General features: G+C 40.1%; 1 protein-coding gene across 4 annotated transcripts; it reads left to right on the plus strand.

Moving 5' to 3' along the window:
* The first annotated feature begins 19,049 nt into the window (after positions 1–19,049).
* Positions 19,050–60,185, plus strand: CHFR (checkpoint with forkhead and ring finger domains). 4 transcript variants are annotated; one of them, XM_007489593.3, is made up of 17 exons: positions 19,050–19,508; positions 23,262–23,361; positions 28,333–28,442; positions 31,200–31,259; positions 31,404–31,616; positions 34,069–34,233; positions 40,288–40,447; positions 40,913–41,067; positions 41,188–41,350; positions 43,150–43,292; positions 48,288–48,410; positions 48,628–48,711; positions 49,744–49,814; positions 51,090–51,177; positions 53,306–53,413; positions 56,916–56,988; positions 58,240–60,185. In XM_007489593.3, the coding sequence occupies exons 1-17, from the start codon at positions 19,409–19,411 to the stop codon at positions 58,280–58,282; spliced, it is 1,959 nt and encodes a 652-aa protein (XP_007489655.1). In that variant the 5' UTR covers positions 19,050–19,408; the 3' UTR covers positions 58,283–60,185. The 4 variants fall into 4 exon arrangements, with proteins under 4 accessions (XP_007489655.1, XP_056677934.1, XP_007489656.1 ...); XM_001377989.5 differs by having other exon boundaries at positions 19,053–19,508; positions 34,066–34,233; XM_056821956.1 differs by lacking the exon at positions 31,404–31,616 and having other exon boundaries at positions 19,051–19,508; positions 34,066–34,233.
* The last annotated feature ends 763 nt before the right edge of the window (positions 60,186–60,948 follow it).

Genomic DNA, 60,948 nt, shown 5'->3' on the forward strand with positions numbered 1-60,948 from the left:
CCCTAATCTTCTCCCTGTAGGACAAAGGCCTTACAGTTTTAAGTGTTCAGGTTGGGTCTTTGGAGTTTGTTTGGGAACATGCCTTAGGGAGGTGTCCCAGAAATATTAAGTGCCCTTTTGTCTTAGAAATTTCTCCCTTTCTATATTGGAGGCTTCTCCCAGGATGTCAAGCCCAATGGCTGGAATAATCCTCTTGTCAGCTCCTCCCAGGTAATCCAGTCCTGAACACCTCCTCTCTTTGTATCTATTGTAAAGCTATTCAACTTAAAATTCCTATCCTTTATTTATGGATTAAGACCTTTGTCTCCCACTCTTGACTATTTCTTTAAAATGTTAATTTGAAGGAATGCTTGAATGTGTAAAATAAGTCTATTGTATTTTCCTCTCTCTCTCTCTCTCTCACTCTCTCTCTCTCTCTCTCTCTCTCTCTCTCTCTCTCTCTCTCTCTCTCTCTCCCTCTCTCTTTCTATCCTTCTGTAAATCTGGGGAACATTGCCTTAGATCTATGATATGAGACATTGCTCTACATTTCTCTCTCAGTAAATAATATTACATTTTAAAGATAGTTTTTCTCAGTCTTTTGAACAGTGATTAAAGAGGGTACATCATGATATTTTCAAGACCCCTTAAACTTCCACTTCACACATGGGGAATAGAGAAAACATGGGTTCCTCTCAGGGAAGTACATATGTCTGAGGAGATATATCAAGTTTTGTTTTCCCCAAAGGATCAGTATATAACCTTCTCCTCCTTTGATTGGCTAAAAAGATATAGAATTTCAGATAAATAGGATTGAACCAATTCTTGTTCTGATTGGTTAAATCCCAATCCTTGTACTGATTGGTTAAACCCCACTTGAATAAATAGTATAATTGGGTTTGTAAATTGTGTATTCCAATTAGCTAGTTTTGGGGATAAGATTGTGCCTCTCATGTAATCAGCCAATGGTGAACAAGGGGAGAGACCATCTCTGCATCAGAGACAAGGATGAAAGGAAAGCTGTGAACACATATACTTTGCACTCACTTGGACTATTTATCTCATAAGTCCCCCTTCTCATGAGAAAGAAATATAAAAGTTGGAGCTTTAAAAAGCTTATACCATACTGTGGAAGTGCCCAAAGATAAGTGATTGCCCTCACTCATTACTTAAACTATACAACTGCTCTTTTCTCATGTATTCTTTTTTCCATCCATACTGGCTTTTTCACACATTTTCTATCTCCAGACTCAGGGCATTTTAATTGTTTTTCTCAAATGCCTAGAAAAATCCCCCTCTTCATCTCTGCCTGCTGGCTTCCTTAGTTTCAAGTTCCAAATAAATTTCCACCTTCTCTAGGAAGCTTTTCTCAATCCCTCTTAAATCTAGTGCCTTCCCTCTTTTTTTCCCCCTCCTTTTTTCCCTCTAGTGCCTCAATTTATCCTATACTGGCTTGTTTGTAGTGTTATTATGGGATGGAAGACATTATAGCAGCTGGGCTTGGTACTATAGGATATGTCTTTATTACATGATCATTTATAGCTCTCAGATCTTGGATGAATCTGTAGATAATTTTGCCATTTTGATCTAGCTTTGGCTTTTTTATCGGAAGTATAGGTGTATTACATTCCAAGAAGCACTGTATTATGATCCCTTGTTGAAGTAGGGACTCAATGATAGGTCTGATACCTTCTATTGCTTCTTTACTCAAAGGATATTGAGGAACACAAGGAACTGGTTCTTCCTTGGTTCTCACTCTTACTGGAATAGCTGACTTCAATTGACCTACATCTGTGGAAGACTTTGACCATAAATCTTCTGGGATATCCTCAGGAATAGGATAGATGGAATCCAACTCATCCTCTGTATTGACTGAATCTAAGAACATCAATGGAAAACCTTTCAGAGATTCTTCTGGAAGTTGTAATGATATATCCCTAGTGTCAGTACATTGAATTGTTGCTCATAATGTACACAGTAAATCCCTACCAAGAAGGTTCATTGGACAGTCTGGCATACAAAGAAATGCATGCTCCACAGATAAAGGACCTAAAGTTATCATTTTAGGTTGTAATTTTGCTACTCTCTCTGGCTTTCCAGTAGCTCCAATTACTTCCGTAGTACCAATAGCTTTATAATCTTTAGGAAGACTTTGAAAAACTGATTTACTGGCTCCAGTGTCCACCAAAAGATCATATATCTGATCTCCTGTAGTTACAGAAACATAGGGCTCAGTGCTATTTGGAGGTTGGAAGGTTTCAAGAACTGGTGCAAGCACAGTAACATCAGTACAAAGCTCAGTCATTTCCTGTCCATCCATCCTGTCCATCCACCTGCTTGAATTACATGACTCTCCCAAAATTTTGCATCATCAGCTTTTATATTACTCTCATTAGTCCTTATATTCTCCATCTTAGTATCATCATTCTCATTTACAATTTCGTTATTATTATTCAGTTTATATTCTTCATTAATTTCCATTATTTTATATTCATTAAGATTTTCTATTAAATTTATATTATAATATTCTTTTTTGTACAATTATTTACACTAATTATATTATCTTTCAAATTTAATTATTTAATTTGCATCACCATCCATTTTATTTTCATTACACTCAGTTTTATTTATCCTCAACTCATTTTCATTTATACCACACTTATTATTTCTTGATTCATTTTCATATGTACCTATGTAAAAATGGAGATTAGAATCCAGGACTCCAATCCCCAGGAGTCCTTGCTAGCTCCCAGAATGCCCTCTAATCCCACTAAGATTTCCACCTGGGTGAGGTAAAAAATCTCTGTTTAACCTGGCTGTAAAGACTACTTGGTCTCTTTTCCTACTTCCCCTTCAGAGCACATGCGGCTCTCCACCTAGTGGAGTGGCCGTGAATAGGCTCTCTGGGCCTAGCATGTGCCTTTCTTACTTGTATTTTCCTAAATTCCTTATCTTAAATAAACCGTTACAAATATAATACTTCTAGAGAGAAACTAATTTCTACCTCAGTTTCCCCCTAAATTTTAACTGTTACAGTTATGGTGATCACTAGATTGGATGAGAACTTCTCAATTTTTTTAGCCTAGAATTTTTTTTAAAGCCACATTTCTCCAAGATGCTTTTTTAGAAAACTCTGCTTCAGACTTTCTTGAGCTCTTCCCACCCGCCCAGCTCAGCTTGGTTCAGCCTCTTCTCCCTGCCTGCCTGTGTGCATTCCTGCCTGCAGCCATCCACTCCAGACCTGTTTGCTGTTTGACCCAGATTGCAGCTCACCTGCCCGCTCCTGCTCCGGCTGATGCTCCTGGTCTTTCTCTCTCACTCACCTGGTCCCTGTTTGACCCAGATCGAGATCACCTGGTGACTCGCCTCCCCAGCAGACTCGAGCCTTGGAACAGATCGCTCATCACCCAGGCTGCTTGTAGCAGACCCAGTTTCTTCAGGATCAAAAACCAGCCGGTAAAAATGGGGTAATTTTCCCTTAGGCTAAGCCTCCATGTGGACTGGGGGTATCATAGGAGAGGAGAAAGTAGAGAGAAGAAAGGCTTTTTCAAGCAGGAACTTAAAAACATGGCTATTTTACAAGGATATCTTTTAATTGTATTAATCCTTTTATTGACTTCACTGCATGTCAGGGAAAAAATTCATCTCTGTACAACCCTTTAGCTAACTTGGTGGAGGCAGCTGGGTCTCTCAGTGGACTGAGAGCCAGGCCTAGAAATGGGAGGTCCTGCGTTGGAATCTGGCCTGAGACACTTCATGGCGGTGTGGCCTTGAGCAGATCTCTTGGACCCCATTGCTTAGCCCTTACCACTCTGCCTTCCGACAATAGGCATCTAAATGGATAAAACCCCAAGGAACTTTAAAGAAACTGTAGATTATATTTTAAGGCTTTTCAGACTCCAATGGTTTGTACAAATCTCTGTATTCTATTGCATTTTTTTTAAATTTAAACCCCTACCTTCTGTCTTGGAGCCAATACTGTGTATTGGCTCCAAGGCAGAAAAGTGGTAAGGGCTAGGCAATGGGGGTCAAATGACTTGCCCAGGGTCACACAGCTGGGAATTGTCTGAGGCCAGATTTGAACCCAGGACCTCCCGTCTCTAGGCCTGGCTCTCAATCCACTAAGCTATCCAGCTGCCCCCATTCTATTGCATTTTACTATTTGTTTTGTTTAAGATTTAACTTTGTGATTTTAAGTTCATATATTACTGCATTCAATATTATTCAGTTACACTGAATCATTTTTTTTAAACCCTTACCTTCCATCTTGGAGCCAATATGCCCCCTGAATCATTTTTAATGTACTGAGTTTTAACTACTGTTAAATTCTGTTGCTTTTCCCCTATAACCATATTGAACAAATATTGTAATTAACCCATATATGAAAACAGTTTTTCTATTTTTGACTTTGTAAATTGTCACATAGAGGATAGATGGACTTCATCAGAACTGGTTACAATTGTATAACAACCTTTGGAAAATTTAATGTGCTAAATATCTCAACTGATTTTAAGGGTTTTCTAGACATGATTTTTAGAATTTTTTCTTAACAATCTCTGGTCATTTTGCCTGCCCCTACCACGAGGTTAGGCCCATTCTAGTAGCTGAAGTGAAATACAATTATAAACCCCAAACTTCCCGCATGTGAATGGAAGTTGGGCAGTTAATCTCAGGGCATTTGTACCCCTAAAAAGCCTCCCAAAAAGGAGCGCCCCTCATTTATATTCTTCAGCTCATTATTTTGCTTCCACCAGAATGATACCTAGATTTCTTGATGATGTTCTAAAACCAAAAATGAGTTTTACTTTGTTTAAAAGTGTTTATTACCAAGGTTGAAAGATTTGCTACATTTGTAAAAATTGTGACAAATATCCATCAATTCATAGGTTTTTTAAAATGTCATACATCAACTTATGTGAAATATGATAGTGTGTTTGTTTGTTATTTTAATTAATTGGGCTATTGAGAATTTTGGGGATATTGATATCTACATATCTGTAATACTGTTCCTTAAAAAAAACCTTGTAACAGTCATTTGCTCATACTCACAGTGGATCATGGACAGATATGAAGAGGAAATGGATCTCATTTTTGGTGAGAAAGCCTTGTATTCTATATTTTCTCAGCTGACACAGTGTGTCAATGATTATAAGCTATATTTTTGAATTTTAAAAACTCTTTTATTATATTTTCTTGCATGTGCAATATACTATTTCAGTTATTTTATTTTATTTTTTCACTCCTTTTTTATATTTCAAGCACGTCACCAGCATTAAGATTTTCTTCAACTTTTTGATTTTTCAGTAATATAAGTTTAAAATGCACTTGCTAATGCATGCCCCTAAAGCTTGAGACTATAAAAATAATGCCACTAATTATTTTTTTAAAATTATGGGACTCTACTTAATAATTCTGTCTGATTCCAGGACAAGATACACACAAAAGAGCCATTACACAGGGCCAAAGAAAACCCAATCCAGGATGGATTGATGCACTTTTAAACCAATGCAAAGGTTTTGAACCTAGTGTGAAGACTCGAGGTTACTGTGTTTAATATTGTTAACATAGGCTTTCCTTGTGTCCACACTCACTCTGAAAATACTTTTAGATGAGTATCCCCAAACCTTGGCTCCTATAATCTGGTCCTTTTTCTGTCTTTCATAGTGTGGTAACTCTGAGTAAATGCATCATTGCTTCTATCATTTTAATTGGGCCCTGATTCAAGGACCTATTATAGATTTATTTTTCTTTTACTTAGAATTTTTACACATAAGACTTTGATAGTCTATATTTTCATCCAGAAAATTTCTTTTTTATTTGGATTTTTGTGATGTCTTTTTAATATCTCTTGCCAATTGATTCTTATACCTCATAACTCAGCCATGCATCCCTAAGTGATCTTGTTGTTTTTTTTTCAATCACCCACAACACGGGGAAATGTAAAAAAAAAATATCATTATTTAAATTCCTTTTAAGAAGAATTTTAGGTAAAGAAAGATGCTACCTCTCTGAATCCAGAAACTGAACTGTTGGAGAAGACACCACGAAAAAGCCTCCAGACCACAAGCTGCACAAGAATGAATTTTGGGTGTGGTTGATTGAACATTTATTTATATGTATACTTTCATGACAAAGGGGACTGCCTCCTAACTGGATTTTTGTCAATGCGTCCAGCAATTATTGGTTTTGTTCTTTTTTCCCCTCTTATCCTCAAATTATTGTAATCTTTAAATTATGTTTTCATGATCCTTAGGGGGAAAAAAGTATTTTTTCCCAAATGATCACATGGAGGGATGTAAAAATGGAGATTTGAATCCAGGACTCCAATCCCCAGGAGTCCTTGCTAGCTTCCAGAATGCCCTCTAATCCCACTGAGGTTTCCACCTGGGTGAGGTCTGGGCCTAGCACGTGCCTTTCTTACTTGTATTTTCCTAAATTCCTTATCTTAAATAAACCTCTAAAAATATAATACTTCTAGAGAGAATCTAATTTCTACCTGCCTCAGTTTCCCCCAAATTTTAACTGTTATATATAGGGTAAAACTTCATAATGCACAGACACCCTTGTTCTGATCACCTTTTACTACCTGGCTGTACTTTGGTCTAGCTCCAGAATTTACCCATGATTGCATTGTCACTAGATCTGGTGCTTGTTGGCCCTGACAGCAGGCATTTTGGCACTGATTTACATATGTTTTGATTATTATTATTATTCCACCAGTTACTATTATTATAATTATTATAATGATTGTTACTCCAGTTATTGTTGTATTGTCTATTAAAACCACCATTCCTATTAATTTGCCTTCTGACTTGGTTTCTCAATCTGCAATCCCTATATAGGTGTCCAATCCATTCACAAAGGAAACACCACCTAGGACTTGATCTTCTTTCACTAGGCCTACAGTTATTATTATATCTTGGCTGTACAGATCTCAAAGCAGCTACTGTTTTCACCTTCTTAATCTAACTTTCTTTTGTTTTTAATTCAGCTTCCCTCAATTTTGTTTTTAATCTTCTACAATGTAATCTCTTTCATCATTTTTCTCTTCAGGGTCATTAGTTAAATATGTGGCTTTTCTTCTCAATTCCTCCAAATCTAACTCTTCCCAATCTGGGTAATTGGATTTAAAGAACTGCCTAACACGTGGAATAGCATTCTTGACAAAAATACACTTGATGTGGGCAATGGTACCTTTATTGAGTGCATCCATTCCAAGGAGAGTTTCAGCTGCCTCAGTTATCCTCTCTAGGAAAACCATAGGTGCTTCTGATACTTTTTGTTTAATGGCCTCAATCTTGGACCAAGCATTAGGCCTTTTTGTATATCTCCCCATGACCTCTAATAGGGCATCCCTAGCTTCAATAAGTTCTTCATATACCCCATCATCAGCTATATCAAGCTTACAATTTCTGGCCATGATTGCAAAAGAGGGCCTGATCAATGAACTTATTCCTCTCTTTCTTTGTGAGTACCTCTTTCATAAGGAGTGCAAAATCATTGAAATCTGGGTCATAAAGTTCTACTGCCCATTGCATCTCCTTAATAACTTTATTAGGTTTATCATTAAAATTTGGGGTTCTTCTCTTTATAGATTCGAGGTCCTCTGGGGAAAATCTCTTATGTGTTCTTACTTTTTGTACTTCATTTCTTGTTACTACTGGTAGATCTCTAAGGGGACATAGATTGACTTTTCCTGTTTCCTCTTCTTGTTCTAGTCTACTTAATGATTTAATATTATTGATATCTTTGTTGTTATTATCAGCATTGTTTCTAAACCCCTGATTTATATTTAATTTGTTTATAAAATGTTCCATATTATCAAGTTGGTATCTCATATGGATTACCATAACCTGTAAATCAGTCCTTCATGAACCATGTAATCATTACCTTCAGCCACTTCCCCAAAACAAACACAGAAGCATGGGACTTATACAATACAAAACAATAGATCACACTTAGGGGAACATAAGCAAATACATCAATCAGCTTAATTTCCATAACAGGTTTCATGTAATCAAATTCCAATATAAGGTGACGTATAATAGGAAAATCAACAAATATACCATAAGGGATATACAATATGTACTCCCACATTAACAGTAAAATTGTACCCAACTTTACATCAACCATTAAAGAAGAATCAAGAACAGTATAGGTAGTGTTACAATGTCCAATATACATACAATATACAAGTTGTTACAAAATTACAAAAATACAATTTTTTTCAAAATGATTGCTCCAAGATAGCCACCTCAAGATGGCCACCAGAAGCACGTGGTGCAGTCAAAATGGCTCCCAAGCCCTCAGAATTCCATTAGGCCCTCCCCCTCAGCTCCTGGCAGCTCAGAGAGGTTTTGGAATGTTGACTTAACTGAATTTTCCCTAAGTAAATTTAGTATACTTAACTTACAACTTAAATATGCAATTAACAATAATTAACAAATATAAACCTGGCTGGCTCTGCCAACTTTTATTATGGGATTTTTGAGGGGAAGAGAAAAGAGGTAACATCTAAATATTTTAAGTTTATTGATGAGGAAAAGGGATAGGAATGAGGGTAACAAAGGAAAAGGAAAAGTTCTTAATCTTATCCCGAAAACTAATTTCCCTTAATACTATCCTATTGGCTAACTTATCTAAACTAAATAAGTTAAGTTCCCCCCAAACAGAACCTCACAAACTGAGTCCAGAAATGAGCCAAGATCCCAATCCAAATTAGGTCCAGTAGAGCTTTGATGATTCTTCTTTGGTCTTCAATGTAGCTGCCAGTAGCCTGTTCAAATAGTCTCTCTCCTCTCAAGCTGGTATCTCACAAAAGGCCAGATATCTTGTAGAACAGGTGGAAATCACAGCTACCTCCAAAAATTCACAAGAAGTCTGGTTTCAGTTGGGACCACAAATCCCTTAGAATCTTGGCCCAGGCTCTTGTGTGATTCTGTGTCACACGCTCCCTGTCAATCATTTTGCAGCAAGGAGTCTTTGCTTATTATAGTAGAAATTATTTGCATGGTGTCTCCCTCATTAAAATTGGAACTCCTTGAGAGCAGGTATTTTTTGCAGTGCTTAGCATTGCCACCAAAAAAAAACAAAAAACAAAAAACAGAATCACCAAAGTAATTACAAAAGTATAATTCTTTAATCAGGACAAAGGAGACAATGCTCTTATGGCTCACCACCACACAGAGTCAATACACAGAGCCACCCAGCTCCAAGACCCTGGGAAGACTGTCTCCTGGGAAAAACACCAAGAATGGGAATTTTAGAACTTGGGGTTATATTTATATTGTAGGGAATATATGAAAAGAAGAATAGCTGCCTGGTTATATAGAGGCTTGGGAAAGAGAAGTAGTTTGAGGTTACTGGGAGAGGCCTAAATATATGAAAAAGTAAGAAGACAAAAAGTACTTAGATTTAACTATATCCACCACTATCCAGGGTGCTCAGTGGGTGTTTGATGGCCTATTGTTCAGTCTGTTACAATTGTCAGTTTACTGGGGATTTCTTAAAAGTAAATTTCTGTGGAACAAGGATAAACCTATGTAATATTTATCGGGAAAGATAAGGGGATTAAAAAAACAGGGGGTAATGAAGGTTTGTAGCAGGGAATGGAGGAGTTGAAGGGAGAGAGGGAATATGGCTGCTGGTGAGGCAAAGGTGAGAGCTGCCCCTGCCGAGAGGCTATTTTTGAACCAAATGGGGTATCCAAAAAATGAACCACTTATGATAGCCTGCAAGATGTCTTCTTGCTGAATTGCTGCCGAAGTTGCCCCAGAGCAGGCTAAACATGGACCCACCTGAGGGACAAGCCTCTCCCCAGACTTTGGTCACCCAGCAGGGGTCCAATATGGACTGTTTGTAATTGGATGACTGAACTGAGGTTCAGCTCCTCTATGCCCCAGAAACCACCTTATCTGACTGTGATATTCAAATAATATAAATTTAATAACCAGTTCAGATTGGAAAGGTATCAGGGAAAAGGGAAGAGGAATGTCCCTAAATAAGGTTGGAGTCTTTCTCAGCTTTGGAGCTGAGGCCAAGTCTCACAGGCTGATGGAGGGTTTCTCCTGTTCCTGTCTATGCTATATCTGTGCTAGTTTTCTTAATTTCAGAATCTTAGCAGTAGACAGCAGCAACAAGAACAGTTCTGACCTTCAGATCTGGTTGGGCCTGTGTCTTTGGGCTGAAGCAAGTAGAGACACCTCAATCCCGAGACTCTAAAGAAAAGCTCCTCACACTCCCCATGCCAGGAAGGAAGTGCTCCTAGTCACAAGACTCACTGCCACTCCCAATTGTCCCTTCCCCCTGTTTAAAAAAAATAAAGAAAGAGAAGGGAGGGAATGTACCCTCGAGGTGGGTCTGGGCCTTTGGTATGGAGAGGGGGGAAGAGAGGAGAACTCCCCCCTTCCTGCAAAGCCAACCTGTTACAGCTGTTGTCTTTCCTGAATGCCATTTTGCAGGAAGGTGGGGTTCTCCTCTCTTCCCCCTCTCTCTCTCATACCAAAACTCCATACCTCCCCTCAGGGTACATTCCATTCATTCTCTTTTATTTTTTTAAAACAGTTGGCACCCCAGATTTAAAATGACCCCATTTATTTAAAAAATAATAACCTTTAGTGACTGTCACCAACTGCCATCAACTGTCAGTTGTGAAGTTGTCAATTACAACTCCTGAGGTGAGCAGCCTTTGTCACTGACTCTGCCTAGCAGTTTCCACATAGGATCAAAAACAGCTTGATTCCTTGGGCAGGGGGGGGGGGGAAGGAGGGGGGGGAGAACTAGTCGGTTACCAACTGCCACTCTGGTCAGTTACAATACTGAGGGAGAGAGGCTGTACTAGGGCTGTAAGCAATAAGATCTAGCCTTCTTGGATCCTAGCTAGCTAGAAGCAAAGCTTGTGGGGACAACAAACGTTTTTTAACTGTTAAACTCCTGACAGTTAGAGCCTAGAAAAGATCTAATGGGAAACATGTTACAACTAATATTATGGTCGACTGTGCTAGGAATAATTGCCATTTATTGGGGCTACTGTATCATTTATAATACTGTGGCAGATATGATAGACAATGTTCTGGAGACATTAACCAATATGACTATGGGATAGACATAGTTGCCAATGAATTATCTAGATGTAAATTACCTCTGGAAAATCATACCCCAATCTATTTTGTGTTCATGGCAGTGACTAACATCTTAAAGAATATCAAAGCTGGTGCCAACCTGATTTTCCAAAAGAAAACAGTACATGCTCTAATCATTGATAAAAGATTAGAGACATTGTTTGGTCAGATCCCTCTTATAACTGTGATGTACTAGGATTACATGCAGAGAAAATAAGACATGGGGAAGGGAAACGACAAGGAGACTGGAGACGTGACAGGACATACTAATAAGGACTATGTAGTTACTAATACTAATACTGGACACCTTTAGGTGCAGTAGGGGGAAATGACCGTGCCAATAACATACAGGCACCAATTAATGCATCTGCTAACAATCTTGCAAATGCATCAAAGGCTCAAAAGATTTTGCCTTTGCATGATATAGCTAAGGTCACTGATAACTCTGGCATTTTACATACAAAGGTTCATAAGTCATTCACCACCCATGACTTAGAGTCTTTACGTAAATGTATGCCTAAATTTTTATTAGTACTTCATCTCGCAATTAAAGAACTGAAAAGAGCATTTTGCCCATATAAACCAGATTTTGAGGATGTAGAAATTCTTTTATCTGAACTTTTTACACCCCAGGAATATAAAAATTTTATTGAGCAAACTAGAAAAGATTCTTCACTCACGAGCTGGCCAGAAGTGTTTGAGGATCTGAATTTTTCTAATCCAAGATCCATGGCTTATCTAAGAAAACGCTGTGAGGATCTATTGCAGGGAATGAAGCAATTGTCAGAAAGACCCAATGCATGGGGAAAATTTGACAGATTATCCCAAGGAAAAAAAAATGAACATCTAAGCTCATTTATTGATTGCCTTATTGAAAAAACTGAGGGACTGTTAAGTTTTAGTCCTGATTCGAGAGAAGCAGAAGTACACATGAGGAGACAATTTCTCAAGGGCTGTGATAAGCACTTGAGGGATTTCTTCAGGAACTATTGCCCTAAGTTTGACACCATCTCACTTAATGAACTTAGAGACACTGCCACCTATCTTCATGATAACAAGGTAGATCAAGAAAAAGAAAAGAATGATCTAAAGAAAAAGCTCCAAGAGACCTCTGAAACATTAAGGCAGAAAGAATTAGAGGAGGTTAAGAACCTGGCTACAATTAAGACATTTAATAGACGAACCATGCAGTACAGACAGACAACCCAAAGTCAATAGAGTGTGCAAAGAGATACCAGGACTTACTTTTTGTGTTCTCATCAAGGACACATAGTAAGAAACTGCCTGATAAACATCGCTATGAACAGGGCCAAAATAAGAAAGATGGGAAAGGTCAAAATGCATATTATCAGGGGAAAGTATATAATAACAAAAACTATGGGAGACAGGACTCTAATAGCAAGCAGTGTTGCTCTCACTGCAGACTTAGAGAACAGGAGACTCCAGACCTGAAATCCATGGAAGCAGCGATAGCTTCTGGAGCAAAACCCTGTTATTCGGAAGTTGTAGCTAGAAATGAGCATTATACTGTATGATGCCAGGCTCTAGCATTATCTAGTGAAAAAGAGAAGAATTTGGAGGGTACCCCAGGGGGGCATAAGCATAAAGTGCACAAAGGGAGATGGTAAAAAGGAAAATGAAAAATTTAAAATTTTGGTGATGGAGAAACAGATAGTTGGGCAAGATGCCAAGGGAAGCAACTTAAGTACAAAACAAAAAGCTATTATTGAGTTGGAAAATGAAATTGAACAGATAATAGCAGACATGAAACATGACACTTATGTTTCACAATACATGGGCACACAAAACTGCATGGAGAAAAGCAAGGCACACATGAAATACTTTTTGGAAAAATTTTTAGCTTGCAGAATGGATCTAGACAGTGGAAAATCAAATGGGGCTAGCAAATCTTTTAAACAGCAACTTAAGTATCCAGACCATTCTGACAAGATAGCCAAATGAGACATTGTTACAACAGACTTTGGAGCTGATACATTTATACATCTAAGAGGGGAAAGAAAGGAAAATGAGGGGAGAACTAACTTAAATCCAAAATCCAAAGACTTTTACTCACGAAATCCTATGACACTCAAAGATACCAGTCCTGGGGATGGGTTTAGTACAGATCAATACCAAACTTCCAATGACTGTCTATTCCCTGAACCAGAGGCTGCAAAACAATGCAAGGGAGTGGGAACAGAAGAGTCTTTGATAGTGAAATCTCATCTAAGCAGTTCTCAAACTGAAATTAATAAAAACACGAATCTTTCCTCTGGGCAAGCTGTTAGCTCACAGACAGCAGTGGTCCAAAGTGATACAAGTGTATTACAAACCCTGGGGCAGGAAAGTAAAGAGGATAATAGGAAATCTGTGTATGTAAACACCATAATAGCTAATTTACAAGAAACTCCAGAACCATATCTTGGGACAGATGTGGGAGAACAAAAGCACAAACCTCTCACTGATATAGGGGAAAGTGGATCTGTATTGAAGTCATTTCCATAAGATACCACCATAGAGGGAATGGATTTTATGTCAACAGATTCACAAGAGGGAATAGATACTCAAGAACCTGCTCCAAAAGATATGGTAGAACCTGTGCACTCCAGTAACATAATAGTAGATATGCAGGAAGCAGTATATCCACAAGAATCAAATTTGGACACCACAGAACACATAAATCACTGAAATAGGGTCAGACCAAGACATGAAACCTGGGTTAACAACACATAACACAGAATTACAACTGGTCACTGAATGAAAGCTAATGAAAGGCCTTGAGAGCACAGAAATCAGTGACCAAGAGTCAGACTCAGACCCAGATGATACAGAACCAAATGGTACAATAATAGTTGAACAGAAAAGTGATGAAGAACAGGAACCCTATGAGTACATTAAGCTTTATGATAGAGTTCACAAAGATTTAGATGAGTGGGACACAAATTGGTATAGTGAACACCTGAATTCAGAACAAACAAGCTTTTCTGATTCTGATTCTGATTCAGCAATTGAAAACATAGGTAACTCATTTCAGTACAGGAAATACTGTATATTACAGGAGTCAGTAGTTTTGAAGAATTTTGTAAGAAATATGACTTAGGGGACAGTGACACTGAATTGGAAACAATATGATAGAGAACGGTACCAGGGCTGGTTTGAATTCTATAGGGTAGCAAACAACACAAAACCTTATAAGAACCCAGACTGGTACTAGGCATAAGATCTGACACCTGATCCACAAAGAAACCTTATTCAAATCAGGAAAACCCCTAAGTCCATAGTGACAATCCCTGGCTGGAAAAAAAAATAAGACAAGTCCATGAACCCCAGTAAATGTAGATGAAAAACATCCAAGATGCTATTGGAGCATCTTAACCAAACAAAAGTGAAACCGAAACTGAAATAGAATAATGCCCAAGACAGAGAGTATAAATTTGGGTTAGTTAGATTAGGGAGGATTAGTGTAGCCTGCGAAACACAGGAGAAGCGATTCCTTGCGGAACCTGGGAGTTTATTTGGGTGGATTTAGAATCCCTTAGAATTATTAAACCTATATAAGAATTTCAATCTCAAGCCTTGACTAAACTATCATTAACCTCTACAATCAACCACATAGGAATAGAATAATCGCCTTACAATCACACATTATGAAAGTTACCTACTTTCATTACATTAAAAAAAATCCCATTTGCACGCATGAGGATGGCACAAACATCCTTTATAAAGTTTTACTCACATGCATCAAAATATTCACTCTTACATGCATGTACACGTTTATCTTACACACACGCATGATCCTGTAGTTTCGGATACCTGAGATCATCTTTCAAGGTGAGACAACAGGCAAGTATGTATCCTGTAAAGGAGAAGGCACCCGGGACCTGTGACAAACTTCAAGCAACACCAAAGGATGGAAGATACACGGACGATTGGAAAGAACTTTCAATCAAAGACATTATGGGAAATGAACTTTGGGAAAATGGGTCATGTAAGATTAATTGCCAATCATATTAACTTCACATATAGGGAATTACATCCACCTATATATTGGAATAAATATGCATCCACCACAACATAACTAGAACATGAACAAATTTCACATTAACATTAGGGACTGTGCCATAAATAAGGACAGTCCATAACTTGTATATCTGTAAATAAATCTCTACTACCTGAAGATATATATGTATATATGTATTTAAATAACATGTGACATATGTAAATGAATAAAAATAGTAGACATGTATATATATAGAACATAATAATTATCTAATCCACTAATATAGATAGAAAGGAGAGTTAAAATATTAACTGTTAGTAGACAGGGACAGAGTAGTTTAGGGTGGAAAAGGGAATATTGTAACTAGAGAGGTAACATAGGGACAGAATAAATCAGATTTCATAAGATACAAGTTAATATATATATACCTATAAATGTTATGAATTGTTACATTGGAATTGGCATTATATAAGGCATAGGATAATTCAATTTTACTTAAGATTTAAATTTTATATTGATTGTAATAGGAATGACCTTTGTATTGAGAAATTGTTATACTCTAAAAAACTCTGTTGTCACACAATCCTAACCCTCTTCTCACAACTCAGTCTTAGCACAAGATAGGAATTTAGATTAGCAAATAGACAGGTTAGGATAGGATTTATTATTTAGGGATGAGGGAGGTTAGATGGTAACAATAAGTAGTATAGTTAGATTAGAATAGACATAGAAGATGAATAACTGGTGTGGGCCAAGGTGGCACCATTCGAACAACAGGAAATGGAGGATTTGTGATAGAGGCTGGCACTAGAGAAAAAGTGCCAGACTGAAGAGTATATGAAATTGATCACCTTGATGGGGGAGGGGCCCCAGGAGGGAATTTTGGAGGAAAAAAGACTCTGGCAGGAGAGCAGTGAGGAGAGCAGTGACATCTCTCCATCTTGAGATGTCAAAGAGAGATGGTGGATAAAGACTTTCTCCTGAGGGTTACCCATTTTTCCTGCTGGTGACTGGAAATCTTTCTCCCCAACACTTCCCAATTGAAGGGACTTTCTGAAGAGAAACCTGAGCAGACTTTACCTCAACTCCAGCTGCCCAGGGGTGAGTCAACCTGACTTTCTCTCAGGGGGCTCAGGCTGCCAAGGCCTGAGTTCCCCCCAAACTCGAGGAGGGAGAGAAAAGGGTTTAGATATAGAAACCCCCTTTTCCCACTTTCCTTTTCCCATTCTTCCCTGCCCGTTATTTCCTTTTGCAGTACCTGATTGGGTTAACATTAAAAAGTTATCTTTTCCCCAAAAGCTGAGTGTGAGTGAATGGATCAAGGGGAGACTTTGTGTTCTAGAGTAGTGGAGGGGGGACAAGAAGGACAAGAGCGAATTGGGGAGAGTAGTTTTAGCTAAGGAGGGGAGGCAGAAGGGGGAAAAATCTTCAAACCCCCTCTCCTCTCTCTGAGCCAATCCGTTACAGCTTCTGTCTCCCCTGAACCCTGCTTTGTGGGAAGGGGGGGTTCTCCTCTCTTCCCCCCCTCTCCATACCAAAGGCCCAGACCTTCCTCGAGGGTACATTCCCTCCCTTCTCTCTTCAATGTCTCAAGATGGAGAGACCCTCATTGCTCTCCTCACTAGAGTCTTCCTTCCTCCAAAATTCCCTCCTGGGGGCCCTCCCCCCATTGAGGTGATCAATTTCATATACTCTTTAGTCTGGCACTTTTTCTCTAGTGCCAGCTTCTATCACACCCCACAACTGTCAGTATTGACAATTTCCTCTCTCTCTAATATTCCCACTATTGCTTGTTCCAACACAGTGGCAGAAAAGTCCAGAACTTATTCTTGTTTCCTTTCCACACCTGGGGATTAATAAAACAAGGTTGTAAGCATAATACCTGGCTCACAGTAGACATAATGAATTTTATCATTATTTATTATGTGATGTAATGAATAATATATCACTAATATAATTTATTATATACTATTTGTTTCTATTATTCATTGTATAAAATAATTATTGGTTGGTTGTCTCTCAAACCGAGGAAGACAATTGTCTTTGTGCGTTTTTGTGCACAAAGACACCTGTGCTTGTAGATTTAAGTGGAAAAGCCGATGCACAGAGACAGTCCCACTCTCTCGGCGTTGGAAGCCTGGGTCCAATGGCAGGAAAAGTCGTTACACCTGGAGACTTCCTCAGCTGCATTGGATGGCCATGTTGTCTTTTGTGCTCCATCACACCCTAAGCACTCCACAATGCCTTGCTACGTCGCCATCTCAGCCATTGAACCTTCTTGTTGGTTTCTTCCGCCTGTTCTGCCGCCTTCTTGTTGGTTTCTTCCGCCTGTTCTGCCGAAGCAGTCTTCACATGCTGGGTGAGCAAAGCCCTAGTTCACCAGGGGTTGACGACCCGATGGCTACCCTCACAAGGTTTAGCCGGCCTGTAGAAGCCGTTGCCCGGGGTGTGGCCGCTGCCGCATGCTAGCAGCTACTGGGAGCCACAAGTGAGAGCTGGGTGTCAGGTGAGGGTCAGAGGCTGGAGAGCTGCCCTAGGAGGGCACGACAAGTCCTCCATACCAGAGATACTACCCCTCCCTGAGCACGCCATACACCCCAGAGATCTAGGAGAAGAACACTATCCACATTCAAAGGAAAAACTGAGGGAGTAGAAACACAGAAGAAAAACAACTGCTTGATTACATGGGTCGAGGGAATATGATTGGGGATGTAGACTTTTTTTAAAACATTTTTTTAATTTTTTAAAACATTATTTTATTTGGTCATTTTCATACATTATTCATTGGAAACAGATCATTTTCTTTTCTTCCACCCCCCCACCCCCCACCCCTTCCCTAGCTGAGGCGCCATTCGTCTGGGTATCACATGTGTCCTTGCTCTGAACCCATTTGCATTAGGGCGCTCATTTAGCATCTCTCCTCGATCATATCCCCTCCACCCCTGTAGTCAAGCAGTTGCTTAACTTAGCTTAGAAATAAAGAGAATTTTATTAATTTAGAATTCGTGTTGAATTTGGCTGAGAAGACAGCATAGATGGAAAGCTGCCTCCTAGAGAACATTAAGTCGGATCTTATATCCTTTACAACAGTGTGGCTCTTAGAGTGGTATGCACTTGGGGAAGGGGAGTTGGTCATCTGATAGGGATCTGCCTGTAGATGTAGGAGTGACCCTCATAGTTTAGGGGACAGATAATGTCCTAGATACAACTCTGTGTCTATCTCCAATCTAAAGGTCAATCCAAGGAGAATATTCCTCTCAGGGTTTTCTCAGGATTCAGGAGGATGTAAGAGAGCAAAGGAATTTTCTTGCTTACATTTTGGCCTAAAATACTTCTATAATTTGTGGATACAATATCCCATGCCAACTGGAGAAGAGACGGCCTTGAGATAGGGCAGAAGAGCGACTAATCGATACTTCAATAGTAGAGGCTAAAGCCTGGCCCAGAGTGGTGACTATGTAAGAGATGTTCTGGAGGAACTGAATTTGTTGTGGGACCTGAGGTAGGTTGGTCTAGATCTCTGAGGTTCATTCCAGCTTTATACCATGTGATAAGAAGATTCCTGCTCTGGTGCTGGTTGGCCTGGATACTTGCTGGAGTCTCAGGATTCCGTATTTTTCTGATATTCTTCTTTCCCACCCCATCATTCCAAACTAGTCCCTGTTCCTCTGCCCCAAATTAAAATGGCCACCATCAGGGCTACAGTGCTAGAAGGCTGAATTAAACAAAACAAGGAGGGCATGTGCCCAAAACAAAGATGGTTGCCCACCCGCTGCTTTTCTGCCCCAATCGGAGGATTGCAAGCGGACCCTCTAGCATCTTTTCCGCTCATCTCTATAGCCATTGCCGAGCCCTTCTAGCGATAGCTCTCTCTTTCGGCCTCCGGAGGGCAGGGGCCCAATCGTTGGCAGTGTTTTCAGGTTTGGCCCCGCCCCAGGTCGGATCAGCTGATGGGTTGGAGAGGTCTGTTGACAGCGAAGTGGGCAGAGCCCGGGACAGTAGTAGAACCGGCAGTGCCGGCCCAGGCCCAAGCAGAAACACTCCATCGTGGGTTCCCAGATAGAGCCAGGGGCGCAGGCGCGGTCCCTGGCGCAGGCGCAAACACAGCTGCCGATCTGGACCCACCTTCGCAGGCCCTGGACTAGCGTCTGACCGGGATCCCGACTGAAGGAGGGAAGGTCCTGGGGCTGGAGGACCCGAGGCCGATCCGGGCCCCCGGTCAAGGAACTGAGGGAGGGAGCCGGGCTCTAGGCCGGCGGGTCTGACACGCCTCTCTTTTCGAGGCCGGGCGGGGCCGATGTGAAACCGGATGGAGCAGCCCTGGGGGAGGCTGATCCGCCTGGGCGCGGCGGAGGGCGAGCCCCCAGTGCTGCTGCGAAAGAAGGAGTGCACCGTCGGGCGCAGGAAAGGTGAGGAGGCCCCCAGGCGTGCCGTCACCCGCCTCCCTCCCCAGCTTCGTACCGAGGCAGAAAGACACATACCTCCTGGCGCTTACGTCCTAAAGGGGAAAGACCACTCATAAGGGGACCGGAAAAGAATCGGGGCAGAGTTCTGGCCACCTCCTCCTCTTACACCCATTAGACTGTAAGCTCCCTGATATCCAGGGCTGACTGTGTCCCCAGACCCTCAAAGAGCTCCCTTTGCAGGGTTGGAGCTTAATAAAATGCTCCTTGATTAACAGCCAACACCGTGGATGGGGGCTCGGAAAGTTAGCTAATATTTGTTAAGCACTTACTTATGTACTTTAGGTCTGGGCTAAGTCCCGAGGATGCAGAAAGACAGCCCCAAGCCTGCCTTCTCAGAGCTTACATTTTAAAGGGGAAAGACCACCCATAAAAGGGATCTGGAAAGCAGGGAGTCAGAACCCTGACTGCCTCCTCCTCTTTCACCCATTAGACGGTAAGCTCCCCGAGATCCAGGGCTGACCGAGTGTCCCCAGAGCCTTCTAGAACACCTTTTACAGGGTAGGAACTTAATGCTTGTTGACTATCTTTTGCCTTTTGGGGGATCCACAGTGCTTCAGACAGTGCCTGGCATACAGTAGGTGCCTGATAAATGTTTACTGACCAGTTGATTAAAGTTATGCCTCTGAAAAATGACTGTGTTAACCTCTCAGTAATTTAGGCTACTTCTCTCAAATGCCATAAGTTTCAGACCTGAATTGAGAGAGGGAGTTTACTCACCTAAATTCTCTCTACCAGTGAAACTACCCACTTAGTCTCTAGGCTTCTATCTATGTGTTAAAGAGTAGGAGATACCAATACAAAGAATGAAATAATCCCATATATATATATATATATATATATATATATATATATATATATATATATATATATATATGGGGGGGGGGGGGAAGAGAGAGAATATACAAGTTACTTAGAGTTTACATTCTAACCAGGTGAAACATATAAATATATGGACTATTTACAAGTTAGGGAAGGACAAATTGGTAGTCATTGAGTATTTACTGACTTGGAACCAGGAAGATCAATTAGCTGAATGATGTGGCTCCTTCAAGCCATTGTGTATGTGAGGCAGAAGAGCAGTAAGGGTTAGGTAATTGGGGTTAAGTGATTTGCCCAGGGCCACACAACTAGGAAGTGACAGAAGCTATATTTGAATCTAGGACCTATCTCCAGGCCTGGCTCTCTATCAGCTGAGCCACCTCACTCCCCCTTCAGCTTCTTACTTGTACATGTTATTCTTTGGATGAAAAGATGGGTATTCCAACAGTCTATTCTCTTTGGGTGTAGATGGGACTGCAGTGAAAGCAGGGGTTGATCATCCAGTCCATCTGCATCCGGCATATGGGAAATTTGTTTCATTTATTGTTATGGTTGCTTTTTGTAGAAGCTGTCACTCAGGTTTTGCTGATGGGGCTTGTGGTTTCACTTGAAGCCTTTGCTCAGCTCTTCCTTTTTCTCCTCTCTGATAACATTAATTAATCAGCAGATCACAATATGGCATAACTGTGGCCTGAAATCGTATCTTAAAGAATTATCCTAAGGCTCAGAGCAGGTATTCCAGAGGACAGGAGTAAAGGATGAAGTTCTTCCCCTTAAATATTTAGCCTAGTTAATTTTGAGGGGGGGGGGATTCTAGAACTTCCAAAATCATAATCAATAAATCAAGCATAAACCAGTTACGGAAGAGTCATCAGTCAAATGTTAATTAAGTGCCTTCTATGTGTAGTTCAAGCAATGAAATAATTCCTATTTGAGGAAACTTGCATTCTAGCAGTGGAAACAAATATAAGAACACCTATGGAATAAAGGTAAAGTTAATAAATGCCAAATTAAATATAAGGTGATTAGAGAGGGCACTAGCAGCTGAGGGAGTCAAGAAAGACTTCATTGAGAATATGCTACTGCATCTTCAAAGAAGAGGGAACTGAGGGGAGGTTAGAAAGAAGTGCATTCCAGGCATGGAGGACACCCAGGGTCAAAGTACAGCTGTGAGAGATGGAGGTTCTGAACCAGGAACAGAGAGGCCAGTTTAGCTGGAGCTCAGAGACCAGGGAGGCTGCAAAGATAAGTTGTGTACGACAATGTCAGATTCCCTGCCTGGGCCAGCAGTAGCAGATTAAAACACATTTGGAGAAAAATGTTTTACAAAAGAAAAATACAACACATATAATGTTAATTTGTGGTTTTCTAAGCCACAGTGTTTTATGACTTAAAAAGTTCAGTAGAGGAGTTTCTCCTGGAAGCAGTAGGAGGCTGCTGGAGTTGACCAAGTAGGGAAGTAATATGGTCATATCTGTGCTTCCGGGAAATTACTCTGGCAACTGCATGGAGGATAAACTGGAGTAGGGAGATACTATGGGCAAGGGGACCAATTAGAGACTTTTGTAATAAACTAGGTGAGAGGTGATGAAATCCTTAGGACAGAGAATAGGTTGTAGAAAAGGAGTCAGATGAAAGAATATGAGGATAGAAACAGCAGAGTCTGGCAATTGACTGAATACAAGGGATGAGAGAGAATGAAGAAGCTGGATTCAAGCTGAGCATATATAAGGGGGAATTTGGAAGGGAGTAGGTTTTAATGGGAACAATGATTTCAGTTTCAGATATGTTGAATTTAAGATGAGTCATGGTTAATTGTTGTTAATGTGATATAGCCAATTACTATTTCACCACAGACCATACCAGAGATGGCAAGTTTATAAGAAGGTCCCAAGTAACTTCTGAATACTTTTAGTCCTATTGGTGTAATGACCCACTTTTCTCTTTAACACTAGTGTTTATAAGGTGTTCTACAATAACTTTATGAGACTAGGGATACTTTCATCTTAAACTGTTGGCTAAAGATTTGCAGTGGAGGTGGGGGCAGTTTGATGGCTCAGTAGATTGAAAGCCAGGCCTAGAAACAGGAAGTCCTGGGTTTAAGTCTGGTCTCAGACACTTCCTAGCTGATCCCCATTGCCTAGCCTTTGCTGCTCTTCTGCCTTGGAACCAATACACAGTATTACTTCTAAGACTTAAGGTAAGGGTTTAAAAAAATAAAAAATAAACAGAGGAAGAGAAGGAGAGAAAAGTAGTAGGTAATTTAGATTTCCTTCCTAGCCAAGGTGGCTTTAAAGATAAATTCTCTTCATGAAATTATCTTCATGGGCTGACTTGGGTAGGTGACTGATAGAGTTTTATCTAACCATGTGTCAAACACTAAATCATTTCCAAATCAGTTTCAGAACTTCTTTGGTATTTTCTTTTAGAATAATCAAACTTTGCCTTAACATTTTAAAGAAAAAAAATTGAGTATTGATTAGTCCCAGGAAAGGTGCATTTTTGTTACATCTCATAATTTTTTGAACAGATTTTAGTGTTCATTAGCTTTATCTAGCTTTGAATTATCTTTGAATCTAGCTTGAAATAAAACCATTATTTAATGATGAGTTTTGAAATTTAGAATTTTAAATTAGAAGTAAAAAATTCAAGGTTAGGTTAAACAATTAAGTAACACTAAGCTTTTTAAACTTTTTTGTTACTATGAATTTTGGGGTTCTAACATACTTGAATAAAATTTTCCTATATATGTAAAGGTAGAAGCTTGCTTTAGAGCCACATACTTTGACTATGGAACTAAAGGACATTATTCTTTTAAATTTAAAAGCAAATACTAATAATAATTTATCCCTGACCCCCTAAAAATTCTTATTTCAGGTTGTGACCTTTCATTTCCTGGAAACAAATTGGTGTCTGGAGATCACTGTAAAATAGTGGTGGATGAAGAATCTGGTCAAGTTTTTCTAGAGGATACCAGGTAAGCCTCTTCCTCCCCTCCCCCCCCCCCAACTCTCATCCTTTCTTCTCTGTATAGGTTCTGGAGTATGATTATTAAGAAAAGAAGGAGGATTCTGTATTTTCTCATTTTGAGGAATTTTGATTTATTTTCTAGGAGATGAAAATTTTTGTCCAATCATACCATGTGTATTTCCTGTAGTTTGCCAAGGGAATGAAGTGAATTTTTAGGGCGAGGGCAGTCAGTGAGACCTTGGAGGCCGGCAAGTATTCTTTTATGTGCTTATTATGAATTAAAATAAAATTATCAATCAGAAATATTGGCTGTAAGAGATTTGGTTTTTTGGAATCTAGTGGAGCTTTTTAAGGAAGCACAGGTCTGACTATGTCACTACTCCCTTTGTATATAGGATACAATGCAAGCCTCTTAACTTAGAATTTTAGGTCCTCCAAAATCTGACTCCAGTCCACCTTTTCCAGCTTTATTTTGCCTTATTTTCTTTACCCACTAGTGTGTGATTACATGGTCAGTCCAACCAAATCACTAGTGGTTTACAAAACTTGCCTTTATATCTCTCAGCTCTGTTTATTCACACAGGCTGCCCATTACAGCTCCACTAGTCCGTCTACATCTCTGCCTCTCAAAATCCTCATCTTTGTTTAAGGCTTAGCCCAGGTGCTACCTCTTCCAATAAAGTCTCCCTCACCACTTTCAGCTTAAAAGTGTTCTTTCCCTTCTTATATTTTCCTAGAGCACTTTGATCTCTCCTTTGCCCTACCCTACTCCATCTTGTATTATACTTTTTTATGAATCTGTATTGTCCAGTAAGAGTGTAAGTGCCTTGAGGGAAAGAATTGTGTTGTTCTGCATTTTTTGTATCTCCTATACTCAGTACTGTGCCTTATTCAAAGTAAATACATAATAACTGATTGTTGAATTGAGTTTAACTGAATTCTCTGGATTTTGAATTCTTCTATGAAGATGAGGTGCTGATAAGCAAGGAAGGAAACTAGCATTTATTAAGCAGCAGGCACTGTGCTGAAACTTTTATGAATATCTCATTAAATCCTCAACATTAGGAAGTAGGTGGTGTTATTACCCCTATTTTAAAGTTGATGAAGCTGAGGCAAGCAGAGATTAATTGACGTATCTCAGGCTACACAGCCAATAAGTGTCTGAGGCTGGATTAAAAAAAAATTTTCAGGGGTTAGCTAGATGGCTCAATGGATAGAGAGATAAGCCTAGAGACGGGAGGTCCTGGGTTCAAATGTGGCCTCAGGCACTTCCTAGCTACGTGTTCCTGGGCAAAGCACTTAACCCCCATTGCTTAACCCTTACCACTCTTCTGCCTTGGAATCAATGTATAGTATTCATTCTAAGAAGGAAGGTAAGAATTAAAAAAAATTATTCCATTTTCAATCTCAAATCCTTTCCTGAATCCTTTGAAAAGGCAAGAAAAATAAACCCATTACCAAAAAAAAAAAAGCCCTCATTAGCCATGTTCTACCCCCTTCTGTTATGAGGTGGGTAGCATGTTTCATCATGAATCTTTTAGAATTGTGATAGATCATTGTGTTGATCAGAGTTAATAAATCTTTCAAAGTTGTTTGTTTTTATAATATTGTTATATAAATTGTTCTCTTGGTTCTGCTCTCTTCATTTTGCATCAGTTCATACAAACCATTCCATTTTTTTCTGAAGCCATCCCCTTCATCATTTCTTACAGTACATTATAGTAGTCCATTGCATTCATATACCATAACTTGTTCAACCTTCCCCCAATTGATGGGCATCCTCTTGGTTTCCAATTATTTGTCACCATGAAAAGAACTGCTATGAATATTTTTGTACATAAAAATCCTTTTCCTTTTTAAAAATCTCTCTGGGGTATGTAGATCTAGTAGTGGTATTGTTGGGACAAAAGGTTTGCACAGTTTAATAGCTTTTTGGATATAGATTCAGATTTTTTTTTTCCAGAATAATTAGACCAACTCCACCAATGGTGCAGTACATTTCCCACATCCCTTCTAGCATTTGTCATTTTCCTGTTTTTCGTCTTCACCAGTCTGATAGAAGTAAGATGGCACCTCAGTGTTGTTTTAATTTGTAAATAATAGGGCATTTTTTTAATAGGACTATTGATAGCTTGGATTTCTTCCAAATATAGCCTATTGCTATCCTTTGACCATGTATCAATTGGGGAAGTCCATACATAGCCTGGTAAATTTCACTCAGTTCCTCATATATCTTAAAAATTATTTCTTTATCAGAGAAACTTACTGAAAAGACTTTTCCTCTAGCTTCCTGCTTTTCTTCTAATTTTAACATTCATTATTTTAATTTTGAGTTCCAAACTCCCTCTGGTCTCTCCCCCACCCATTGAGAAAGCAAGTAATATAATAATCATTCTACATATTCTTCGAATTTTAGCCAAATTAGTTTTGTGCCCAAACTCGTAAATTTTATGTAATCAAAAATTTCCATTTTCTTTCCTATGAATCTCCTTATCTCATTTTTGGTCACTAACTTTGTCTATATAGATCTGACAGGTAATGTCTTCCCTACTCTACTAATTTGCTTTATGATATCACCCTGTATGTCTCAATCATGTACCCATTTTGAGCTTAAGTTTATATGATATGTGACATTGGTCCATCTCTGGTTTCTGCCAGACTTTTTAGTTTTCCCAATAGTTTTTGTTGAATAGTGCCCCAATATCTGGGATTTTTGGATTTATCAAAGTTTGGTTATTGTGCTGATTTGCTTCTGTATATTGTGTGCCTAATTTGACTTTTGCCTTGCACTGGACTTCAGTGACTCTCGGAGAGATATTGAGGCTGACAACTTCTTGAAACTCTACCTCACTTCAATCCAGTTCCCACACAAGTCAAGATATCACCCCATGAAGTCATTAGTCCTCTTTGAAAAGGAAGGACAAACAACAACCACCTTATCTATTCCATTGATCAAGCTCTTATTTCTTATCCAGTACCAAATTGTTTTGATGATTGTAGCTCTGTAAAATAATAATAGCTAACATTTACATAGCACCCAGTACATTCTTGTTACTGTGCTAAGGGCCTGACAAATCTTATCTCATTTAATCCCCAGGACAAACCTGTGAGATAGATGCTCTTATTTTACCCATTTTATAGATGAGGTAAACAGAGGTTATAAATGACTTGCCTGGGATCATACATTCATCAAGTGTCTGAGGCTGGCCTTGAACTCTAGTCCTATTGACTGCTGGCTTAGCACTCTATCCACTGCACCACCTAGCTACCCCATATATCATTTGAAATTTGGTAATGCTAGATACCCTTTTATCCCAATTTTTCTTTGATTCTCTTGATATCCTTGACCTTTTGCTCTTCCATATGAATTTTGTTATTATTTTTCTTACACTAGAAAGTCATCTTTTGGTAGTTTGGTATGGCACTGCATAAATAATTTGGGGAGTATTGTCATTTTTATTATATTGGCTTTGCCCTGAGACAAGATTTCAACTCCTATCTTCCCAACTTCAAGCCCATTGCCCTATCCACAACACTACTGTGCTACTGAGACTGTGTGATTGATGAGTAATATTTCCTGTAAAGAATGGTGAACTAGAAGCACAACTTAGGAGGAAAGGGAAAATCTAGTTTTCCTAATAAGTGGGAAAAGATTGATTTATCAGTGGTTTAGTGACAGGGTAGTAGATATCGCTTTCTCCATTCTGGCGGGTCAGAATTGTTTTCTCCTAACTCCAGCTCTGAATGTGTGTAACCACACTTTAGAGAAGCAGTCAGATTGGTGGGGGTCTGAAGGTACAGAGTCAGGACCAAGATCAAAGCATGATAACTCCACTCTGTTCTCCACCTATACAAACCAGAAAACATGGTTATTTCCTCAGCTTGCCTTTGGGAGTTAACAGTATAATTGGAGAGAATACAAGAATCTGGTCCTCTGAAGAGTTTCTCTGTTTAACTTGCAGGGTATATCGCCATTACTCTTGTCTCCTAGATTCTGAATCTTAAAATTATCCTTACTTCTCTCTCTTCTCTACATCCAGTTAGTTGTCAGGGCCTCTTGATTATATCGATAGTTCCTCTTGGCTGTTAAATCTCTTCCACTTCTGTAGCTCCTACCCTTCTCATTCAGGCCCCATTTTATCTTAGCTGGATTTTTATTATTGCTTCCTAATGAGTCTCCCTGTCTCTCTTTTTTTTCTGTTTCCAACCAACATGTCCCTGCTGTCAGGTCAGTCTTCCTTAAAATCTACCACATGTCAGTGGGGTACAAAGAACATTGAAGGAGGGACTGCCAAAGCCCAAGCCACTAGTCTTGCTGTGTGAACTGCAAGGATCTTATGAGCCCTTTATACTTCAATTTTCTCAGTTGTTTTCTATGCAGCTAGTCTTTATATATCATTTAAATTACTCTGTGTGTACATGCTGTCTCCCACTACAATGTGAGTTCCTGGAGGGTAAGGACTATTTTTGGTCTTTTTTTCTGTATCCCCAGCATTGATAATCTCCTCAAGGTTATCTACCTCCATTCAAAGGGATGTTTATGCCAAGCCCGCTGGAAGGAGGAGGAGATAGTTTTATAAAGAAGGCCAGGTTTAGAAGGAGAAAAAGGTCAAACTGATGACAGATATGTAACCCCCAATTTCTCAGTTATTAGCTGTGCAGGAAGGATGATAGAAGGGGCATGGGTTTTGAAGGAGTTGAAATTGTGAAAGTGAGTGGGTGTTAATTATGGGTACAGGGAGTCCAATCCATAAGAGGAATTGTTAGTTGTTTTTGCAAGAGCATAGTTAGGAAATACTTCATATGTGGGCTTAACAGTGTACTAATTTGTAACCTGTAAAACATTAACGTTGGTTTAATTTCCTAGTGTAACTAGAAATGCCAGCTGATGGCCTCTGCCACAAAATTTTAGCACCTAAATGTATCCTTAGTTTTGGTTTTTGGTGTTTTTCTAATTGCATTTTTGTTCTCTTTACAGCACTAATGGAACAGTAATTAATAAACTGAGGGTTGTGAAGAAGCAGTCTTATACTTTACAGACTGGGGATGTCATCTACGTGGTTTACAGGAAGAACGAGCCAGAGCACAGTAAGGGCATTGAGCTTCATGGGAGACATGCAGCTGGGAGGCTGACCCTGTGTTAGAGGTGCCTCAGGCTCAGAGTGGGAACTGGAGTCTTAAGGAGTGATGTGAGTTCAGCCTCGGCCTCACTGTCAAACCGCGTCAGTAGCCAGGCGTGGACAGCATTGCTCCAACATGGGGGTGCTCCTGAATTGCTTCAACACCAGGGAACCTTTTTTGTGACCTCAGACAGGCTCTTGGTATAAATGAAAGGATTTGAGCAGCAGGCTTCCAAAGGGAGGACTGGGAAGGGAAGTATTCATTAAGGGCCTACTATATACCAGGCTGGGTGCTAAGCACTTTCAAATACTCTCTCATTTTACCTCTAAATCTTCTTTGATCTTATAGCCATTAATGACTTGTTATAAAGCCTCTTCCTTCCAGATATCTTTTCCTGCCCAGCGTATTCAGTCTTTGCAGGATTCTTTTTTTGCTGTTGCTGCCTGAGACTTGTTCTTTATCGAGTCCTCAATCTCTGCTTGTGTTGCTCCTTTTAATCATAATTATCACTTCATTCTCCTTCCTCTGCCCTATTAGCATTTCTGAACTAAAGTAACTTCATTTCCTTTCATGAAATGACTTTGGAATCTTCCCTAATCATTCTTGTTGGCAGTGACTTCTCACAACAGGGGGTTTTATCACACAAAGATGCTTCCTTTTGGATACTTCATGCATTCTGAAATTTGTTACATTTATCTGGGCACATTTTATCACCCTGCTAGGTTGTAAGTGACTCAAGAATATAGGATGTGTTCCTTACTTGTTTTTGTTTTTCACCTTTTCAGATGAGACATTCTGTGATTCTCTGTAATCTGTGTGGAGTTAGGCAAGGTGGTCTTGGCCAGCCCACTTGGGGCAAATGGAGGCAGGCTTGAGCTCTGAAACCAAAAGGAAGTTTACAATGATTTGACTTTACTCTGGTAGATCTATTAAGTGGTTTTCCACAATGATCACCAATCCATTTTCGTGACTCTCTTACTGGCTCCCTGGAGAAAGGAGTGGAGAACCTGATTATCAGATCTGTGAATTAGAGGAAGTGGTAGCAAGAGTTGATAATACTCTTCAAAATAAGCACAAAATATAAAAGTGACTCATTGCTTTGGGTAAATTGTTCCCCTAAAAGATATAATCTACTAGGCACGAGCACAAGATATGACATGTGGAACAATAACACACAGGTTAAATGAGAAAAGCCTGGCTAGGCCTGAGTACAAACAAAGATGATCTCAGGGATCCTAATGAACCACAAGCCAAATATGCATTAATAGTATTACAGTCCAAAGTGGTTCAGAGATGCATTCAAGAAATTGTGACCTACAAGGACCAAGAAATAAAAACCCTTCTGTTCTACCTTACTCAGATGTGGTGACATAGGAAGAGCTTTCAGTTTAAAGCCTTGGTTCAGAGTCTTGCTCAGCCACCAGATGCCCTGGGCAACTCATTTCTTCTCTCTTCTCACCCCCTCCTCTCTTGGGTATGCCTGCCCCAAGTCTCTCCCCATTCTAGCCCCACTTCCTCAGTTGTCAACCTCATCCTCTTAAAGCAGCAGGTCTGTCATGTGTCACAAGATGCCCCCCCCCCCCCAGTCTTCTAATAGTGCCTCCTCCTCACAACACTGTGATCCAGCAATGCTATTCCTTCCACAGGACACTCCTGGCTGCAGGCATTTCCTCTGGCTATCCCCAGGCCTGGAGTTCTCTCCCCTGTCCTCTCCATCTCCTGGCCTCCTTCACTTCAAGTGTCAGTCAGAGATGGTCCTTCAGCCGGAAAGCTTTCTCTGTTTTCCTTAGTCTCAGTGCCTTCCCTCAGATACAGTCTGCATTTTATCCTGCCTGTCTCTTGTTTGTCCATATGTGCTGTCTCCCCCAGTAGACAGCTGGGACTGTCTTAGGCTTTCTCTGTATCCCTCCCTGGGCTTTGCATGGTGCCTGCCACAGAGTAGGCATCTAACAGATGTTTATTAAGTGATACTTACAGTGCACTAAGCACAGGAGATTTTAAAAACTCATCAATTTTCTAATTAGGGGAGAGAATACACATATCAGGACAGGCCTAGTCCTCCCTAGGGCACAAAGGCAAGACTGGTAGTGAGCTCAGAGCTCCTTAGGTGTGCTCTTGGGAAGGGCATAGCCTGGTGGGCCTGGAGGAGCAGGAGTCAGGTTGGGGCTAGTCTGGTGAGTCTGGGGAGCCCCTTAGAAAATGAATGGAATGTAGTCAAGAGATGGAAAAATTCTGATGATCACTCACAGAAAAGGGAAACAGGGATGAATTAGTTGTTCTGCTGTACCTTTATTGTATAGAAACCTTCCTTTTGCCACCAAGGCCTAGCCTTGTGCAGCAATTTGAGTAGACCGTTATTCATGGGTGTTTTTAATTTCTCCACTGTCCTTCTTTTCCCATTCTAATTCCATCCATACTAACCTCTGTCTCATTCTTTGGAATTCATTTAGTCTGAGATGAATTAGAATGTTTTAAGATATTTGCTTCAAATCTCATGAACTTTGTCAGGGGCAGAAAGCTGGTTTGGGCTTAGTCTCTGAAAGTCTTATTGCTGGAAATTGATTTTACAGTAAATACAGCAATTTACAGTAACTCCTAGATAGCAAAATTCAGAGGAGGTTTGGGAGAGGTAGAAAGCAAAGAGGAAAATGATTGATTTTTCCCTTGAAAAATTGTTTTTTTAGACTTTGGCCAATACTTTCTGAGTGTTTCTTCTCCTTTTAGATGTTGCATATCTCTATGAATCTTTGAAAGCAAGGCCAGGCATTTCTCCAGAATTCATTGGTAAGTAAAACCTCAAATAGATGACTGGGCAAAAAGTTAGGAACCCTTATAGTGGTAGAATTCTTTCATATTCACATTTCTCTGAAGTAGCAGCATTGCTCCCCGAGCCCTGCCCACATGTTCCTTCTGGCTCTTTGGTTGCAGAGACTACTGTTGGAAATGTGTGCAAAGTGACCAAAGATACCTCAGGTTCAGAAGGAAGTGATGATACCCAGGTCATGCCATCCTTGCCCAGTGATCAGTCTTGCTTTGAGGAACCACAGCCATCTACATCTACATCAGACCTCTTTAATACGTCCTCTACCTCTCTCCTGAAGTCTGCTACTGCTGAGCGGGAGCATCCTTCTAAACCTGGTGGTGAGCTTTGGGGATGGGTGTTGAATAACACTCATAAGAGTGACATAGTTAGGGTCTCCTAACATCTCTTATGCAGACAGATGAGGTGTTTTTCTGAGCATTTGAAGGTATTGTTGGGATTTCATCCCAGCCATCATTTCCATCCTCCAATCTTCTAAGATGTGCTTTTCTTTTTCCCCTCTGGGAATGGGCTTCTTCCTGGAATTTAAGCTTCTTGAGATCAGGGACTATGTCCATATATAGCTGCCCCCCCCCAAATTTTAAACTTAAAACTGCACCAAGACTTTTGGAATAACCGTTATTTGTCAGAATCCTAGTTCCCTGAATGTTTATGTTGGCAATGGTAGTCATAGGCCCATTTCTTCTTTTAGGTGAGAGTTCAGGAGGAGCAGAACCCTCTATGACTGGCTGTAGGGGAGGCATTGTTTTATCTCATAGATATTTGGGGTGAGAATGAATTGTCCTTGACTGAGAAGCCTTCCTGGCTAACCACAATCTCTTGGGGTCTCTGACTACCAGGCATTGGCTCTTCTCTCAGCACATAACCCACACTGACTTTCACTGAGTGCTGTGTTCCTATGTACATTACTAGTGATTTTAAGGATTACCCTTGATTTAAGCTTCTAGAAGGTAAGGAACATGTTCCCCTTCTTTTGCATCCTCTGTAGATCTTTTTATGGTCTTGGACACATAGTACTTATTGGATGAATAACCTGAAGAGCAATTCTGTTGTTAAATCTGGTAATGACCAAAGGAACTTCTTGTTCTAGCTGATGTCAGTTGGCTTTTCACATTTGCCTAATCCTTACTAGAAATAACAATAATAATAACAACTTGAAAACACATAATGTTTCAAGGAGAGCATTGCATGTCTCCATATGATATAAAGTGCTAATGTTAGCTCAGTTTTATATAAATAAAACTAGGTTGAACAATTTGCCCATAATTCCACTGATAACTTTTGTCTGAGATGTAATGGGACCGCAGGCTCCTTGATTCCAAGCCCAAGATGGTTAAAACTTGCTTTAATCAAAAGCAATCTCATGCTAAAGTATCAAGGTAATAATTACTTGTGATTATGTGGTCAACATATATGTGATTATATGAGGGTCAACAAAACATTTTCTTCCTAGCAGACCTCTGAAGTGGATAGTTCTGTTGTTTCTATTTTCCAGATAAGAAAAGAGTATTTAAAAGAAGTTCAGGATCTCACAGATAGTTTAAGAAAAAAAAAAGCAGGGATTTTAACCTATTTTTTTTTAAATTTTTACCTTCTATCTTAGAACCAATATTGTGTATTGGTTCCAAGGCCAAAGAGCAGTAAGGGCTAGGCAATGGGAGTTAAGTGACTTGCCCAGGGTCACACAACTAGGAAGTATCTGAAACAAGATTTGAATCTAGGTCTTCTCAACTCCAGATTTGTTACTCTGTTCACCTTGCTTGCCCCATAACCCAGTCTTCTAACTCAAAGTTGAGTGCCTTTAAGACACTATGCCAGGCATCTCTTTGAGTTCTATTTTGCAAATCTTTTAAAGCCAAAAGTTGCTGATAAGATATTACCATTTGAAAAAATGTTATTATCTAAAACCTCAGGTTCACAAATTGCAGGCATCTAGAGGTACTAACTCTCTCTGCCCCTAGTGCTCTGTCTCTGTCTCTCACACACACATACTTCCAGCAAATTCATTTCAGCAAACATTTAAGGCTTGTGCTATGCAGTGGAGGAAGAAAAAAATGCCTCAGCCAATAATTCATGGTCTATGATCACATCGTTTATGTTATAGCACTTGACATTGCTCCTTCTGTTTTTACATTGGACCAATTTTTGAGAATTGCTAGTACCTGTGGAAACAGTTATGATGCGATGTGATTTGGATAAAACTACAGCTTTGGGGGCTTTTACCTTCTAGCCAGGTCTGTTAATGCACTAAAACCAATACTTCTGACATTTTCTCTGTATTATGCTTAATAAATGAACTGATTAATCTAGTTATCTAAACCAGTTGTTGTGGCTCTTTTAAATTTGATTAGAGAATAGAAATCCCACATTTCTGACTTGCTTCTAGATGGTTCTAGCAGAAGGTAGGTGGCTTTCAACTAAGGAGCATTATATGTGTGGTGGGGTGTGTGCGCTTATGTGGACTACGTTTGGTATTGATAACTGATATTTTCATTAGTGTGTGTGAGTTGCATATGTCAGTCCAACTTATTTCCTACCTGTTTGGGCTAGCTGATCTCTATAGTCTTATCCCAGTCTCTGATCTGAGCATCAGAAAGTTGATCATAAATACCTTACTGCCAGAGGCAAGGCTCCATGTGGCCAGATCAAAACAAACACTTTACATTAGGTCATTTGGACTTGAAGTGGAACTTTTTCTTAAAGGGGTACAGTAGTTCAGGTAAAACAATGCTTCTTGATTTATTTTGCTCTCTTTATTCTCTCTCCTAGAAGCCAGGTGTGCAGACATTTCACCTGAAGATCCATATCAGTTTACCACAAGTGATGACACCTCCAACTGCATATCAACTCCTCTGGACAAAGAGGGAACCTCAGCTTTTCTGACCAAACCTCAGGATTGGGAGGACATGGGACCTGCTCAAAAGAAAAGGAAAGGAGGTTAGGCCATCACATTTCTTTTTTATATTATTACTTACTTATTAACCATCAACAAATACATTAAGATATGTAAACGAGGATAAAAAGATTGTATATGAAACTAAAGGCCCATTAATTCCAGTCTGCTTAGACAATTTTTCTTAAATAAGATGGGGGAAAATCCTCCTGTTTCTTTTTTGTGGCTCTTTTTGAAATTCTTTTCTTTATTTTTTTGTGAACTTTGTCCTTATTATTTACTATTTTCATTATCATTTACAGAGTTGCAGTACATTTATGTATTATTTTCATTCTGCTTGCATCTTAGCCACTTGACAGAAGACTTCTCATATTTCCTTATATTTAATTCAGTAAGCCTTTATCAAGTACCTACTAATGACCAGGTGTTGTATTCTTCTATTTTTCACTGTCATTTCTTTTGGCACAAATCTATCAATTCATATGCTTGACCATTCCCAATTTGTTGAACACTGTTTTTTCTTGATGGTGATGATGCTTCTGGGAATATTTCTTATACAAAGAGACTTTATTTTTCTTGTCATGATCAAACAAATATAAAGAAGTTTAGTAGAGATCTTTGAAATGAAACTTTTTCTCAGAGAATCTTGCAAAAAGTTTTTCCTAGTTTTCTTCTTTTCTTCTAATTTTAATAGATTTGATTTTGCTTGTAATCAGTCTCACCTATTTGATCTCTTTTAAACCTCTTTATATCTGCTTGGTCATGAACTTTTCCCCTATCCATACTTCTAACCAACATTTTCTTCTGTGCTCCTCTAACTTGTTTATGATATCATCCTTTATGTCTAAATCATATATTCATTTTGAGTTTATATTGGTATTCCATGTGAACTGTTGGCATGTGCCTAGTTTCTGCTAGACCAGTTTCCAGTTTTTTTTAGTATTTCTTGTCAGTGAATTCTTGCTCCAATAGTTGTTGTTCTTGTTATTTATATAGTCTATTATGTTTATAGTTTTTCCAATATTGAACTAGCCCTATATTTCTGGTGTAAATCCAACCAGTCTTGATTTATAATCTTTGTGATAAGTTCTTACTGATATCTATTTAAAATTTTTGCATCAACATTCATTGGGAATATTGGTCTATAGTTTTCTTTCTCTGTTTTGACCCTTTCTGTTTTAGTTATTAAGACCATGTCTATGTCATAGAATTTAGTTGGACCCTGTCTTCCTCTTTTCATGTATCTTAAGTTGAATTCCTAATAATTAGTTTTATTTCTTCATTGAATTTACCTTTTTTCATTTTTGATACTAGTAATTTGTTTTTCTTTTTTTTTAATCAGAGTTGTAGCTAATGACTGATTTTTTTTTTTAAACCAAGCTTCTAGTTTTATTTAGAGGGGATTTTGGTTTTGGTTTCAAATTTGTTGATCTTTTTTTATTTTTCAGGATTTCTATTTTGCTATTTAATTGTTTTTCTTTATTTTGTTGCCTCTCTAGTATTTTAATTATATGCATTCGTTAATCTACTCTTTCTCTTTTTTATTGATGAAGGTGTTTAGAGATATAAACTTTTCCATAAGTCTGCTTTGGCATGTATTTTGGTGTATCGTTTTGTTATCATTATCTTTAATGAGTTTCTCTGATTTGACAATTTCTTTGCTTTGATCTACCTATTCTTTAAGATTAAATTATTTGGTTTACAGTGAGTTTTCAATCTCAGTTTTGAAGGGGTTTCAAAGACCCTTTATTAAATATAATTTTTGTTGCATTGTTTTCTGAAAAAGATGTTTGATATTTCTGCTGTTCTATGTTTGTAAGGTTTTTAATGCCCTAAATATGTGGCTAATTATTATAAGATTCCTTGCACAGTTAAGAAATAGGCATGTATACTCTTTTATCTTCACATGTAATAAGAGATCTCTCATATCTAATCTTTCTAAAATTCTGTTTAAGTTCTTAACTTCTTGATTAGATTTATCTATATCTGAGAGGGGTAAATTGTGGTCCCTCACTAGTATGGTTGTACTTTCTGTTTCTCCTTTTAACTCATTTAACTTTTTTCTTTAATGATTTAGATGCTATGCAGTTAGATGTAGATATAGTTTAGTGTTGGTATTAATTCACTGGAGTGGTTCCTTTCAGTAAAATGTAGTTCCCTTCTTTATCTCTTAATTTGGTCTTTTATTTATTTAATTTTTGGATCTTGTTTTATCTAAGTTCATGGTTGATACCTCTGCTATTTTTACTTACACTACACAGTAATAGATATTGTTCCAGTCCCTTAACTCTGAATGTCTTTCTCTGTTTCAAGTGTGTCTGTTGTCAACAACTTATTGTTCAATTCTGGTTTCTAATCCATTCTGCTACACTTTTCTGTTTTTAAAGGAAGTTCATGACATTCTCATTCAGTTACAATTGTTAATTGATTTCTTTCCATTCTATTTCCTTAATACTTTTCTCTCTCTTTACTTCCTTTCCTCCTCTATAAGAGATTTCTTTTGCTTCTAACTACTAATCCCCACCCCACCCCCATCCTCACTTTTTTTTTTTAATGCTTACCTTCTGTCTTGTAATCAATACTGTATATGGTTCCAAGGCAGAAGAGTGGTAAGGGCTAGGCAATGGGGGTCAAGTGACTTGCTCAGGGTCACACAGCTGGGAAGTGTCTGAGGCCAGATTTGAACCTCAGGACCTCCTGTCTCTAGGCCTGGCTCTCAGTCCACTGAGCTACCCAGCTGCCCACTCCATCCTCACTCTTAATCTTTACTTTCCCTTAAACCCTTTCTATCCTCTTTCACTGTTGGATAAAATGTATTTCTATATCCAACTGTGAATATGTTTGTGTAATCTTCCCTCCAGTTCAAATGATAGTAAGGTTTAAGTTTTTCCTACCCCACCTTGTTGTATAGTTTTCTACTTGAATACCCCAAATATGTGAGATAATTTGAGATAACTTCTCCCATTTTTCCTCTCCTTTCTCTTGCCTCCTCATCCCCACCCTCTGTATTTCTCTTTTCCTTTTCCATTCTTCTTTTCATCAAAACAGAACCATTCTCTGGTCCTCTCTTTAATTAGACTCCTACTGACCCCTGATTATGACAAAGTTCTAAAAGCATACCAAGAAAGTTTTCTCATATTTTCTTTTTTGTTCTTCTTTTGATTCCTGTGTTTGCATGTCAGAGTTTCTGTGCAAAAAAATTCTTTTATCAGGAATGCTTGGAATTCTTCTCTTTCATTAAAGATCCATTCTCCTCCCTCCTCCCCCCCCCCCCATTACCATTATACTCAGTTTTATTGGATGTTATTCTTAGTTTTAAGCTTAGATTTTTTTTCTTTTTTTGCCTTCTGGAACGTTATTTTACATGTTTCTGTGTTCATTTTTGGTGTTTACCACTAAATTGTGTGTCATCCTGACTATGGTTCCTTTCTGGGAGTTTTCATTTGGGGTATTTCTCAGGAAGTGACCCATATTTTCTTTCTGTCTCAGCTTTGCCTTTTGCTATTAAGAGGTCTGGGCAGTTTTATGTTTTGTTTTTTTGGAATATGCCTGGAATTTATTTTTGGTCAAAGCTTTCTGTTAATCCAATGATTCTTAGGTTATCTCACCTCAATCTGATTTTGCTCTTAGTTACCTTACATTTTCTTATATTTTTTTTTCCTTTTTCTGATTTTGTTTTAGTATTTCTTAAAGTTTTATGGAATCATTATTTGGTCAATTCCAATATTCAAGGAGTTATATTCTTTTTTGTTTGTTTGAATTTATTTAATTAATTAGTTTCCAGTGGTATTTTTCAATGGTTAAATGATTCATGTTCTTTCTCTCCCCTCCTCTCACCCCCCCTCCCCCAGCCAACAAGCAACTCCACTGGGTTTTACATGTGTCATTGATCTAGACTTATTTCCATATTATTAATATTTGCATTAGAGTGATCATTTAAGTCTATATCCCCAATCATATCCCCATCAACCGATGTTATCTAGCAGCTGTTTTTCTTCTGTGTTTCTGCTCCCACAGTTCTTTCTCTGGATGGGATAATATTCTTTCTCATAAGTCCCTCAGAATTGTCCTGGATGATTGCATTGCTGCTAGTAGAGAAGTCCATTACATTCTATTGTGCCACAGTTATTTGTCTCTCTGTATGAGGTTCTCCTGATTCTGCTCCTTTCAACTTTGCTTCAATTCCTGGAGGTTGTTCCAGTTCACATGGAATTCCTCCAGTTCATTATAAGGAGTTATATTCTTGAAGAGATTTTGTCATTCTATCTTTTCTCTTTCCAGATCTTTCTTTGCTCTCATTTATTTTTGTTTTTTTTCTCTACTATTCTCATTTGATTTCTAAAAACCTCCTTATCTCTCTTTTAAGTCTTTTAATTTTTGTTTTGTCTCTTCCAGTATTTCTGGTTGGACTTGAGATTTTACTTATAGAGGTTCTGGAGTTATTCTTTTCTTATGGGCTTATTTTGAACTTCCCCATCACCATATTAGCTCTTTATGGTCATATTCTTTTTTGTTTGTTTGTTTGTTTTTCCCAATTACATGGGGGTGGGGAGGTGTCTGGGCTGAGCTTCTGTCCTTTTGGATCCTTCTGCTACTTTCTTGGAGTATTGATTGGTGTGATATTACTGCTCCTAAGATCAGAAACACAAAGCTTCTGTGTGCTTCTGACCTTGTTCCTCACTTGGTATGCAGCTGGGTCCCATGACCACAGCTGCTTCTCTCTGCCACCCTGGGTACAGGTCCTCTCTTCAGTCTACACTGGAATTGAGCAGTGAACAACATAGCTGCTAGATAGAACCTGTTCTCAAACTCTTTACTAGTTTAGGAACTGCTTGGGATCTCTTCTGCCCTAGTACACAGCCTTGGCCCTCTTTCAGTCTGTTTTATACCCTAGAATATTCTAAATGGTATGTTCCTGGTCAGACCCTGTCTTCAGGATCCTTCTGATGACCTGGCCTGGTCTTCACAGTTTTCCCCCCCATTGGATTTCTCAATAAAAATTCAGGCTGTTGGATTTCTTAGATGTTTTCAGAGGAAGTATGGTGGATGAGCTGGGTTATACTTCTTCCTACTACTCTGCCAACTTGGTTGCACCTCCATCAGTATAATTGTTAATGTTATTTTGTCCCCTATTAATGAGATTACTTAGATCAAAGGATGTGAATAGTCTTGGGACTTCTGTTGGAACTTTCTGCCTATCATGGTGATGATTTGTGGGATAGCCTTTATCTTTTTTTTTTTTAACCTTTACCTTCTAATCTAAGAATCAATACTATGTATTGTTTCCAAGGCAAAAGAGTGGGAAGGCTTAGGCAGTGGGGGTTGAGTGACTTGCCCAGGGTCACACAGCTGGGAAGTATCTGAGGTCAGATTTGAACCCAAGACCCTGTCTCTAGGCCTGACTCTCAATCCACTGAATTATCCAGCTGTCCCTTTATCTTTCAACGAAAAGACAAATAATCCAGTAAAGGTTAGAGATGTGTATATATGCATATGCATGGACACACATCATTACCTTCCATCTTGGAATTGGTTTTAAGGCAGAAGGAGTGGTAAGGGTTAGGTAATGGGGGTAAAGTGACATGCCCAGGGTCATACAATTAGGAAGTATCTGAAGCCAAAGTCAATAGAAATATATTAATTACAGACATTATCTCCAGTGTAGCCTGGGATCTTGATAGGAGGTTAGAATTTCATGAAATTCTGTGGATGCTGCAAAAACCTTGATTATCTGAATGAGAATCTCGTGTCCCTGAAAGGGAGTTTTCTTCTTCTTTTCAGGATGATTAATGGTTCTAGCAGTAGAATATGATCACTAGATTGAAAATTGACTACTTAGTAGAAACATGGAGGGAAAATTTTTTAACCCCTCTCTTTTGTCTTAGTATTGTTTCTGAAGGTTGACATTCACAAGTTATTCTTTGAATATTAATTGTGTAGCTGTGACTGTATATAATGTTCTCTTGGTCTCCAACTCTGGACTTCTCAGATACCTGTGAGTTTATGACCAGGGCTCTTGTCTGCCTCCTGTTGATCAGCAGAATTCATACATAGTAACAGTCTAGACATGTCCTCTCACCACCTTCTTTTTGTTACAGATGGGGACACTAATCTGAGTCTTCAGTTGTTTGTCGCAGACCAGTGTAAAAACAGCAGAGCCATTCCTGAGGAAGTGAAAGCAGCAAATATGAAACCAGACAAAATGGAAGAAACACTCACTTGTATTATTTGTCAGGAATTATTGCATGACTGTGTGAGGTGTGTTGCTGCCGTGGTGGTGACATGTGGAGGGACCTGGGGCACCTGGGACAGGCTGGAGTAAGATTGAATTTAGGGGGTGTTTTGGGAACTGTTACTCATTCCTTCGTCACTCTAATAGAGTGTGGGTGTGCCCTGTTGATGGTTTCCATTTCTGTGGTGCTGTCTGGTTGTGGTGCCCTTTCTCCCAGCAGTCTGAGGGAGGGATAGATAGTCCCAGGAGGTTGACAGGATCAGAGCCAAGCAATCCCTTGGAGATAGGACAGTCCCACCCCTTTGCTAGGGCACTGATGCCACAGAAGTGAAAGGACTTGTCCAGAGTCCTACATTTAGTATATAGGCATGCTAAATTTTGAAGTTGAGACCAGTGTGTTTTCTACTTTCCTGCACTGAAATCAGAAGGTATGAAAGAGCCCCCTTTCAGGGTGGCAGGCCCACATGCTGAAGTATTGTGTTTGTGTTCAGTCTGCAGCCCTGCATGCACACCTTCTGTGCCGCTTGCTATTCTGGCTGGATGGAACGGTCTTCTCTGTGCCCCACGTGCCGGTGTCCAGTTGAACGTATATGCAAAAACCACATCCTGAACAACCTTGTTGAGGCCTACCTTATCCAGCACCCAGGCAAGTACAAGGCACTGTCCTCAGGAACCAATAAACTAAAAGAGGTCTGGGCCCTCAGCATTCAGACCCACTCCATGGTTGGTTTGTTTGCTTATACCACCTTCTTCTTTTGAACCCTAGAAAAGTGCCGTAATGAAGAAGACGTGCGCAGCATGGATGCCAGGAATAAAATTACCCAGGACATGCTGCAACCCAAAGTCAGAAGGTCCTTTTCTGATGAAGAGGGAAGTTCTGAGGACCTGCTGGAGCTGTCTGATGTGGACAGCGAGTCCTCAGATATCAGGTAACTCCCCTGCTGGGCCAGGGTAGAAGCTCACCTTTAGGCTCTTTCTTTTGGATTTCAGGATTCTCCTCAATGCTGACCTGCAGTCAATGGGGGTTGTGGCTTACTTTTTCTTACAAAATTCTTATCCCCTTTTTGCCTTATTTACAAAATAATAGTATCAGTGTTGGAAGAGACCTTTGAGATTAACTCTCCAGACCACCTTCCCACCTTTTGCAGGTTCCCCTTTCAGCACCCCTAGCAGCTAGTCATCCTATCTTGGTTAGAAACCTCCAGTGACAAAGAAACCACCTTTTTCTAAGACAGGACATAAAACTGAAGCAAACAGAGGTCAAGTGACTTTTCCAGGGTTACACAGTTAGTGACTAAGGCTGGATTTGAACTCAGGTCATCCTGCCTCCAGTCTGGGCCCTCTGTCCAGAAAGTTCTCTCTTTTGTTTAGCTAAAACCCTGTTTGGTTTTTTTTTAACTTCCACCTACTGGTTCCTTTGGTCCTACTTTTGTCTTCTTAAGCCACCCAGGACAGAAGCCCTTAAGATGGCAGTTGTTGTGTACATCTCTTCTAAGTTTTCTACCATTGGTTCTTTTAACTGTTTGTCATATGTGGCTTTTTCAAATTCTCCACCATCCTAGTGCCCCCCTTCTGGTTTGTCAGTGCTCCTCTTCTGATGTGATATCTAGAACTGGACACAGCCTACTGCATGTTGGCTGACCAGTGTGGACTACGAAGGGGCTGTTATCTTTCTGGTTTTGTTCATTATGCTTTTTTGGTTAATTCAGCCAAAGAATTGATTACCTGGTTTGAGAAGTAACTACCCACTTGACTAACGTTGAGCTTACAGTGAACTAAAACCTATCATTGTTTTTCCTCTAAATTGCTATAAAATCAGTTTACTGTTGTCCTGCACTTGGATAATCTTTTGGAACCCTGATACCAGACTTTGCATTTGTTTTAAGATTATGGGGCTTTGTTGGGGCAATACTTGACCAGCTAGTAGATATCTCAACCTTTCACTGGAGTGACATGGCCAGAGCTGCACTTTGGGAAGACCAGTCTGGCATCTGCGTTCAGGGAGGGACTGGAGGGACCAGCAGGCTAGTGCAATTGTCCAGATGGGAGTTGATGGAGGCCTGTTCCAGGCTGGCAAGAATGTCAAAGTAATGAGAGAGATGTTCCAGAGGGAGAAATAATGGTACTAAGCAACTGATTTGATAATGAGGGAAAAAAAGAGGGAATAGTTGAGGGTACCCATAGGTAAGCCTGGAGGAGAGGGATGTGCTGGGAAAAGAGAAGTCAAGAATTGGGTAGCAGCGTGCATTCAATGTGGGAGAGGTTGAGTCTGAGTTGTCAGAGGGATAGCATAAAATCCATGGAAGCTGATGAGATTGCTGGGGGAAGTTGTGCAGAAGGGAGGAGAGGAAAGGCCCAGGACAGAGCCTGAGAGAACATCATAACTGGCAGGTCTGGTGTGGATGAAGAGCCAGCAAAAGAGGAGAACAAAACAGTTAGGAAGGTAGGGGCAGCAGCACCAACAACGAGCAGAGGCCTTTGGGTTCAGCCTCCCCTGGGGCTTCTGCTTGTCCAGTCAGTGCTTTTCCACTGACACACATGAGCCCTTCCCATATCTCCATTCTGGACTTAGCAGACCTGTCATGAGTAGGCCAGATAGGAGACGAAGCACAATTGATATCGGGGTCGGTTTAGGCATCTTTGTCTACAGGTCCTCCCCCCTCCCCTAAGGTGACCATTGTCTCAGAGAGGAGACTCACACACTGGCCTGAACACGTTTGTCTTTCAGCCAGCCATACATCGTGTGTCGACAGTGCCCTGGATATAGGAGGCAGGCCATGCAGCCTGTCGCCTCTCCACTGCCCTCGAGGGAAGCAGGAACCTTCGAGGTCCCCGGGGATGCCCCGTCCACATCTACCAGCTTTCCCATAGGTAAGTGACATCAGAGGAGTTCCCTGAACCTTGGGATATGCTGTCACTGCCCAGAGGCAGAGCATCTCATTTGTGTGTGTGGAGCAGCAAGAAGAGGACTGGATTTGGAGTCACAGAATTTGGTTTGAGTCCCTGCTCGGTCATTTGTCAGCTGTGTGAACATGGCCAAGTCATTTTGTCCTTTGGAGCTTTGGTTTTCTCGTCTTTAAAATGGGGATAATTATACCTGGGAGTGACTGCCTCATAGGGTTGTACAGGAAGCATTTCAGAAAAGTGAGCTATTGGAGTCAGGAAATATGGTGTTCCATAGAAGTGAATTTTCCAGGTAAATAACATTTTCCCTTTAAAATTTTAAAACTTTGTTTAGTTTAACAGTTTTAATGGAAAGCCTTCTAAAATATATTTTATACTTCTTTGCCTTCATGAAGAGGATATCCTAGCCCTAAATCCTACAATCTAATTTAACTAACTCTCGATGACCTATCCCAGTGCTGGGTTTGTTTCTGCTTCCTTCTGGTTGTCACTGTCACTCCTCACTCCCTTCCATAGTAGTCCCTCCACATTCCTTCCAGCCTGCTGTTTCTGGTCTGCTTTGTGCTTTAAACTCAAAAGCATCAAGAAAATGGCCTAGGCAACTAAATCCAAGGCTAATGGTACTGTTTAATCCCAAAGCATCCCTTTGGGTGGGAGTGAGGGGAATAATAAGTAATTGCCACCAGACCCATTTTTCACCCTTCTAGGTTTTAATCTTCAAACTCAATAAGAAGGAACACCCTCTTCTTCCCTTCATTAGAATTCCCCTGAAAAAAGAAGGGTTATGATAGATGGTTCAGGGAGAGAGTTCAAGTCATCAGGATAAATAATAATATAATGATATTATATAATAATTTTTATTATGATATAAAATGGGGGCTTCCAAACTGCAGCCCCCAGAGGCCATTTATCCAGCCCCCACTGTACTTCTGGAAGGGGCACCTCTTTCATTGGTGGCCAGTGAGAGGAGCACAGATTTATCCACATCCTGTGCTTCTGGAGTACACCTGTACAAGGTGTGACAGGCCCATCACAGCCAGCTCTGCAGCCTCTGCTATACTGGAGAGTGGTATATAGTGTCACAGGCCCAGCACTGCCTCCAGTACTATATACAGGCATCAGATAGCAGTGATCTGGCCCTTCAATGGTCTGAGGGACAGTGAACTGGCCCCCTGTGTAAAAAGTTTGGGGACCCCTGTTATAAAATGATAAATAATAATAAATGTTTAGGTGATTAGTTAATAAAACACACAAAGAAGTTTCTGAATAGCTCTCTTTAATTCTAAAGTAATACTTTTCTTGTGATAAAAGTAAAAATTTTAATCATTTTTTGCCCAACCCCTTTTCCTCCAACATCTGTCCTTGGTGAAAATATAGGAGTGGAGGTCAAAGGCGGTTGGGGAACACCAATCAGAATTCAGTTCAATTCAACAGACATTTAGTACTTGCAGTATGGAGAGCACTGAGCTGGGCCCTGGGGGAGAGAAGTTTTGGCTCCTGCCTGTATAGAACAGTCCAAGGGGGCATGGGGCTCCTCAGGATAACTGTGTTGATGAGTGTATGAGAAAGGTACAAAGAAAGGTGAGGAGAGGCAAGGACTGTAAAGAGTGAAGGGCTTCTTGCTCGGGGGCCAGCAGCTTGAGGAAGAAGGGGCCTTCAGCCATTGCAGCCAGAGGGCATTCCAGACTTGGAATCAGCTTGAACAAAAGTAGTAGGAAATTCAGGGCACGTTATAGCAATAGTAGTACTGATAAATGGCATTTATTAAAGCAATTTAAGGTTAACAGTTAACACGTTATCTCGTTTGATCCTCATGAGAGTCCTGTGAGGCAGCTACTACAGGTGTTATTATCCCCATTTTACAGATGAGGAAACTGAGGCTCAGAGAGGTTAAATGACTTGCCCACAGTCATACAGCTAGTAAATATCAGAGGCGGGATTCGAGTCCAAGTCTCTGCTAACTCCAAGTCCAGCACTCTTTCCACTGTGCCGTTCTGTGCAGGGATGGTAAGTAGTCCAGTTTGGGCAAAGCTGAGATCATATGTAAGGGGAGCCCCATGAGATAAGATGAATATGTGGAGGGCCTGAAGCAGGAGGATAAGGAGGATAAACCTGGTTCTATTGATAGCAGGGAGCTATGGAAGAGCTTGGGGAATAACAGGCATGTTGATAAAATGAATCTGGCAACTGGGCAAAGCTCCATCACAAATGGGGAGCTCTATTGGAAAGTCAGTTGCAGAAGTGCAAGGCAACACATATGCCCTGAGATGAGAGATCATGAAGGCCCCTCAACCAGTGAGGTGACCAGTGCTAGTAGAAGGGCCTGAGGGAAGGGTGGAGGGGTCAGCAAAAGAGAGCATCAGGGTTTCAAAAAGAAAAGAACTATAAATAGGATAAAAGTGAAGAAATCTGAAAAGGTGATCTTTGCAAAAGTGGGCAGGATAATAAACTCTCTTTTGGACTTACTGAGTTTTTGAGTTGCTAATAGATATCCTGGTAGAATTGAACTATGGGCAGAAATGAAACTTGGGTGAGAAGGAAGGGTCAGAGTCATTTGCAGAGATGATGTGGATGTGATGATAATTGAGTAGATGAGACAGCTGAGATAGAGAAGAAGAGAAGGCTGAGGACAAGACTCTCAAGCACACTCACTTGAAATGGTTAGGAAGGTGAGCCCAAATACACCTGGGAGCAGCCTAGACAGCAGCTCTAGCCTCAGTAGGCACAGCTGTCTTCTTGCCCACTATCTGTTGGGAAATCAGAGCTGAGCTCCTTAAGAAATGTCTGTTACATAAATGAGGCACACATATGGCTGAAAGTCTCGGGATTTCCTGTGAGGAAGAGTGTGTTGTATTAACACCGTGGCTTTCTTTCTCACAGCTCTGGGAGTCATCCATTAGAGTCCCTTTCCCCCATGTAAATAGATCCCCCCTTTCTTTTTTAGGTAGATGTTCTTTAGACATTCCAGAATTTTACAAGGAACCAGAGTCAGGACATTTGCCTTTCTCTACCTCTATAGTACCTCTCCTGTTCTCCATGCTCTTTCATAGGTCACTAACAGTCACTCAGCAGTCACATCTTCCAATTCTTTCCTTACACAGGGTGACTTTGTGATCTGAACTCATCAAGGGCATCTAGGCCTCACTTACAGTCTCCCTGCTTATCTTGGACCTCATCTCCCCATTACTCATTTCCATTTCTTTCTAATCCAGTCATCATTCTCTCTGGCAAGCAAACAAAAGCAAACTTCAAGTTAAGCACTTCTCCCTTCCCTTCCTCTTCTTCATAGGCCATTCTTTGATCTTTTCTCCCAAGAGAGCCTAAAAAAATATGCTGCTATTGTTACCTTTCTTTACCAGCCTTAACTTATGTAGAGCTTTGCTAAAATCTAGGCAGTATCTGGCTGTGCTCAGTTTTTCACAACTTTCCTACCACAAATTCTCAGATAGAATGGACATTGTTTTCTTTCAGAGGTTCCACCATCATTTCCATTTCGGTGACCATTCCATTTCTTCCTTCTTGGTTCCTCTTTTCAACCAACTGTTCCCTTCCCAAATGCATTTTTTTGTTGGTTTTTAAAGAAACTGTCTTCTGGCAACAATCTTGAAGACTACACTTAGACTCCTAAGGTCTTTCATTACTCAACCAAGACACATCTTCATCAGCAGAGCCTTCTAGGGTCCTTCTTTCAGGATTACCAGAGGGAGCTCATGGTCATCTGATTGGACAAGCTTTTGTGGTTCTCTCCCATATCTCAGATGCACAGCCCAGGAAGACAACAGCTCTCTTGTTTTTCTCTGATTGACAAAGAGCTATCTTAGGACCACCACTAGTGTTTTCTTCTGAATCTTAATGACAGTAGCACCTGCAATGAAAACCTATGTCTTCATTCCTTCTAGGAGACAGATAGCTCCCCTTCTTCAGATAGAACCTCCTGGGTTTTCCTTAGATCTGAATCTTCAATCTTGAGCTCCTTATTCCTTTTCTCTTCCTCACATCCAGTCTTCTGATACACGTCAGAATGCACCTCTGCTTCTTCATTTGACTGTTACTTTGTTTTTACATTGAAGCACTTCCATTTTTTAAAAAGGAACATTTCATCCTGCCTAGTAGCTGGAAAGTGGAAAGGCACTGTGAACCTGATTATCTCTCTGCCAGGAGGGATATGATCCTGCACTTTGCGCCTCAGTGAAAAAATGAGTAGGTCAGGGCCCATGGCAGAAGGACAGACATTTATGCAGTCCACTGAATGTTCTCTTACTTGCTTTTGCCTAACGGTGGGGTGCACAATGTGTGTTCAGATATTTGTAGAATGAAGTCAGGTTCTCTGATCCATTATGGTGTTTGTAGATTATGCAGGTCATTTTCCACATTTGAAGGAAAAAAGTATCTCGTACCTTGGTAGGATGTGATTTGTTTTCTTGGCTTAAAACTTAATTTTTTTAGCCCATTCATTCCTTTATGTGTACCAGGAGAATAACTCCTGATATTAGGTGATGAGAATCAGATTTCTGGACCCTGAGTTCAGTGAGCATTCATTAAGCCCTTGTATACAAGGAATGGTGTTGAGTGCTATGGGACAAAGATGAATAAGCTACAATTGCTACACTCAAGAAGCTCACAGTCTGTAAGGAAAATAAATCAGTTGTCAGCTCATGAATGCAGATTGGTGTGTGGTACGGCCACAGGAGAGGTATAAGCTGTTGGAAAGGATGTGGGGAGGGAAAGGGCATGCTCATATATGGAGGACATCAAGAAGCACCGGCAGTCACTGGTGCCTTGAAGGAGAGGGATGTCCATAGGTGTGTAATAGGGTGGGGAGGGGACTTTAAACTCAGGAGGATAATGATTGGAAGCAGCAGAGGCAGGGAGGTGGAAAAGGGCAGGCGTATGGTCCAAGGACAGCGCTGCCTCGGGCTTCAGTGGGCCTTTTGTGCTCAACCCTGACTCTGTGTGATCCAGCCGCCCAGGACTACGTGTGCCCCTCCCAAGGAAGTCACGCCATATGTACTTGCTGTTTCCAGCCCATGCCGGACCGAAGAGCTGAGCGGGAGCAGAACCCGCACATTGTCGCCCCACAGCAGTGTAAGTGAGGCTGCTCATCGATCTAGGGAAAGGGGCTTGGGAGGAGGGACCTGAGCTTCCCTGTAGCCTTTACCTAAAGGCCAGGTCTTGGGCATCATGTGAACGCCATCCAGGGCCTCCCTGGGTGGGTCTGATTTCTATGGCCTGCCCAGGCCTGCTGCTGGCTTCAGGGCTGAGCTTGCGGGGCATCTGATGTGTTTTCCTTTTGTGTCTGCAGGTGCTGTGTGCTCACAGCCCTTCTGCCACCTCTACTGGGGCTGTACTCGGACAGGCTGCTCAGGCTGCCTGGCACCATTCTGTGGTAATGACAGAGCTAAGCAGTCCCTCCTGACAGGCTTTTCCTTTTGTATTTTCTCTATGGGCTGAGGGTATCATCAGTCAATTTGTACACATTTATTAATAGCCACTAATCACTGTGGGTACAATGAAAAGTCAGACAGTTCCTGTCCTCAAGGAGCTCCTAGTCCAGTGAGGGAGACAACATACAGAGAATTTTGTGTAAACAAGCCACATCCAGGATCGTGAGAGACATTCAACACAGGGACGGCACTAAGATGGAGAGAGGTGGGCAAGGCCTCCCATAGAGGGTGGGATTGAAGTCAGGAGATGACAGTGAAGAGGATCTTCTATGATATCATCACAGATGGCCAAGAAAAGGGGAAATTTGCATTTGCTGATGAGTTAGATTCCCATCTTCATCTCTTTGACCTGTTACACTGTCTCTGCTGACACCATGCCTTGTTGTGGTGTGGTAACGATCCTGGATTTTTGAAGACCTTATGTCTGCTAAGCACAGACATGGGCAGGTCTTTTCAAGGCAGAAAGCCTTCTGACACCATCCCTGTGACAAGAATCCAACCTAGAGGTTCATAGAGGCTTATAGCCAGCTCATGGCTTTGGAGTCATGGCAGTTCTCCAGATCATCTGCTGAGACTCTACTGACAAATCAAAAACTTTCTATGTTGAAGGCATCTGTGAGAATTAACAGATTTGTCAGAAATCAGCCAGGGTGGGGTTTGTAATTTGGGAAATCATTAAGTTTAGATTAAAATGGACTCCACTTGTTTTAAGGGGAAAAAAGTAGCCCTAGAACTAAACATAAATGCATGATACTTTTCAGACCTTCACAGTCTCAGAGGGGTTTATGAAGGGCCTGGAAGGGCTCACATAGTAGAGTGAGAGGGTCAGGGAAGTCACTTGTTTTCATTATGTGCTTGGCTTCATTTTATCCTGCGATTATTCTGTCCACAATTATTGGGTAATTGCTTCTCTTCTATCTAGCTGAGCAATAATTTTAAGATATTTAAGAATATGTTTTCTCCCTTCTCAACAGAGATAAATCTTGGTGAAAAATGTTTAGATGGTGTACTAAACAACAACAACTATGAATCGGATATCCTAAAGGTATTACTTTGTTTTAAACATAGCTTATAAGGACAACATGATGTGAAAAATAAAAGTATCTAGTAGTCGCCGTCAAAGAAAAGCAAACGTAGAAAGTCACTCTAAATTGATTAAGTTATATTTATAGCTATATGTAGACCTGTTGCTTCTTTGGCACTTGTGCCCCTTCTCAACTTGCCACCCAAGAATGTCTTTGTTAAATTTGTAACAGTTTGTATTTACTAATAAGTAAATGCAATCAGTAGCCAGACTTCAGTTTTGTGCCCTTGATCTGAATTAAGAACTGTGGTGTATTAGAATGTGGAAGTAGTTTCCCACAAAGCCAATTCAGAGCTCTCATTCTTGGCTGAAATGTTGAATTTTAATATGACAATCTTGACTCCCTAACGATTCATCAGTATATTCTTTAGGAACCAAAGGCACATTTATCCTGCCAGATTCCTATTAAAGGCAAAGAGCTATCAATCACTGATCAATAATATAACATCTTGTTTTCCAAAGGAAGCATGTGAGATTTGATAGCTTTCTAATAAAGGATGTGTTAGTTTTAAGCTTGTACTAGAGATCTCTATTGCTGTTTATTATGTAATAATAATGTAAATTATGTAAAAATAATGTAAATTATCAAGTGGACGTCATTGAGATGGTGGCATAGGAATTGATTATGTCCATTTTAAAGCTGAGCTTGAGAGAAGTACAGTTGGCTGGTGACATTTAGCAGTTGTGTTTGAGGCAGGATTCTCATCTAGGACTTCCTGACTTCAGGCCTAGCGCTAATCACATGGCCAGTATTGAGGACTATTTGGCACCCTTTTTAGCATAGATGATTCATTTGACTAAAAAAAATTGCAAAATCTTCATCTGGGACTCAGAAGAACTGGCAAGTCCCTGAGCTTTCTAAACTTCAGTCTTGGCTCTGGCCTAAAGTAGGAATCCCACACAGAGACAGATCTCAACCCAAGCTGCCAGAAAATGAAGTTCACAGCTTTGGTCAACAAAACTCCTGTCATTGGTCTCAGCCCTCGGATGATTAGATTGGTCCATTCCCATCATGACTGTAGCTCTGACTGTGGCCATAATAGACACAGTACAATGCTTAGTTTTAGAGCCATCCAGCTCTCAGGTCACTTTAGCTCTTTATTCCCCTCCCTCCCTCCCTCCCTTCCTCCCTCCCTCCCTCCCTCCCTTTCTTCCTTCCTTTCCTTCATTCTCTCTTCTTTTTCCCCTTCTCTTTCCTTGTGTGATATATAACAGGCTTTTCTCCCCTCCCTACAGAATTACTTAGCATCCAGGAACTTGACATGGAAGAACGTGTTAAATGAAAGTCTACTGGCTCTTCAGAGGGGTCTCTTTCTCTTGTCAGGTGAGCTTCTCATTCTTGTACCATGTTAGACTCTTGCTTCCAGGAGGAAGGATGGTGAATGATCAGAGAATCCCCTGACTTCAGTGCTCGTCTCCTCTCACAAGGCATGCGTAGCATTCTATCACATTTGGTGCAATCAGGTATGTATATGGGCTGGCTTCTGTTGTTTTCTGAATTTTCAGAACTACAGCCTTTGCAAATCTTGGCAGAATTAGTCCCAGTAGGTAGGAATATCTCCAGGAATATTTAAAAATCTCAAATAAATTGTTTTTCCGGCCCACATAGCCTATGTCAGGACCTTCCTCCCTAACAGGGAAAACCCTGGGACATGCTTCTGCAGAACAGGATTATAGTGAGAGAGAGTGATTGCAGAAAAGCTGAAGAGTTTCATTCCAGGGCACACTGTTCTTTGGGGAAAGAGACTACACAAGAAGTTAGTGGACCAGATTAGCCATGTAAGGGCACATGTCAAAACAGTCTGATCCCTATTCTGTTGGGTCCCCAAGCCTGGCTAACTAGGCTATGCCATAAGGGTAGGCAGCAAGAATAATCTTCATCTACCATTCCCCCTTATCAATCAGTCATCATGTGTATTTGAAGTGCCCACTAGTTGAAGGCAATTGGGTTATACAGTGGACAGAGCACTAGGCCTAGAGTGAGAAAGATCTGAATTCAAATCCAGTTTCAGGTATTAATAGCTATATGACTCCAGGCAAGTCACTTAACTTCTGTTTGCCTTTCCCTCATTTGTAGAATGAGGATATTAATAGCACCTACTTCCCAGAATTGTTTGATGATCAAATGAGCTCATAACTACAAAGCACTTAGCACAGTGAGTATAATCTAAGTGTTAGCTAATATAATGATATATGCCAGCCATTGTGCTTGGGCTGGGGTACAAAGACAAAAATCAAACAGGGCTGCCTTAAGGAGCTTTTGCTCTGGAGAAGGAGTCTACAGAATATCAGTCTTCATGCTGAGGTCTGTACTTAAGACATACAAATACAGGTAACCATTGGGGAGAACCTGCTGGCTGGGGGACATGGAGGGCCTTCAAGAGGACACTCTTGAGGGAAGCAACAATTCAGGAGTCAAGGATCTGCCTGGAGACCCTTCTGGATGTGGAAAAGCAAAGAGGGGGAAGAGATGCAAGGGTAAGCAGATAGAGCAGTATGTCCAACTTATAGGGACATGTAAGACTTCCCAGTCAGAACGGACCTTCAGTGCTAAACTGAAGGGTTTGTATTTGCTTGGAGAATTACCGGGAGCCACTGCAGTTTTTAAGGAGGGTGCATAATAAGGAAGGTCTCACTTTTGCTTCAGGAACATCACTTTGGCAGCTGCATGGAGATGAATTAGAGTAGGAAGAGACCAGAAGCAGCAGGGGCAGCTAGATGGCACAGTGGATGGAGTGCCAGTCCTGAAATCAGGAAGGCTTACCTTCCTGAGTTCAAATTTGGCCACAGACACTCACTGTGACTTTGGGCAACTAAGTCACTTAATCCTGTTGGCCTCAGTTTCCTCATCTGCAAAATGAGCAGGAGAAGGAAATGACAAACAACTCCAGTGTCTTTGCCAAGAAATCCCCAAATAGGGTCACAAAGTGTCAGACACAACTGAATCAACTAAACAACCACTAGCACAATGCCTGGCACATAGTAAGCATAATGTAAATGTTAGGTATTATTATTATCATCACTTAAAACTGCTTTTTTCAAATAATAAAACCTAGATTTTTATATAGAGCTTTAAACTTTATAAAGGGCTTTACAGATGTTATCTCATTTGATCTTCACAAGAACCATGGACAGGTAGGTTTTATTGTTATCCCCATTTTAGAGATGAGGAAACAGGCTTGGGGAGATGCAGTCATGTCCTCTGAGTCCCACAGCTAATAAGTACCTAAGGCTGAATTTGAACTGGGTTTCCTGATTCCAGGCCTAGTGCTTTCTCTTCTGTGATGCCTGACTGCATATTCTTGAGGCTTTAGTCACTAAAGTGATATTATTTTACCATTGAATCAATGCTATTTGTGATTTTCCAGTAAGCAAGATGACTGATGCTTGGTGAAACAGCACATTGCTTGAAGATTGTATCTTCGTGTTGTTTATAAAGATTTCTTTTCTAGATTACAGAATTACTGGAAACACTGTGCTGTGTTATTGTTGTGGCCTACGCAACTTTCGAGAGCTTACATATCAGTACAGACAGAATATCCCTGCTTCAGAATTACCAGGTGAGGAAAATTGCCTCTGTACAATAGAAGGTACTATAAAGGATAATTTTATAATTGTGACTTAATATCTAAATTAATTATTGGTCGCCATGGGATATCCCAAATAATAAAATACCCAAGTCAGCTGGAAATTATGGTGATTTTAATTAATAGAGAAGGAATTAAGGAGAAGAGAGAGAGAGGAAAGAGTTAATTTAAACTGCTTTGGCTCACGATGAGCCAGGGAGGAGTTAAAGGCCTTGGCCAAAGGGGCCTCCCCAGAGCCCAAGGCAAAAGGAAGTCAGTCTTATAACTCACCACGAGACTGTCTCAAGGAAGCTGTCTGAGGGAGCTCCTCCAGGCTTGAGTTTCAGGATTGAACTGGTGCCCAGGCTGTTCACAGGAAGTGATCAGCCAGGTGCACCTCTCTGGGGAAAAAGACCAAAGAGAGGAAGTGACGCGCCCTATATAGACGGTTTTACATCACTTTCCTGCATCTTACCTGTACCAATGGTAGCTTAGCTTGACTTAGGACAGCCCAGGGGTCTGTCAGCTAGTTCTGCACATGTCTATCAAAGACCATCCTCCTAGATACTTAATCCTTAAGTATGGGTGCAGACATTCCTGACCTTGTTAGACTAAGTAGGGTGGAACAATGTAGAGTTCACAAGACATTCCTGATTCTGTTAGTCCAAATATTTCCATTGTTACAATCAGGAGGTAGCTAAATCAAATCTCCTAAAGTATGGTCAAAGTAGGGTGGAGTAATTTTAAAGTTCACAATCTCCCCTGATGATCACTGGGAGACTAGTCTCCCCATTGATCATTTAATGTAATCATCTTGTAGTCCTAAAGGACTTCTAACTACATATGTATACAATATTCAATTTCTAAGAGGAAATTGCAATAGTTAAGGAGGAATAGAAAAGAGAGAAAACAAAACCAATGTTTTGCTAGGTGCTTTGACAAAAAGCCAAATTAGAGGACAGTCCCCTTTTGGCATAAGAGTATACATTCACAATAAATGTTCAATCAAACTTCAGTTCAATCAACCACATCCAAAGTTAGTTCTGGATCTTCTTGATGTAGTATAGGTTTTCTGGCATCTTTCTGCAGCAGTTCATTCTCTGGATTTAGGAGTTATCAAGCTTCTTCCTTGAAGATCTTTATCAAACAGAAATTCAAAATATTGGATTTTTATTAAAATACAATCCCCCCTGAAGTGGGTGTTAAAAAACATCCAGTTCAGCTTAGGATGCAATGTTGAGTTATGGGGGTGTATGAGTCAATTATCAAAAGAGAAAAACAACCAAAAACATAAGGAAAGGGAAAAAAATGGAAAGACAAAAAATAATTCAAAATAGGCCCTTATTTGAGTTTAATAAATTTCTAACAAGCCCTTGTATAGGTCCAATTTAAAGTAGTTTCTATCCCACAAGTCTGTAGGACAGAATGCAGTACTATTTCACTTACCCATTTGCAGCCAAGACTACAGAAAGTTGACATACTATAAGAAGAAAAGGAACTAGAATTTTATTTTGATAGGGAAGTGTCATTCCCTGGTCTGATTTTTTTGTCATTCTCAGGGATATGAGGAGCCAGGATGATAGTTAAATTTTGGTACTTGTCTGAGTACTTCACAAAGAGTGTAGATACAAGGAAGTCCTACAACTTAACATATCAAGTGTCGCAACCTCAAGTCTCACACTAGTTTTTTCTATGTGCTCTTTTTGGCACTATTCAGGTTAAGTCTGTGCCCCTTGTTTTTATCCCATTCCTAGAATCAGACACAAACATTAATCACAGTCCCATATGTGGCAGGTTCCCACAGTTTAAAGCTTTTGGGAATGCATTGATATTATAGCAAGTATGTGTGTATATATATATATATATTAAACTTATGTTACTGCAGAAAAAATAATATTAGTTGTATGTATCTTTAGTATAAGAAATGAGAAAAAAAGGGGAAAAATCAAATATTCTAATCAAAATAAAAGAAAAGCAATAATAAAAATAAGGGGGGAAAATCAGGAATTCAATGTGTTCTCAAAAAACAGCATCTACTTGTCAATGGATTATTATCTCCAATGCATGTGAATAGGATACAGTCAATCAATCTCAACAGAAGATGCTCTCTTCACATGTGAGCAATGAATCCAAGAGACCTTCTCTCCAATCTTTATAGATGTTGGAGTAGTTAACATTTGGAATGGCCCTTCTCAGGAAGGCTGAGTTTCTCCAGTGTGCTGGAAATTCTTAATATATACTTTGTCTCCTGGGTTCAGGTCATGAAGTGAAAAGTCTAGTGGTCCAGCTTGTACTGTAGCTTCGGATTCATGGAGTTCATGCAGTTTGTGCTGTAATTCCTGTATATAGGAACCAATAGTAGTATCTCCCCCTAATAGTGATGTATATGCAGGGGAGAAAGGCTTAGCCTGTAAAAATGGAGATTTTGAACCCTAGACTTCAATCCCCAGAATTCCTTGGTATTTCCCAGAATTCCCTATAATCTCACCTGAGTCCCCACATTGGTGAGATCACAATTGGTATTTAACTGGCAGTAAGGCTTCCCATATTCTCTTCTCTTCCTTCCTTACAATGATGTACCAAGTATAGTGGTAAGCTAAGTGTAGGGATTTTAAATGGGCTAATTAGCCATGGGCACGTGGTTTTTATTTTGTATATTCTTTATTCCTTGATTTCTAATGATCCTTAATAAACCTCATAAAATATAATATTTTTATTATTAGAGATATAATTTTAAATTTAATAGAACTTGTTTTTAAGAGCTACTCGGGGCAGCCAGGTGGTTCAGAGGATTAAGAGACAGGCCAGGAGATGGGAAGTCCTGGGTTCGAATGTGCTTCGGACCCTTTCTAGCTTTGTGACTCTGGGCCAGTCACTTAACTCCCATTGCTTAGACCTTACCCCTCTTCTGCCTTGGAACCAGTACATAGAACTAATTCTCAGCTCGAAGGTAAAGGGTTAAAAAAAAGTTACTAAGGTAGAGTTCTTGCCCTTTGGGCTAAACTGAAACCAGGACAAAGTCAATTATAAGAAAAAGCTTACAGCTGTGGGGATAAGAATATTTGAAAATTGCCCCTCCTGCTTTAATGACAGCTTCTCAGAGTCTTCCTCTGTATCAATACCAGTAAAAATAGCATTTCTCATTCTTTCTTTTAAAAACTACATTCTGTCTTTGAATCAAAGGCAAGAGAGCAATAAATATTAGGCAAATAGGGTTGTGACTTGCTCAGGGTCACAGCGCCTGAGGCCAGATTTGAACTAGGTCCTCCCAATTTGAGGCTTGGTGCTCTATCCACTGTGCTAATAGTGTTTTTCAATATTGGAAATGAGATGGTTTTGTTTCTTTTATTGTGGCTTGGTGAAATGTTTTGACAACCATTTGATGAAATTGCCTTGGAAGCTAGGAACCAAGTTGGTACTAATGCTGATGTTCTTCAGAAAGCCCCACTCTGCTGTAGAGCAGCCATTAAAGCAGAATCTTTGGCCTCTTTTGCAGGGACTGTAACTTCTCGTCCTGATTGCTATTGGGGGCGCAACTGCCGGACTCAGGTTAAAGCACACCATGCAATGTGAGTGACAAAGTCCATGTTTTAATGGAATATGTATGTAAAGTAGTTGTTGTAAGTGCATGATTGCTGACTTTCAGTGACAGGTGAGCATTTGTTTTCTAAAATACAAAATTTGGGGTCAAGTCTGGGAAATACTATTTATTAGACAGAAAAGATGAGAGATATAACAATTTTAGTAAAACTGAGCAAAGATCAGAAGAAAAAGTACATCTCTCCCTATCTAGACTGTCATTTACCTTTCCACATAATTGCTGAAGAAATATCTTTGATGAAAAGGTTTCATCTATGACCATCTTTTATATACATATAAAATTTTTAACCCTTATCTTTCAGGTGGAGTTAAATGACTTGTCTAGGCTCTGAGGCCAGATTTGAGCTCAGGTCCTACTGCTCTATCCGTTGTGCTGCCTAGCTGCCTCTATGACCAGCTAATATTAAGGAAAATTCTTTCAACTTGAAACCCAGTCTAGGCTGCTTAACAGAAATTCACCATGATTGCTGACCTAATTTCAGATATTTGCCCTGTCTTAGTTATACAATGGAATTTCCATCTGTGACTGACAGTAAGCACAGAAAGAGTAGGAACTTCCAGAAATGGGTGGCTAACTTGGACTTATAGCTTGAAACAGCTGAGGAAGGGCTTAGAGAACCTCCTATCTTCTCAGCACAAAGAAGCAGGAATTAATTGTTTGATCTCTGAAGTTGTAGTAGAGGTCAATGGAACAAATACAGTTTACTTTCCACATTTTGCAATGGGATCTAGTGTTTTGAGGAACACATCTGTTTTATATATAGGCACATCTCTGTGGTGGTCAGCCTTTAAGACAGGGATAGAGGTAGGCAAAAGCTTTGGGTTGTCAGGTTGGTGATTTGAACAGAGAACTCTTCTTTTTTTTCAGGCCCTCATTTCCCCCACTCTACCCACCCTGTTTGTGTCATGCATGTCTTTGGCATCTTGCTGGAAGAGCTTTGGACAGAATTAGTTCATCTTAATTCTTAAAGGGGCAGAATCCAGATAAATGATTGCTAGAGAATCTGGATTAGTTATTGCTGGTCTCTGTCCATACACACCATTAGAAAGCTTCTGGAAACTTGAACTAATAGGTCCTCAGCTCTTGAAGCCATAGGAGGAGGGTATCCTTGAACCTTACCCAGCCAGCTGTAGTTCTGTGACATCTGTGGGCTTTCAGAGTTGATCTGATTCAGTGTGTGGCATCTTCTTCTATAATTTGAAAATGTTTCTCTTTGCAGGAAATTCAATCATATTTGTGAACAAACACGCTTCAAGAACTAAGCCTTCAAGTACTGAACGTCTTGGATATTTTGTATGTCAAAACAAAAAAAAAATTTAAGACCTCAAATACTGAACATTAATGTTTTCAGGGCATTTTTTAAGTTCCCTCTTGGAGGGGAGTTGGCTATTTCTGCATCAGGTACTGGTATGATTTTTTAATTTGTAGAGCTTTACACTTGAGTAAGATCTTTTTAAAATAACCTGACAAGTGAGCATTGCATGGTTGTGTCTGGGAGGCATGCCATTCCTGTAGCAGTGGTGGTGGCAGCAGCAGACTGGAAGATGCACTCAGGACGGGCAGGAATGACCCAAAAGACATGAGACATTCTGAGGCCAAGTATTTGTCGTGCATCAGAGTTAAAACCATTATTGTCAAAGGATACAATTCACCACCACCACCACCCCAATCTGTCAAGATGAGAGCCTCATTTTATTGTTTCTACCTTCACCAGAACAGTTGTTAAATCAGGAATCCCTTTTTATTGAGAATTTCATATGGCAAAAAAAGTCAAAATTATCAAAATACACTGTTTCCTTGTTGCTTAAGAAAAAGAAGCAAATGTTTACAGCCCGTAGGGCATGCCTAGTTCTTTGCTGTAGGAAAAACAGTTTGATTTATATACATGTGTGCGTGTGCATTCATGGTTTAGATTAGTCAGTCTGGTGCTTTTTGTTTCTTATTAGAATTAAATCTCACAAGCAGCACAAATAATATAATGTATCATTTATAAACCAGTTAGAAGTTGGGATACTGTCCTTTGTATAGGAAATGCTCTCTGTATGTGTATACGTGTGTGCGTATGTGTGTGTATGTGTGTTTCTAGACTTTCAAAATCACATGAAAGACCAAACAGTGTCACTGGCACAGATGGGTGCCATTGTTTCTGAACACGTGGCTGTCTCATTCCATCTTTAGTATACTGTGACTCTGGCATATGCCCCTTACCATTGCCACAGGGAGGGTGCAACACATGGCTTCTTCTTATAAGAAACAAATGTTTGTCCCAAGAGAGAAGGCCTTCCACATGCTTTAAGTTTGACGGCCAAAAACAAGAACCCTACTATTTTCAGAAAATATTTTTTTCACTGAGCATTAGAGATGGGTGTTTCCTCAGCTGCATTATTCTCTCTGGAGTCAACTTCAACAAATTGTTATTGAGTGCCTACTATTATGGCAAGGCACAGGGTCCCATTGTGGAGACAGAATCAAAAGTAGGAAACACTCCTGCTGTTTAGGGGCTTACAGTTGGCACCTCATCTTGGCTCTCAGGAGAGAAAGCGAGGTGAGAAGGTGAGCTATTCCAGGCACCCCCCAATGAGGCACTGTCTAGAGGGCCTAGGATTTAGCTCAACCCACTGCATAGTCTGAATCTGTTTGGGCCAAACTACATTACCACCATAGTTCTTGCATTTAAATTATGCTTCCTGTTTAGCCAAATTGATAGTGGTAGTCTCTCGGTGACCGAGAATGACAATTGTCTTTGTGCATTATCATCTATTGATGTACCCTCATGTGGCTTTGAAGTCCAAAATTGATACTTTAGTGAAAAAGGACACAGGATACACTGTTCCAAGTCTTGGAGATCTTAGAATAGGGGAGGGATGAGTTGGGTTCACATTTTATTCTGCTTTTTAGAGTCCTCAAAGCATCCCAAATTAGGTACTCCATTATTCCACTTAAAGCACTGACTGTAGTTTGCATTCCCAATGCCAGTGGTCTAGAACTTCATACTGGACTCTGTCCAACTTGTCTCCCTGTTCAGAAATCCCAAGCAGTGGCTTGTGTGTGTGCGCACCAATTTAGAGCTTCCTTCAGACCAGTAGGCAGCAATTTCATAGCAGCCATTGTTTCCTACTTGCCCTGGTATCTTTTGCATTAGAATTAAATGTTTATCTGGACTTATACTTGAACTATTGTTTTATGTAAAGCATATGTTGCTACTCCTTTGTTTTAAATAACTGATTTCTATTTTGTCAGTAACCATTTCCCTGAAAACCTGCAAGTTATTATCTCTTCTCAGGAATATCATATCCTATTGTCTTGCTTTTTGGTGCAGCTTATATTGATGGAGGAAGTTCCTTTCTGTTATAGTACAGAAATGTGCTTATTATTTCCTTCTTCTCCCATTTGTACCAATATGCTTTTCAAAGGAATTTGTGTGACTAGCTTGCTATGCTTCCACTACTGCTAAAGAATGAATGTTGGCATCCCACCTGAAGCCACTTTGGTTTGTGCTCCAATTGCTGTAAGGTTTTGCCTATAAGTTGATCTTGGAGGCTGAGTCACCATCAATACACAACCCGAATCTCAGAGCTTCCTTAGGTCACACACTCCCCACTTTCTCTTCCTTAGAAAATATAAATCTGCTTTTCTCTGCATAAGGTTGAAGTGAGTGCAGCAGGACAGTTATATTGGATCTGGAAATGCTGAACCAAAGGGGAACCTAGAAACTAAGTTGTGATGAGAGACTAAGCACAGGGGTAGGTAGAACATTATTTTTTTTATCCTTGTTTTACTTTTTCCATATTATTCATTTTTGTAATTGAAAAATTAGTATACTCTTAACCGGACTCCTTTCAATGAAATTGTCCAGATTCCTGTCTGCAAGACTGGTTATTGAAGGTGATTGTTTCAGAAAGGCAGCTGAAAAAGTATAGCTGGTTCA

This window comes from Monodelphis domestica, chromosome 3 (genome assembly GCF_027887165.1).
Source record: "Monodelphis domestica isolate mMonDom1 chromosome 3, mMonDom1.pri, whole genome shotgun sequence".
In the NCBI taxonomy this organism is placed as follows: Eukaryota; Metazoa; Chordata; class Mammalia; order Didelphimorphia; family Didelphidae; genus Monodelphis; species Monodelphis domestica.

Bases quoted from the DNA above. Each gene is read 5' to 3' on its own strand.
- CHFR (XM_001377989.5), top strand. From the start codon at position 19,409: ATGGAGCAGCCCTGGGGGAGGCTGATCCGCCTGGGCGCGGCGGAGGGC. The intron at 19,509-23,261 runs GTGAGGAGGCCC...TTCTTATTTCAG, and splicing joins CACCGTCGGGCGCAGGAAAG to GTTGTGACCTTTCATTTCCT. The intron at 49,815-51,089 runs GTATTACTTTGT...CCCTCCCTACAG, and splicing joins ATGAATCGGATATCCTAAAG to AATTACTTAGCATCCAGGAA.